This window comes from Humulus lupulus, chromosome X (assembly GCF_963169125.1).
Source record: "Humulus lupulus chromosome X, drHumLupu1.1, whole genome shotgun sequence".
NCBI lineage: Eukaryota > Viridiplantae > Streptophyta > Magnoliopsida > Rosales > Cannabaceae > Humulus > Humulus lupulus.
This window is the reverse complement of record NC_084802.1, coordinates 16,054,494-16,126,582: the sequence shown is the minus strand read 5'-3', so window position 1 is coordinate 16,126,582 and position 72,089 is coordinate 16,054,494. Positions and strand designations below refer to the sequence as shown.

The following is a 72,089-nucleotide window of genomic DNA, read 5'->3' as shown; positions in this document are numbered from 1 at the left end:
GTAATCTTTTGCTTAGAGTTGTATTCTCACTATTCTCTTCTTCATCATCATCTTCTTCTTGTTCTTTAGTTTATTTGTATTTTCAGTTATAGAGTTGTAATCTTATTTAATCAATCATTATTTATTTGTAATATATTGCATAGAGTTGTAATATTATAATCATTTCCATTGAGGCAAAACAATATTTTCCTAACATTCACAAGCTTATCCCCATTGTTTGTTTCAATGGAAGGTGAGACTATCAGAATCATGAACCAATACCTAGTAGGGTGGAATAGGTTTCATGGATTCAATTGAACTTGGTGGTAAGACAAGGTAAGTGTAAATTTTATATAATAGTGATGAAATTTTATTTCATGTATTAGCATGTTTTCCAAATGTTGATATATGAATAAATTGTGTAAATGTTAACATGTTAATATAATATGAGATACATTGTAACATAGGTTACATATCTATTTGTGAAAGTTAAATCCTTAGAAGTGAACTTTTGAGAAGCTCTACATAATCTAGTGATTGTTAATCTTATGTCTATGCTATATGTGAGATAGTAGTACATACATTTGACATGAAAAATTATGTTTTGAGAATTTATAAAGCATGATAATTAGGTAGTTTTTGACATGCCTATATATTGATTTTGTGAATCAATAGATATGTGAATTATTGTATGATATTTGTGATATACTTACAATATAATTATGAGATTCAAAATGCATGCTAATATGATGGATATATGTTGACAAATTATGTGAAATTTCTTTGAGACATAATTATGTTAATATTTAAAAGTATATTGATATATACATGAGAATTATCATGATTATTATGGTGTGCCATATAATATGATTATTAAGGTGATAATAATATAAATATGTTTTATCCTATATTATTGCAATGTGATGAGTTACCATTTATTTGGTAAATAAAGGGAATTATTTGAGAAATTAAAATTTCTCATTCAAGTGTTGATCATCTCAACTTATGAGATAAGAAAAGATGAACCTAAGGGGGTCACATCTATTGTTATGAGTCTTACTATTGCAAGAAAATGGATTAAAGGGATCCAAAATTATGGGATGACATATTGACCTATAGGCTTGGAGTCTAAAAGTGTGGTCAAAAGAGAAAACATTTGAGAATTATTTAGTGACAACAATTCTCAAATATTCAATGTCTCTATAAGGTGACATTACAAAATTGGAGAAGCAATTTTGAATCTTTATACCAATAGTGAATAAGGTTGAAGAGAATTTTATTCATTCTTGTTAAAGATGGTAATATGTTTTAAATTAATCTCAATAAGGAGATAATGTTAAACCAAACCATTAGAAATCAGAGTATTTAAATAAATCATTGAGGGTTTATTTTTCTTTGATTTAAGTGTTTAAAACTGACATCCTCAAATTGATTTTGATGAGAAAATCAATGGATGTCAAAATTATGTTTTCAAAAGAATCTCAAAGAGACTCTTAGAAAACACACAAAAGTTGTTTAAGTGACTTTGAAATTATTTAGACAACTAAAAGTGAAATTAGTGATTATTTGCTTGAGAAATTTTCACATGGTGTTTTAACTAGAGGTGGTAAAATGTATTTTCTTACTTTTATAGATGATTTTAGTAGATATACCTATGTGTTTCTATTAAAGCGTAAAGATAAGACATTTGATGCTTTTAAATTGTATAGATTAGAAGTTGAAAATCAACTAAATAAAAAGATTAAGGTGCTAAGAAGTGATAGAGGAGGAGAGTACTTGTTTAATGAATTCAATACATTTTGTGAAGAAAATGGTATAATTCATGAGTGCACTGCACCTTATACACCACAACACAATGGTGTTGCCGAAAGGAAAAATAGGACTTATCTAGAGATGATAAATTTTATGTTGGTGTTTTCTAAGTTGAACTTCAACTTATGGGGTGAAGCGCTTTTAACCGCTTGTCACATTCTTAATCGAATACCGATGAAAAAAAATGAGATATCTCCATATGAGTTATGGAAAGGAAGAAAATCCAACATAGGGTACTTCAAAGTGTGGGGGTGTCTTGCATATTGCAAGAAAAACGAACCTAATAGAACAAAGTTAGGTTCAAGAGCCATAAAGTGTGCTTTTGTTGGTTATGCCAACAATAGCAAAGCTTATAGGCTATTAGACTTAGAGCCTAATATTATGATTGAATCTAGAGAAGTTGAATTCTTTGAGAATATGTTATGTGACAACAATTCTCAAGCTTCAACATCTCTAAAGGAGAATTTGTTATATGAGAACAATTCTCAAGCTTCTACATCCAAAGTAGATTCTCAATAGGAGAATTCTCAAAAGGATGTAAAGCAACCCTTTGAACCTAGAAGAAGTCAACGGCTTAAAAATCATAAAAGTCCAGTTGTGGATGAGATAGATTCTCAACGAATTTCATTCTACATGGTAGAAGGAAATAGAGAGGAAGTCATTAGGAAAATTCCTATTGTACTTCTCGTTGAGGATGATCCTAAGACTTATAGAGAAGCTATGCAATCGAGAGATAGTGCATTTTGGAAAGAAGTCATCAATGATGAGATGGATTCCATTATTTCTAATAACACTTGGGAATTGGTAGACCTCCCACCGGGGTCTAAGTCAATTGGGTGTAAGTGGGTATTTAGGAGAAAATACCACACTGACGGCACTATCCAAACCTTTAAAGCTAGATTAGTAGCTAAAGGTTTTAGGAAAAAAGAGGGTATCGATTATTTCGATACCTATGCGCATGTTGCAAGAATAACTTCTCTAAGAATTTTGTTCGCTTTAGCTTCTATACACAACTTGTATGTTCATCAAATGGATGTCAAAACGGCATTCCTTAATGGTGACCTCAATGAGGAGGTCTATATGGAACAACCCGAAGGGTTTGTCCTACCAAAATATGAACATAAACTGTGTAGACTTGTAAAATCCTTATATGGATTGAAACAAGCTCCTAAGCAATGGCATGAGAAATTTGATCAAGCCATCATGTCTAATGGGTTTAGACATAACAATGGAGACAAGTGTTTGTATTCCAAAAACTTTTAAGGGATATGTGATCATTGTTTGCTTATATGTGGATGACATGCTTATTCTAAGTGATAGCATGAAAGGGATAAATGAAACGAAGAGGTTTCTATCATCAACCTTCAAGATGAAAGATCTTGGAGAAGTTGATACCATTCTCGGTATCAAAGTAAAGAAACATAGTGGGGGTTTTGCGTTAGGGCAAGCCCACTATGTTGAGAAAGTATTGAACAAATTTGACCATCTCAAGGTTAAAGATGCCAATACTCCATTCGATCATAGTGTAAAACTAGAGAAGAATGAAGAAAGAGCGGTGGCTCAATTGGAATACGCTAGTGCTATAGGGAGTCTTATGTACGTTGCCCAGTGTACTAGCATTTGCGGTAAGTAAACTTAGTAGGTTTACAAGTATTCCAAGTGTGGATCACTGGAAGGCAATTGGAAGAGTCCTAGGTTATCTTAAGAAAACCAAAGGACTAAGCCTTCACTACTCCAAATTTCCTTCGATTTTAGAAGGATATACAGATGCAAGTTGGATATCCAATCTTGGGGACAACTTGTCCACAACTGGTTGGGTATTCACACTTGGTGGAGGTGCAATTTCTTGGGGTTCCAAGAAACAAACCTATATATCTCATTCCACTATGGAAGCAGAGTTCATAGCTCTAGCTGCTACCGGCAAAGAGGCCGAATGGTTAAGGGATCTGTTGATAGAGATTCCTCTAATCAAAGATAATGTATCTACTATATCGATACATTGTGATAGCCAAGCGACATTGGCTAGAGCATACAGCGGAGTGTATAATGGGAAGTCTAGACACATTAGTCTAAGACATGGATATGTAAGAGAATTGACTCAAAGAGGAGTCATCTCAATATCCTATGTGAGAACAAGTGAAATCTGGCGGATCCTTTCACTAAGCCACTAACGAGGGATTTAGTGGCTGCATCATCTCGAGGGATGGGACTTAAACTCCCTAAAAAGATTCACGATCGATTGTAACCTATCTTAACACTAGTTATTCAACTAGTGTTAGGTTCAATAGGTAATAACAAGTCAATCAAGTGAATATTAGTTCTACTCAAAACAAGTCCCATCTGAGATATTGAGTACTTGTGTGTTACCAAGTGGAGGGTTAAAACCGAAAGGTTTTTTAATAGAATTCAGTCTTGTAAAGACAAGTATTTTTGCTAACAAAATACTGTAAGAATTCTACCTATATGGACCTAGGGGTGGTGCCACCTCTCATGAGAATTGGGAGTATTCTCAAGAACATCCATGAATGGAAAGTGCACATGGGCATTAACGGTGCAAAGCGAGACATAGAGGTCTCAAGTGAACATTGCAAAGGTGCGTGTGTTATCACTGATTTGTCATCATGAAAAGATGGTTCAATGCCTAGTGCAACCTAATTTTTGACAAATTTTGTGATAATTACACTATATTAAAGTTCAAGTTGAATGACTCCTATAAGAGAGAGTTCTTATTTAATCAAGTGGGGGATATGTTATATTTCAAAATATAATGATTGATTAAATAAGTGTTACAATAGATAACTATTTAATCTTGTGGGGGAATGTTATATTATTTTATAATATAATGTAAAATTATATTATATTATAATATAATGTTTTACATTAAATAAATGTGACAAAGTGTGTCAAATATTGTAATATATAATAGAGAGTTACAATATTTAGATATATGAGATATATCCAAATAATGTAACATATTTGGTGTTACAAATTTGTAACTTCCAAATATTACCCTTTATTGTGTAAAATTGTTGTTACACAATATTGAGATGAATTTCATAAAGCTATATGTGATATGGCTGTTAGAGATATGATTTTAACCCCAATAATGTGTTTTGGGAGTTACAAAATCATTTGGGAGGGTTTGGAACCATTTGGAAAAACAGCACAATGTTTTGTGCTGAAATTGTTCAATGGTCGCGACCACCAACATTCAGTGGCCGCGGCCTGTGGGACAGAGACCAGTGGCCGCGGCCACCATTGTCTCTGACCGTGGCCACAGGCCAAAAAACTGACCAATTTTCAGTTTTTTCAATATTTGTTGAACGGCTCAAAAAACCCAAATAACTCCCAAATCTCTTTTTTAATTCCATATTAATCCAATTAAACATTGATAACAGCCATGGGGGTTGGTGGAATTTGAAATTCAAAGGGTGTCTCTAAACTCTATAAATAGGAGCCTATAGCTCACTTGAAAGACAACATTTTCTATCCACTAGAGCACTTGGCTAGAAACACCTTGAGGCTTGATAATTCAAGAAAGCTTTTCCTATAATCTGAGAGAGATCCTTTAGTGCTTGAGTTAGGGGGAAATAAGCTTTTGGACAAAGGTTTTAAACCTTGTTCAAGTTGGTGATCCCCAATCCTCTTCACTTAGGTTGTGTAAGTGAGAGTTTGATTGTGTTTCTGTTCTTCTTTTTATTCTATTGCTTTTCTTCTTATTCTCTTGTTCTATTTACTTGTATATTTTGTTTAAGAGTTGTAATCTTCTCTTTTGTTCTAAGCTCTTTATTTTACTTGTAATCTTTTGCTTAGATTTGTATTCTCACTATTCTCTTCTTCATCATCATCTTCTTCTTGTTCTTTAGTTTATTTGTATTTTCAGTTATAGAGTTGTAATCTTATTTAATCAATCATTATTTATTTGTAATATATTGCATAGAGTTGTAATATTATAATCATTTCCATTGAGGCAAAATAATATTTTCCTAACACCCCCCCCCCCCCCCAGGGAAGAGATTTGGGAAAGGACAAAACCGACTCAAGCCCTCCAAAAAGGGCAAGAGGGGTTACAAGCCCCAATACACATAATATACCAACCTAGTGGACACCAGGGAGAACATATACCTAGCCACCGGAAGTACGGTCCATTACCAGAAACCCACCCCCATGTTCAAAGAGGAAAAGAACTCAAGGGACACCAGCAAAACATGTGTCTACCACAACGATGTGGCTCATACGACCGAGGAGTGTCGTCAGCTGAAGGACAAAATCAAAAATCTGATCAAGCTAGGGCATCTCCACCAATGGGTCAGGATGCCAGTGGGAGTTCCAGGACTGCCAACAGCTGTCGGACATCCCGCAGTCCCAAGTACACCTAGATCATCCCGAACTCTCCAGGGAGGGTACGCTTTAGGCCCGAGAGCACAAGCCCCTCAGGGGGCCCCAATTGTGTAGGCACCTGGACCTGGAATGCCATATTCCTCTAGGACTTGGCCTCCATGGATAGATGGCCACGTGACCACCATATCGGGAGGACCGCATCTGGGAGGACCATCCCAGAATGATCAGAAATGCTACCTCAGTGAACTCGACCATTACCACGAGGTATGTGCCTTGGTTCAGACCCCGACGCTGCACCCTAAGTTGATGAACTTACCCATCACATTCACGGAAGAGGATGCCCAAAATGTCCACTTACTGCATCACGATCCTTTGGTCATCGATGCCCAAATCGCCAACAAAATGGTGTCCAGGGTGTTGGTAGATGACGGAAGCTCCGTCAATATGTTGTTTAAGCCAGCCTTCACTGCCATTGGCTTGACCGAGTCAGATCTGGCCTCATGCCCAACACAGATCTACTGTATCAATGGGGACTCACTACTCTCGATAGGAAATATCCAACTGCCTATAATGTTGGGGAATGAGATTCAGGGCTTGTTCAAATTTTGTACGTTCGTAGTGGTGGACTGCCTCACTGCTTACAACGTTATTTTTGGTCGTCCCGCACTAGTTGATTTAGGTGCCATCACCTCCATCTGCCACCTCTGTATGAAATTCCTCTGCAAAAATGTAGGGGTGGGAACTGTCCGTGGAGACCAGAAGAGCTCCTGGAACTGTTATCAGATCTCTGCCCGACCAATTTACATGGTCTGCGAAGAGCCTCTTGAGGAGATGGCTGATCCAATCCCGACCCTTCCCCTAGCGCGGAGGATGGCCCAAGACGAAGATGAATTAGATCCACGATTAGGAGCGGATAGGGCACTAGAACCCGTGGAAGAGATAGAAGAGGTGTGCAACAGTGATGTGATCCGACCAAAGTAATCTAGGTCGGGAAGAACCTAAACTCAGAATTCAGGGCTGCCATTATCGCCCGAGTTAAACAAAACTAGGACATCCTGACCTATTTTGTAGTGTCCCATAATATTTACTTAGCTAGATAGTATTAGTAGTTAGTAGTATGTTAGTTACCGTGGATTTTGGTTCAAACCAGGACTTAGTTGGAAACTCATAGCAACAGTTATGGATTTTATAAGTTTAACCTATAGTTTAAGAATATTAATTATAACATAAGGTTTGATTAATATTGTTGGTCATAGATATATATTTATTATAACCTATGGTTTAGATAGAGCTAATAAGAATGTGACACTTGTCATAATTATGATTATTAAGGAATTAAGTATTTTTTATGGATAGTTTTAATAAAAGAAAGATCTAGAAGCTCTAGAACCTTCCAGCAGCTGTTAGGATCGTATTATGACTCAGTCAAAGTTTTTTATTCAATTTAAATTATGTTGAAAAAGTATAAATACATGTTTAATATATCAACGTAGCCGATATATTGCAGCATAGGGGCCGATATATCGCCTACGGAAGATACGGAAAATAAGTCGACTTTGCACGAACGATCAAATGAGGCTCAGGAATACAGGGGGAAGCGATATATCACCTATAGGGGCAATATATCAGCTCCATGTATGTGTTTTTTAATTTAAAAATTACTCCTAACCACTTAGACCTGCCTTTAAACGATTTTGAACGAGTTATGGGCGTCAGTTGAACACAAATTCAAATCTTTTTCATTTTATAATCATTTATTTATTCAAATTAAAAGGGATTAGTTTCACTCCTTGAACTCTATAAATAGGACCTAGTGCTCAGCCATTTTCTTCATTCTTCAAGCATTTGATCAGAGCCTCCAAGGTGCTAGTGTTACTATAGAGAGATACACTTGGGTTTTAGGTTAAAGCTTTATCATTCTATGCTTTTATAAACACTTGGGAATTGTGAAATAGTGTGATTTCGGTATTGAGGTTTAGACCAATCCATAAGGTCATTCAAGGTAATTTTATTCCTAAGTTCAGTTCTATATGGCTTTTTAGTTTTCTTTATTCAAATCCTAACTCTTGTTTATGATTCTTGATTAGGTATTTAAGTTCTTGAAATTTAAAGTTCTTCTAGGTAAGTTTCTTCTTTATGGTTTAGTTCTTATTTCATCTTTATTCTTTAGAGATTCTCACCATTTTACTGTTGGTTTATAGAAGTTTCTAATCCCGTTCTTGTTCCCAAATATCCCAGCTTTTGGTAAGGAAAATAGGATAGATTTTATGTGCTTATATGTTATGATATGTTTATGCTATGGCATGTATATGTATGATATGTTATTAGTCACTTGGACATATGACTTGCTTAGATAGCACGCCCCAAGATTATTTATCATTTCATGGGTTAGAGTTATGATTTACCCTACCTCGACTAGTAGAGGACCTAGATGAGTTATCATATACTACCATGTGATTTACCTACCTCGATTAGTAGACAGAGGACCTAGATGGTTTATCACATGTTATGTTAATGAGTTAATGGCCATTAATATTGTAGTCCTATATGATATATGTTTTTATAGTCATATGTTTTCTAGTATATGTTTGTGATATAGTTTTTTGCTTATATGTGTTAGTAGATTTTCCTTGCTGGGCATTAGGCTCACTCCTTTATTTTTAGTGTGATGCAGGAAAATGATATGGAAGGCGGAAGGATTCTTGGTAGCTTGGATTGTGTGTTAAGGATGAATGGATTCAATGGACTGTGTGTTGATCGAGGACGACGTTATTTATTTTATGTCTTTTAAATTATGTTTTAATGTAATTCTGCTATTAGTATTTAAAGTTATGTTATATGTTTTATTAAACAATGGGTACCCATACCATATTTACATCTTATTTTGTAATTTGCACAATATTTATTTTGGGGTTTTAATAAAGTTGTGATTATTTTCTTATGTATGTTTTCTCAAAAATAGTAGCTATGTCTAGTAGTTTTAATGGTCCAAGGTCTTAGAAATATTGGGTCAGTACAGTTGGTATCAAAGCCAAGTTCCATATGCATGAAATTCTCATTGATACACACGCTCAAGCTCCGAATCTAACCGCCAATGTAAGTGTTTATGTTATAGTTATTATGTTTATGTGTTTAGCTAACGTTTTAGTCCTTATGTTTTCAGTTAAGAATGGATGGAGCCTTGACCTATGAGGATATCTGAGTCATTAAGGCCTTGAAAAGGTTTAGAAAGCCAAGGAATACAGTATGAGTGTTAGAAGGAATCACTCGGAGGTTACTCTTATTCCACAAGGAGATAGTTCACCTCCAAACAACTAAGCAAATCATGTGAGAGCTACGGAGCAATATGTTCTAGTGATTAGGCTTTTTAAAGATTATCCTTCTGTAATTGCAGCTTTAGAAGAAATATGAGAGACTATAGATGATGAAGATGAATTACCGGTAGCTATGAGATATTATTTTCTCATACTTAGGTTCACCTCTAAGATGGAATTCCAATTCACTAATGAGAAAAAACATAGAATCTTTATGAATCTTCCTCGAGAGAATTTTGAGGCTCAAGATAATGATGACTATGAGGAAATAGATGATGATATGTTAGATGTAGAAGATCCTGATTTTTAGATTAGTTTATTTATTTATTTTATTTTTTATCTTTGTATTTATGGTTGTACTTATTGAAAACCTTTTTTCCGAATGAATATTATTGTTATTTTTTAATGATATGTATGAGTTTGATTTTCTTTTACAATCATAATAAATAATAAATTTAATAAATAATGATCAGGTTCGGTGAGGGTGGATACAAATCAATGGACCAGGTTCTATATTGAGAGTTAGGGGGCCATAGTAGTGGGAACGATTTTACTGATCCCAACCCTCCCTCAATATGGTTAACTTTGGAACAACGACGAGTTTCGAGCCTTAGAATTAAGTCATATAGGATGATTAGAAACAAACTTAGAAAATAATAAAGATGGCTTTTTTTTTTCTAAGTATAGAAACACAACCTAATTATAAAGAAGTCTTACATGATTTTTCATAAGAAATCATAATTAATAGGTCCGAGTTATATTTGCTTAGCCTAAGTTTTGTTTTAGGGCCTATTAGGTTAAGTTCTAACATGTTTTTTCTCGACTATTAGAACACTGTTGAAGATGTCACTTAGAATGTATGCACGCACCAATACCAATGCCTCCAGCGTCGCTCAAGAGACTAATGTAGCCCCTCCAGTTCGCAGAAGGGGAGAGCGTGCTACCACTGCTGCTGCTAACCAAAGTGCACCGCCGTCGCCGGTTGACAACACTGCAGAAATTGTCAAGCTACGATAACAAGTGGAGGAATTGTTGCAGCAACAACGACAACAGGCCCAACCGTAGCCACAGACTCAACCTCAACCGTAGCCTCAGCAAATGGCACCCCAACAAGTAGGCCCTTATGGGGGATGGCCAATGGCGAACTATGCGCCCTACCCAGCTCAGTACATGGAGCCAATCTACGAGTGGTTTCATAAGCAACACGCTCCAAACTTTATAGGGACAATCGACCCCTTCGAGGTGGAAGAATGGCTCATATGTATAGCTGATCTTAGCGCACATGAATCTCGGCAACGCAGATCGCATATCCTGCGTCTCGTCTCTGCTAAAGAAGGATGCTAGAATATTGTGGGACCTAGTATAGCAGACTCACGATGTTGCCACCATGACATGGACAAGATTTGTGGAGCTGTTCCACAAGAAGTACTACAACTCTACAGTCATCACTACATGGGTCGAGGAGTTCACTAGTCTGAAGCAGGGCAACTTGACGGTAGCAGAGTATGCTCAGCAGTTCGACCAACTAGCCAAGTTTGCACCAGAGTTGGTTCCAACTGACTTTCTGAGGGTTACCAAGTTCGTTAGAGAACTTAGACCAAAGATTGAGCTAGGGGTTAAGCTAGCAAATCCTGGAACTACTACTTATGCCGATGTTCTAGAAATGGCTATTGAAGTAGAAAAACTTCAGGAAAATGTTAGTAAGGAGGAGGCCAGTAAGCCTGAGCCTAAGCAATAGAGTCAACCTCAGAATGGTCGAAACAACGACAATAGCAGCCATCAATCTAGCAACAATAATGGTCAGAAGAGAAGGAATCTTGACAACAAGCAATCTGATAATGATAAAAGAGCACGGACGAACAATGGAGGTAGTAGGTTTGGTTATGTAGAATACCCGCAGTGCTCTAAGTGCCAAAAGGAACATCCTGGTGAGTGTCGTGCAAACATCAAGGGATGCTACAATTATGGTCAGGAAGGTCACCGAAAGAGAGAATGTCCCCAACTCAAGCCATAAGAGAAAAGGGACAACAAGATGGTTCCTGCCAGAGTATTTGCCTTGACCCAGGGGGAAGCTGAAGCTAGTAATAAAGTGGTCACAGGTCAGATTCCTATCCTCAATAATGTATGTTCAGTATTATTTGATTCGGGAGCCACTCACTCGTATATCTCATTAGGAATGATAGAGAAATTATACAAAACTTGTGAAAGATTTAGAACTAGGTTTGTGATAGAATTACCTTCGGGTGAAATAGTCATGTCATCACGGATAGTACGATGCGTACTGATCAAAATTGAGGACATAGAACTAGAAGGAGACTTGATTGAACTATAGATCAAAGACTTCGACGTGATACTGTGCATGGATTGGCTAACAAGGCATGGCGCAACCATCGACTGTAGACGCAAGAAAGTGACGTTCGAGACTCCTGACGGTCAGACACTATGCTTTATGGGAAAGGTTTCAGGACTACGTACGCCGCTTATTTCATCTCTCAAAGCTCAAAGGATGATAGAAAAAGGATGTCACACATTCTTAGCCACCGTCACGGATGTGGTAAAGGAAACACCACTAAAGGTTGGAGACGTCTGCATTATCAAGGAAGTCCCATAAGTATTTCCTAGCGACTTACCAAGGTTGCCGCCAACTCGAGAAATTGACTTCACAATCGAGCTAGTACCGGGCACTGAGCCTATCTCTAAGGCACCATATCGAATGGCACCTACCGAACTCAAGAAGTTAAAGGACAACTACAAGAACTCTTAGACTTGGGTTTCATTAGACTGAGCTATCCGCCATGGGGAGCACCGGTTCTATTTGTGAAGAAGGACGGAAGCATGCGGATGTGTATAGACTACCGCAAGCTAAATAAGGTGTCAATTAAGAATAAGTACCCGCTACCCCAAATTGATGACTTATTTGATCATCTCTGAGGCGCGACCGTGTTTTCAAAGATTGATTTACGGTCTGGGTATCACCAGCTCAAGGTACGGGAAGAGGATATTCCCAAGACAGCTTTTAGAACTCGTTATGGACATTACGAGTTTTTAGTTATGTCTTTTGGTCTTACCAATGCTCCAGCTGCATTTATGGATTTAATGAATAGGGTCTTCAAGGATTACTTAGATAGATTCATCGTAGTATTTATCGACGATATCTTGGTGTATTCAAAGGACGAAGTCGAGCACGAGGAACATTTAAGATTGACCATGTTGCGACTGCAAAAGCATCAAATTTACGCCAAGTTCAAGAAGTGCGAATTTTGGCTTTCCCAAGTAACGTTCCTCGGCCACATAGTATCCAAGGAAGGAGTTGTAGTAGACCCATCTAAGGTAGAGGCTATGAAGGATTTGCCAAGACGTAAGAACGCGTCAGAGGTAAGAAGTTTTCTGGGGCTAGCAGGTTATTATCGGAGGTTTGTAGAGGGATTTTCTAAGATAGCCACTCCACTCACCAACCTGACCCGAAAAGAGCAAAGGTTCAACTGGACGTATAAGTGTGAAGAGAGCTTCCAATTGCTTAAGGATAAATTATGCTTAGCACTAGTACTTTGTGTATCGACACCCAACGACAAATTTGTAGTCTACTGTGTGCGTTGAAGCAAGGTTTTGGTTGTGTGCTGATGCAGAACGACAAGGTAATAGCCTACGCCTCAAGGAAGCTGGAGGAATATGAGCAACGCTATCCAACGCATGATATGGAGTTGGCAGCGGTGGTCTTTGCATTGAAAATCTGGCACCATTATCTTTATGGAGAATGGTGTGAGATTTATACAGACCACAAAAGCTTAAAGTATTTCTTCACACAAAAGGAGCTCAACATGAGGCAGCGCAGGTGGTTAGAATTAGTAAAGGATTATAACTGCGAAATCTTATAGCACCCGAGAAAGGCTAATATAGTTGTTGATGCGGTAAGTAGGAAGAGTTATGGAAGTCTAGCAACGTTAGTTGGAATAGGAAACCCACTACAGTAGAAGCTGATCAATGCCGGAATAGAAGTAGTCATTGGTAAACTAGCTAACTTGTCCATCAAGTCAAGTTTGTTAGAAGATATACAGATCGGAAAAGGGCATGATTACACATTAGTAGCACATATGGATGCAGTTAAAGAAGGCAAGGTGTAACGCTCCAACTCCAAGGACCGCTACAGTGCACATTGCAAACAGTGCTAAACTCGCTAATCGAGTCGTTTGGCCATAAACGTGTAACTAAGTATGATTAGCGGTTTTGGGATTAAGAATTTTGGTTAAGATATAACGTTTCACTAGAAAGTTTACTGTATACATTGGGATCCCAAAAATATAATTTCAGAGTCTAATACAAGAAAATATTTACAACAGGCCGTTCTAAGTGGCAAAACAGGGTTTAACCCTAGTTCCTCTTTCAAACCTCGCCCAAGTATTGGTTGAGCAGCCGCATATGTACACGTCATCACCTAAGATCTCCAACTCAATGATGGTCCAGCTTCCTTTTGCCTTTACCTGCACCACAAAGCACCTGTGATCCGAAGCCCAGCAAGAAAACTCATATGCTCATGAACAGTCATATCATGATATCAAATCATATCTGGCATGCCTAGCAAACACAGCTTTATTCAAGCATGCAAATGAATTCAAACCAATGTTGGGGTATCCAGGATAAGAAATCCTGCCCTTCTGATTGGAGGACTATCAAGTCAATCCTAATCAGATGAGTGACTGACAAGCATGTCACTGTGGGGCCGATGCCCATAGCCATGTGACATAATAGTCACGGGGCTCGCTGGCCCTGGCTCTAAATGGCTATCCCTTGGCTAGACAAGCGCTTGGGGCCGGTGCCCATAGCCATGCATATGATGATCAAAATGATCATACAGAGCTCATAGCTCTGATCAGATGAGTGAAGATCACTTGAGGTTCTGGTAAACCATACTGAGTGACTGACAAACAAATCACTAGGGCCTCAGTGCCCATAGCCGTGTAACGACACCGTTACCTGGGCTTTCCTGCAATGGCTCTTATCAGATGAGTGACTGACAAGCACATCACTGTGGGGCCGGTGCCCATAGCCATGTGACCTAACATTCATGGGGCTCACTGGCCCTGGCTCTAAATGGCCAGCCTTTGGCTAGACAAGTGCTTTTAATATTCATCGAACTTGAGGTCGGTCCAGCATTAATGCTCTTTGAGTCATCCAATGTAGAAAGTCGATTAGATCTAATCTTTGTTGGCTTGCGTGGAACACGCTAAGGCCGTCCTGACTAATGAGCCAGCCCAATGTGACCAGTGCCCAGTACCACTGCCGGACCTGACTAATGAGTCACAGTTTCACAGTTGATACTAACACCTTTGCCAATTCTGACTAATGAGTCAGTACCATGCACAAGTAAGCATTGCTACCAAACATATATCATATGTCAAACATCCAAAGAAGAGGCATTCAACATGCTTACTTAACAATTGCGAGCATAATATTAATCAAGCACAAACACAGAGACTCAAGCTCTGACCAATCCCATATTCATCGTTCATGGCATGCCCTAATCACATGTTTCTCGTGCATCACATTTAACCATCCAGCATGCCTCAATAATAATCATATGCAAATGGGAAAAATTGCCAAGCATTCATTATGCTATCAATGTTTACATTTAAACATCCAACATGCATCAATAATAGCCATGCAAGTCACACATGGGGTGCAGTTTTCTTACCTTGGGTCCAAGCACAGGTTACCAACAAATGAGCCACAAGCACGATCCTAATTCCAAGCCTCTAGTGATAACCTAGTCACAACCACAAATGGTGATCCAATGAGTTCAAGTTCTAAAACAAATCCTTGAACTAAAACTTAGCCCCCAAGACATCAATCCTCACTAATTCGGGTAGTAGGATTGATCCCGAGGCCTAAAACCATGTTCCCGGGGTCAAAACACCCAAACGGGCTCAAAATCCTGACTGAGACGCGGCCCCCAGCACACCCTGAAGCAAGCATCGCGGTGCCCAACACCAAGAGTCGCGGCGCCCAGCAAGAACAAAACAGGGCACCTGCTTCATCGAGCAAGGGCTGCGGCGCCCAAGAACAGGGTCGCGGCCCAACTTCAGGGCAACCATTTTCCTTCATTTTCAACCTTTTAAAATCTCCCATAAACATGTTTAAACATTCCCAAATCATCAAATCAAAGTTCCCAAACTCCCCAATGGTCCAAAACCATCACAACCTGAGGCTCAAACAAACTAAAAACTCAACGATTCACAAAGTCCAATTCAAGCTTAAAAACTTAAAACTTAAACTTGAATTACCTCCGATTGAGTTTATTCCAACTAAATCCTCTGGCTAATAAGCTTCTAATTCTCCTTAGGATTGCTATGCATCGATCCTCGCTTGATTCCGAGTCCTAGAACTCAAGTTATTTTTGAAAACGCGATCGGGAGACGAAAAGGGAACTTTTAGGGAGAGAGAACGTACAGAACATTCTTTTTTTTTTCTTAAAAGGTTACTTCAAGCTTAAGTAGCTTCCAATAAAACCTAATGCTCGGGGTCCCGAAAACACCCCTGGGGACATTATAGTCAAAACTTCCAGAATTTCCCCTTGATCTTACTAACTCCCAATTTATCACCAAATATTGATTCCCATTACCCAATAACCCGGTAATGCTCTAAATACCCCTTGACTTACTCCAAGTCAAGCTTAAATCTCGTTGTGGCTTTCCCACTAGCTTACCTCCTAGGATCGTCTTGTGCTGGGTAACCCTGGCATAATCAAATAATAACAAAGCACCACTCCCATTTCACATATATGCCAAAAATGCCTGAAATGGCCAAAATATGAAAATCACCCAATTAATCACAAATGGGTTCACATGCATATTTAATACACCTAAACATGCATATTATCATTAAATAGCATAATAAAGCAATTATGGCCCTCCCGCCCTCCTAATCAAGGTCCTAAACCTTATTAGGGAATTTGGGGCATTACACAAGGCCACAGATTTCTCGATCTCGGGAGAGGGGTTTTTGAGATATAAGGATCAGGTATGCATGTCGGATGATCATGGAATTAAGATGAAGACTTTGGAAGAAGCGCACAATACCCCATACTCAGTTCACCCAGGGTCGACTAAGATAACTCACAACCTTAAGGCATTGTATTGGTGGCTGGGAATGAAGAAAGATGTAGCGGAGTATGTGTCTAAATGCTTAGTATGCCAGCATGTGAAAGCAGAACATCAGCAGCCTGCAGGCTTATTGAAACCGCTTAGTATTCCAGAATGGAAGTAGGAAGACATAGCCATGGATTTCGTGACGGGTTTGCCACGAACAAATAAGCAGCATGACTTGGCTTGGGTAGTAGTAGATAGACAAACCAAGTCAGCTCACTTCCTGCCCGTCAAGACTACGTACACAGCAGTACGCGGACGTTTATGTCTGAGAAATAGTAAGACTGCATGGAATTCCTAAGACCATAGTATCTGATAGAGGATCGGTGTTTACATCAAGATTTTGGGGAAGCTTGCAGCAAGCTATGGGTACCAAGTTAAGTCTTAGTACGGAATTTCATCCACAGACCGATGGTCAGTCCGAGCGTACCATACAGATTTTAGAAGATATGTTGCGTGCTTGTGTACTTGATTTTGGAGGATCATGGAGTAAGTATTTGCCACTTATAAAGTTCTCCTACAACAATAGCTACCAGTCAACGATCAGGATGGCACCCTATGAGTTACTCTATGGAAGGAGGTGTCGATCACCGTTACATTGGGACGAGGTGGGAGAAAGGAAACTTCTTGGACCTGAAGCTATTAGAGAAGCTCAGGATGCAGTAGCGCTGATTAGAAAGTGTATGCTTGCTGCTCAGAGCCGACAGAAAAGTTATGCAGATGGCAAGCAGCGTGATGTGGAATTCAAAGTCCGAGATCAAGTCTTCTTAAAGATATCTCCTATGAAAGGTGTGAAGAGGTTTGGGAAGAAAAGCAAGCTTAGTCCCTGGTTTATAGGTCCTTTTGAGATATTGGACAAGGTGGGAACAGTTGTATATAGATTAGCCCTACCGTCAGCTCTAGCAGATAGCCACAATGTGCTCCACATCTCGATGCTGCGTAGATATGTGTCAAACCCATCTCACGTTCTCAAGTATGATACGATAGCACTCCAGAAAGACTTGAGTTACGAGGAACGACCGGTTAGCATCCTAGATAGAATGATGAAGGATTTACGGTCTAAGAGTATTCTGATATTCATGGTCCTATGGAGTAATAGTTCTGAACGGGAGGCAACGTGGGAGTTGGAGGAAGACATGTTAGCACGGTATCCAGAATTGTTTGGTAAGTAAATTTCGGGGACAAAATTCTTTTAAGTAGGGGAAAATTACTAGTAGCAGTAGTAGTAATAGCAGCAGCAGCAGTAGCAGCAGTAGTAGTAGTAGTAGCAGTAGCAGTAGCAGCAGCAGCAGTAGTAGCAGCACTAGCAGCAGAAGCAGTAGCAGTAGGAGCAGCACCAGTAGCAGGAGCAGTAGCAATGGCAGTAGCAGTAGAATTTTGGTTCAAGTCGAGACTTAGTTGGACATTCATAGCAACAGTTATGGTTTTTATAAGTTTAACCTATAGTTTAAGAATATTAATTATAACATAAGGTTTGATTAATATTGCTGGTCATAGAAATATATTTATTATAACCTAAGGTTTAGATAGAACCATTAAGAGCATGACACTTGTCATGTGCATGATTATTAAGGAATTAAGTATTTTTTATTAATAGTTTTAATAAAAGAAAGATCTAGAAGCTCTAGAACCTTCCAACAGCTGTTAGGATCGTATTATGACTCAGTCAAAGCTGTTTATCCAATTCAAATTATGCTGAAAAAGTGCAAATACGTGTTTGATATATCAACGTATGTCAATATATCGCAGCATAGGGGCTGATATTTCGCCTACGGAAGATACAGAAAACACGTCTACTTTGCACGAAAGATCGAACGGGGCTCGGGAATATAGGGGGAGGTGATATATCGCCTATGGGGGCGATATATCGCCTCCAAGATGGTTTTCTTGAAAGTTTGGTTTTTAATTTTGAAAATTACCCTTGACCACTTAGACCTGCCTTTGAACGATTTTGACCGAGTTCTGGGCGTTAGTTGAATGAAAATTCAAATATTTTTCATTTTATATTCATTTATTTATTCAAATTAAAAGGGGTTAGTTTCACTCCTTGAACTCTATAAATAGGACCTAGTACTCAGCCATTTTCTTCATTCTTCAAGCATTTGATCAAAGCCTCCAAGGTGCTAGTGTTACTGTAGAGAGATACACTTGGGTTTGGGATAAAAGCTTTATTATTCTAAGCTTTTCTAAACACTTGGGAAGTGAGATTTAGTGTGATTTCGATATTGAGGGTTAGATCAATCTATAGGATCATTCAAGGTATTCTTATTCCTAAGTTCAATTCTTTATGGTTCTATAGTTTTCTTTAGTTTTCTTTTATTCAAAACCTAACTCTTGTTTATGATTCTTGATTAGGTATTGAAGTTCTTGAAACTTAAGGTTCTTCTTGGTAAGTTTCTTCTTGGATGGTTTAGTGTTCTTTTCATCTCTTTTTCTTCAGATTCTCACCATTTTTACTGTTGGTTTATAGGAGTGTTCTAATCCCGTTCTTGTTCCAAATATTTTAGTTTTTGATAATGAAAATAGGATAGATTTTATGGGCTTATATGTTATGATATATGTTTATGTTATGATATGTTGATATTATGATATGTAAATGTATAATATGTCTTGTAGTCATTGGGCATATGACTTGTTTAGATAACAAGCCCCAAGAATATGTTTTATAGACCTTGGGCATATGACTTGTTTAGCTAGCGAGCCCCACAAATTTATGGGCATATGACTTGCTTAGCTAACAAGCCCCAAGAAGTATGATGGCCATTGTAGTCCTATACCATATATGTTTTTTTATAGTCATATATTTTATAGTATATGTTTATGATTTAGTCTTATGTTTATGATTTATGATATATGATTGTTAGTAGATTTTCCTTGCTGGGCATTAGGCTCATTCCTTTATTTTTAGTGTGATGCAGGAAAATGATTATGGAAGGCGGAAGGATTCTTGGCAGCTTGGCTTGCGTGTTAAGGATGAATGGAATGAATGGACTGCGTGTTGATCGAGGATGGCGTTAATTTTTAGTCTTTTGAATTATGTTCTTTTGTAATTCCGCACTTAGTTTTTAAACAATTGAATTAAAGTTTATGTTGTATGTTATATAAACAATGGGATCCCATACCATAGCATATTTTATTTAATATTTTTATCTTATTTTGTATTTGATACAATATTTTGGGTTTTCAATAAAGATGTGTTATTTCTTATGTTTGTATCCAAATAGTATTAGCTATGTCTAGTAGCTAATACTATTTGGATACAAACATAATGGTCTAAGCTCTTAGAAATAGTTGGGTCATTACATGTGGAATTCTAAATCACCTATTTGGTAGGATGACCAAATTAATCAACCATTATGAAAATAAATTTATTAACTTTGGAGCATCACCTCAACATTTCTCACATAAAGTGGAAATATCACTTTTAAATAGAAATTTCCTTATTTCTATTAAGTCTTTTATCTTCCAAGATAAATATAGACTTATAATTCACAAAGTTCATCATGAGTTCTTTAAGCCACATGATAAACTCTCAATAGACCAAGATAAAAACCTCAATGTTATCTTGATTTATTTACTTGCTAAAGCAAGACACACTTCTTTGAAAGTAACTTTCACTTAGTTTTTTTCTTTTATATATTTCACAAAATAAAAAATTTAAATACAAATGTAATGTGAGAATTTCTCAAACAAATAATCATATTATGGAATAATAGGTCTACACTTTTACCTATTATTTTAACTAGTTCATTTTGAAACTTTGCTAATATCTCACTCAAATGTCTCATAGCAAAATAAAGAATTATCCTAGAATAATACTTTAATTTTATTGATAGCTTTGAAGAGTACAAGCTTTATTATAGGTCATTACATGAAAATAACTATTCTCTAACAAGACACATAAACATGGTAATCATGTTAGGATCTCTTATTCCTTTTCAATAGCATTTACCTCATTCTCATGTGGGTCCTGTCGATACCTACATAATCTAGCATAGTGCCTGGATTTTCAACAAACAAAACAATGGCCTCTCACATCTTTGAATTTTCCATGATCTTTCTTTGGACCTAAAGGGTTCCCACTACCCTTTTTGTTGTTGTTGCCCTTGGGATGCTTGTGTGAAACTGCATTGGCCTTGGAAGTCTCATCTTTAGACTCATTCACACCCTTGTCTCTAATTCTTGACCCCTCTTCAATTCTGATGTGTTTTTGGAACTCTTCCAAAGTGTAATCCTCATTCATCATCCAAGTTGGTAGTAATTTTTCCACTATTGCACCAACTTGAAAGGCCTCGGGAAGCTCAATCTTGAGAACTTTCAACTTGTTCACAATCACTTGTAACTCATGAATTTGAGGTAAAAGAGTTTTTCCATCAATGAAAGAAAATTCAAAATATTGAGAAATTAAGAACTTTCTTGTACCTTCTTCCTCGGCCTTGTACTTACTCTTCAAGGCATCCCAAATCTCTTTCACGGATTTGGTATTGGTATGGAGGCCATATAGCCTATCAATAGGGCATTAAGGATATGAACCCTACAAAGAAGGTTGTCATCTTCTCTCTTCCTTTTTTTCTCCACCACCTCGGGAGTGTCTTTGTCGGATGGCTTGGCTAGAGGTGCCAAGGATGACTCAAAGATGTAGGCCATCTTGAGTGTTGTCAAAAGGAATTTCACCATGTCTTGCCACCTAGTGAAATTGGATCCATCAAACCTATCCAACCTCACTAAGTCTTGGTTCATGATCTTGATGGTCTCACCTTCCATTGAAACAAACAAGGGATTAAGCTTTTGATTATTAGAGAAACCAAAAATACAACTCTAAGCAAAATAATACAAAGAGACAAGATGATAGGTAAACAAGTGTTACAACTCTATTGCTCAAAATACAAGTAAATAGAAAAATGTAGAAGAAGAAGATCACAAACTTAAAACAATAATAATACAAGTAAATAAGAATAAGAAGAACAAAAGAACAATAGTAAGAACACAAATCTCACACAACCAAAGTGTAGAGTAGTGGGGATCACCAACTTGAACAAGGTTCAAAACCTTTGTCCAAAAGCTTATTTCCCCCTATTCTCTAAGCACTAAAGGATTTCACAAGGAAAAAGCTCTCTGGAATTATCAAGCATCCGTAGTGTATTTTCCAGCCAAGTGCTTTGTGGATGAAAAATAGTGTGTCTTACAAGTAAGCATTAGGCTCTTATTTGTAGAGTTTGAGAGTCTTACAAGTAAGCATTAGGCTCTTATTTATAGAGTTTGAGAAATCCTTTAAATTTCAAATTCCACCATGTAGTAGTAGTAGTTATGGATTTGTTCAAGCCGGGATAACCTATGGTTTAGAAATATTAATTTTAACATATGGTTTGATTAAAATAGTTGGTCCTACAAATATTATTTATTATAACCTAAGGTTTAGATAGAATAATTAAGAGTGTGACACTTGTCACATGTATGTTTATTAAGGAATTAAGGATTTTAGATGAATAAATTTATTAAAGGATAGATCTAGAAGGTCTAGAACCTTCCATCATCTGTTAGGATCACATTTTACTCTGTCAAAATGGTTTAAACAAATTCAAGTGTGCTGAAAGTGTGCAAAAACATATTTAAAATATGAGTGTATGCTGATATATCGCAGCTATAAGGGCCGATATACCGCCAATATTGATACGAAAAACACGTCGACTTCGCACGAACGAAACCACGGACCCTCGGTGCATAGGTAGGGGCGATATATCGCCTACCCTAGGCGATATATCGGCTCCAGTGGCCAATTTTGAATTTTCATAGAATTTTGAACTAGAAACAACCCTTAACAACTTTGACTCATTCCTGAATGTTTTTGACCGAGTTCTGGGCATCTGTTGAACAAATAATTTAAATTTATCAATTTTTAATCATTTATTTATTTATTTGAAAAGGAGTTAGTTTCACTCCTTGAACTCTATAAATAGGACCCTTCACTCAGCCATTCTATTCATCATTCAAGCACAGTTCAGAGCCTCCAAGCTGCTCAGTTCGTTCTAGAGAGAAACACTAGGGTTTTGAGGTTAAAGCTTTTCAATATAAGCTTTTCTAAACCCTTGGGAAGTAATTTTTTGTGTGATTTCGGTGTTCGAGGTATAGATCGAGGTTTTAAACTATCCAAGGTATCCATTGTCTTCAGGTTAGTTCATTATAGTTTCTATTCTTCTTTCATTATTCTTCAAATCCTAACTTGTGATAGTGACTTTTGGTTAAGTGATTGAGTTTCTTGAAACTAAAGGTCTTTGGTAAGTTACTATCTTGATGGTTTAGATATTCTATTCATCTTCTTTCTCTAGAGTACTTATGGTTTCTTATGTCTGGTTTTAGGAGTTTCAATCCTGCTCTTGTCTCCAATATTCCGGTTTTGGTAAGGAAAATTAGATAGTTTAGTTTATGATCTAGGCTATGTTTTTGTATGACCTAACATTTCAGGTACAATAAAGGGGTAAGTGTGTCTGGACCTAAGGTGTCCAATGATGTATGACGGACTTACGTCTGGTAGGCTTGGTTGCCAAAACTTTATGATAGACCTAAGTGATGTCCAGTGTATGATGGACTATTGTCCAAGGCTTAATTGCCACCCCTGTATAAACACTTATCTTTTTATTATATCTGACTTGTTATTATGACTTATGACCTATGACCTATAGTTATGATTATGACTTATGACCTATGACTTATGATTTATGGCTATGACTTAGATTATGATTTATGATATGATTTAAGTTATGATATGACCTAGGGTTTATTGTTGTATGATTAGTATTAATAAGTTTTAGTATGACTCTTGTGTAATTTAGGATATGTTTAATTATAGTTTCTATGACTAACTTTTGTTTGTATTTTCCTTATTGGGCTTAGAAGCTCATCCCTTATGATGTTATTTCAGGAAATTAAGGGTAGAAAGGCCGGTGGCGAGTGGGACCTAAGAGCTTCGTCATGTACTTGTAAGGACCATATAGTCGAGGAAGATCAAGCAAGCCTATTTTTAGTAAAGCATGTTTATTTTAAAATTTTATTTAAATGTTGCTTATTTTTATGTTAAAGACAATTATTTTATTTTTGTAAAACCATGGATCCACGTAATTATTTTTTTTTCAAGTTTTTATTCAATAAAAGAGCAATATTTATGATTATGACCAAAAGTTGTGTTCTCGATAATTTATGAGAAATTAGGGCGTTACACACCAACCCCCATGGTTATTACCAATGTTTAATTTGATGCTTATGAAATTAAAATTGAGATTTGGGAGTTACTAGGGATGTTAGAACTGTTCAAATTGGAAAATTTTGAAAAAATAGTATTGGTTGTCAGTCTCACTGGTCGCGGCTAGGAGTATCAGCGGTCGCGACCACTGGCCTCTGTCCCCCAGGCAGCGGCCAGGGAATATCAGTGGTCGCGGCCATAGCCCATTTTCAGCATCAAAATTTTAGTTTTTCCATGACGTATCAAATCCTTTCCTACATGATTTTGTAACCTCCATACACCTAATGGGAGTTAAAAACATGTCTCCAACAGCCATATTTCATAATGGCTTTGTGAAATCCAAACTAAAATGTGTAATACACAATCTACATATTATTGGGTAATATTTAGAAGTTACAAATTTGTAACTGATTTTGTAACTCCAAAATATGTCACATTTTGGTACACACATGTGTCCAATTTTGTGACTCTCAATAATATATTACAAGGTGTGACAAATCAAATTTGTATGAGAAATCACATTATGTCACATTATTTATTCTAACATTATATTATTTAAAATAATATAACACCAGATTCCAATGGCAAAGCCATTGCCTTGTTTGTAGAATCCAAATGCAAATTGGCCGGAATTTGATAGCCAATACGAGTTATTGGTGGAAGAAGAGATTGAAGAGCCTAGACTGATTTTGGTATTATTTTCTAGAGCAGTTGAGATGGAGATTTGAGTATTTAAAAGAAAGAACAAAAGTATTGCAGCCATAATCAGCTGATCGAACTGTTTGGTTTGCATGGTATATTTCACTGGCAAGACCTCATTCATAGGTATTTGTAAAGAAATAATTCAACTCGCAAGAGGAATAAGTATATCTTCTAAAGCTTTATTTTGGTCTAAGTCTATGTCGAAGCTTTATTTTCGTTAGAGTATAAACAACATATGCAGAGGGATGAAAATTAATATATTGAGTATCTTCTAAACTCTAATGTGAAAGATTGTACCAGAATGAACGAACCAAACTCGTAGAGAAGTACCGTCTATCACCAACCTAGGACTGCCATTAACCTTATGAAGAAATCGATCACAAGATTGGGAAAATAGTTGGGGCTTCTCTCTTTTTATAAAAACTTCTACGAGAGGTAATTTTTTATTTTTGACAAAGTAATTATTTGTTTGCATGTATAAGTGCCGATCAAAATATTATTAATCTAACTTCCAGTGCATTGATTTGAATAAAAATTATCATTTATATTAAAAAAAAATATGTTAAGTTTTTATTTGATCTAAGTTATATAAATATATATATATTCATATTGAATAACAATAAATATTATAAATATATTATGTAAATTCTATAATCGGCATTTTTATAGAAATATCTTTTTCTTAAAAGATAAATTGGTTGTTTCCCTTTCTTGTAATTTTTGAAAATTCACTTTCCTTTTTTGTGAAATTCGGATAATAATTAGTTTTCTTATTTAGCTTTATATTGTCCCAATTTGTTTATAAAGGGAAGTTATATATTGCAAATATTCAGTACTTACCTAAAGTCATTTCTGAATTATTTGTTTATATATTTTCGTGCAGCTCAAGAATTAAAAAACAAGAAACTGAATTCTTAATATCATTAATTGTTGTTTCTTTTTTGAGCTTGCTTTTTATCCGACGCAGGTCTGAGCTGTCCCCACCAAAATCGTATCTTTCGGATCCGCATCTTCTAAAAAAGGCAACTCTTCATCAATCAAGAACATCTTCAATTATTCTTGCATTTATTAGAAGAATTCTTTCTCAACCTTTATGAGCACGAAAAAAAACTCTATAAATAGGGCTCTAAAAGCATTGAGAAAGGGGAACTCTGAGATGCATTATTTGTGAGCATAATTGTAATATTTGTGAGAGTTCCTCTTTGTATTCAAGATCATAAGTATTCACGTGATCTTGTAGAAATATGTGTGTTTAGTTTTTTTAGTGGTGAGTTTATACCATGTTTATGAGTGAATACACATTGTAATTTGAACACAACATTTATAGTCTTCGGGAGAAGATTTTTTACAAGCCTTGCGTCGGGAGGATGCAAGCACTCGCTGGCCATTGAAGGGAGTTCAAGTGGTTGAGCGTTTCAATCAAAATCAGATTAGTGAAGAGAAGTACAACAAAGTTGCAACAAATCTCAAGAGGGAGTCTTGTTTTGTTTAAGTCAATATTTTGTACTTGTGATTCTTTATTAATTGGTTTTACTCTCTGGGCGTGGCCCCAAGGAGTAGGTTATCCGAAAGGGCTTCTGAACCTTGTAAAAATTCATTGTATTCTTTATTGTTTTGCACTGTCTTTTTATTGTGTTCAGTTTCTATCGTGAGAAGTTCGGATTCTGTCCCGACAGAACTGCAATCTGTGTAAACAGTTAATTACAATTCCGCACTTTAATTAATTCACATGGTTTAATTAATTTGGTAATTACTAAAAACAGAATTTCATATTATATATAAGTGTCGTGTATATATAAATAGTATGACTATATAACTATATAATAAATTAGAATAACATTTATCTTCTATCAAGAATAAATAAGTTTACTCTCCAATCATAAGGTATAATTTGAATAATATCATGTACCTTTCAAAAAAATTAATAATATCATGAATGTTTTGTACCTTAAATATGATAGTTTTTGTGATCAAAAAGTTATCATATTATATATATATATATATATATATTTAAAAATGATAAACAATGTTTTGGTTTAATTTTTCTTTTAATATATTTATGTCATTTTTTTATATATAATATTGTTTATTTATTTGAAATTTATATAACAATCATACAAATTTAATAAAAATACTTAATAAATTCTATATATAAAACTAAGCAAACGTACATTGCATGTTGCTTGTATCTAGTATATATATATTGGGAATTTCTATGGTAGGGGCTTCAAAAAGAGCCCCACCAATGGGACTCTTTTATGTTCTCGACCCGTGAACAGTTTTCAGCGAGATCTTTTTATGACTGTGTATATTGTAGCTATTTAGAACATCCTGCAAATTTTCAAAAAAATCCGGATAATTTACAATGCAGAAAACTATATTCAAACAGGTTGTTGCCACTACTACAAAAAAAGGTTTTTTAAGTGAGCCCTAAAAAAGTTCTATGGTGGCACCACCACCCCACGGTGGTGGTTCGGGAAAATGATGACTGAGCTTCGAAGCCCAAAGCTCGAGGAACGTCATGCTGGTGGTGGTTTCTCTTGGAAAGGCCTAGAATGTCCGGATTAGAGCCATGAATTCTCAACTCTCCATAGATTTCGACGAACGTCGATTCCATTTCCGACGACCATTGAGTATGATCCTTTAGTGGGTTTTGAAGCCTAAAGCACAAGGAATGCAGTGGTGGTGATCATTTGGCTCGGGGTGGCTCGAGGTGGTCGGAAAATGCCCAAAAATTTTCGAAAACCCACATACTCACTGAGCTTTAGAGGCTCCATCGAGAGGGCTAGGGGGCGCGTGCGGCTAGGGGCTCGCGGGGTTGGGGGTTTCGGGGGCCGGGGAAGACGCATGGGTGGCGCGTGTAGGCGGGGGGTGGCCGGAGAGCCGCTGTTCGTGGCTAGCCACAAGTTGAGAGAGAGAGAAATGGGGGATGAGAGACGGGATCCAAGGAAGAAAGAGAGAGAGAAAGAATGGGCTGAGTATTTTTTTTCTTTTCTGATTTAATATATAATAAAACTTTTGTTAAAAAATATATTCAAACTTTTAGGATACACATAAGTTTTTAGAGCTCGCACTGCGTGTCCTAAAAGAAATTCTTTAAGGACTCTCAATGAGTGTCCTAAAAAGTCCAGGAACTTTTGTTAAAAAAAAATTCAAACTTTTAGGATACATGTCAGTTTTTAGGGCTCGCACCGCGTGTCCTAAAAGAAATTCTTTAACGACTCTCCATGAGTATCCTAAAAAGTTCAGGAGTTGTTTTTAAGCCTCGTATCTAGATGAGTGCCTTAAAAAATGTCGTAAAAACCTGTTTTTGTAGTAGTGTGCACTTGTGACTAATTTTTTTATGCGCATGCGCTAAATAACTACAATATATATGGTTATAAAAAAAATTCGCGTCGAAAACTATTCACACATCGGGAACACAAAAGAGCCCCATTCTAGCCACTATCATAGAAACACCCTATATATTTATGTTTACAGCGACTTCTTTTTAATATTGGGTAGTCATGATCTCAATATTAAGGCCTTGAACCAGCGGTGATGTAATTTACTTTTATTATGTATTCCTTAATAGTTTTTTCTTTTTTGTTTTTTGGAGGTCAATTCTAAATAGAATCTGTTACGGACTAAACTCCAATAATATGACAATAATATAGACGCAGCTAGCAATAAAATCATTGGACTTATTTTCATATTGACTTAGAAAGAGCAATAAATAAGTCTAACTTACAAGAATAGCAAAAGAATTGAGATTACCAGGATGACTTTGTAGTAACTTGGGTCCAGCCTTATGTTTTTCACCACCACCAAAGCTGAAACAGAGCAAATCATGTTAGATACCAGAAATTAACTACCACCATAAACAAACCTGAAATGTAATGTATCAGGAATTAATTGGTATCTAAGACCTAATTAATTGTCCTTAATCAAATATGACAAATTACAGATAACTAACTACCAAGCCTGGTGCTGGTCAGGATTATGACAGAGAAATGCATTATAAACTAAATAAATACGAAGTACAAAACTGCAGGACTATAGGAGCAAAGAGAGGGTAAAGAAATATAGCATTGCACAATAACTTGTCAGAAAATGGACTATCGCCATGAAACACATTGAAATAAAGATTGCATGGAAAGAGGAAGTTATTGCAGAAGAGCATATAAAGATCAATTTCCACAGAGAAATCTCATTTAGTGACAAACTTTATTGCGGTGGTACAACAAACTATATTGCAGAAGAGCATATGAAGAAAATGAAGGTACCCTTCTCTGAGCGAATGTAATAATTGCCTTAACCTTACCAAGTTGCCCATTCTTCTCAAGGCATGAATAATAAACACATTTGGAAACCAATTCTTCTGCGTGCAGTATTTGCACATGGTATAAGCTAAACAGAAATCCTTCTTCAAACCCAACTCTACATCGTATAGACGGTCCAAAACAAAATGGGCAGCATCCGAGGATTTGGATTTGCGAGGGAATGATCCCATTGATGGTAGGCCTTGAGGTGTGGTGCTGGTACTGGTGCTGGTGCAGCAGAACAAGCTCTATGGGTTATGAGTGAGTTTCATAAATAGATAAATAAATTTTTCAATGAGTTTATACAAATGAAAAAACGACAACAAATTGCACAACAAGACGAAAAAACGACAATATAACAATAAAACGACAATAAATAGGGGAAACGACAAAATAATGAGGAAAACCACAAGAAATTGGATAAATGACATCAAACGACAATAAATGATAAAAACGATATCATAACGAAAAAACGACAACCACTGGGAAACGACAATATATCAAAAAATGACAACAACAAAAAAAAGGCGAAAATAAACAATTAATCGATAAAATGAGGGATATTTGCTGCGAAAGTACTTAAATTATTGTATTTATAGCACTTAAGTACCTAAAGTACCTTATGTAGTTGTTTTGGTGTAGTTTAGTGCATCTGTATGTTTCGCTGTTAAGTCCGCCACCATGGCATGAAATTTACTCATAACTTGGATACTTTAGCTGCAAATATATCTTAAATTAGGTACTTTTGTCACAAATATCTATTTAATTGAGTATTTTCGCATACGTGTTACAAACGAACTTAACGGTAAAAATTGATCGTTGTACTAAACTGTACCAAAACATTGATGAAATGTACTTTCGGTGCTAAAAAAATAATCTGGGTACATAAGTACTACAAACATAATAAATTAAGTACTTTCACTGCAAATATCCCACAAAATGACAGTAAATTGAAAAACTAAAATACATTGAGAAAACGACACTAAACTAAAGAAAAAAAAATTAAAATGATAGTAAATTGATAAAACACAGGCACTATGCTAAATGGTAAAATATCAAATGTGTACAAATGTGGCTGTTTTCTTTGCAAGGATATATGTGTATGGAGTGATTTAAAAATGAGAGCACTAAAGAAATCTAATGAGAAAGATGTAACTTCTTCCATGGAAAGAAATTTAATGAGAAAACAACATTGGAAGGACCACTCTATGGTGGATTTATTGTGTTATCTTTTTCCTTGTAGCTTCTTACAAGTACTGAATTTTTATTTAATTTTTACTTCATCACTAATGCTGCCGTATTTTATTTCCTGTCTCAATAGCCCTCTTCCTTCCAAAATAGAGGATTTGGCTTTCTCCATTCATAGAGCCGATATCTCTTTTGTTTTCTTCTCTTATTTTGTCATATGATAAAATACGTATCATCTAAGTACATGCTTACAATAAATTGTTCTCGCCCTAATGTTGACTTCTTATAAAAGAAGTCTTCTTTTTCTTATATTGGTGGCTCGCATGTGAGAAGGAACCCACCAAACAATCACTTATATATCATTAATAATTTTCATTTCATTGAACGATGTTTAACAAACTAGTGACACATAGTAAAGTTCTAACTTTTATCTTGACATTTACCATGCCGTGACGTTGTTGTATGTGTTAGGAATTAGTTATGCTTATTGTATAAAGTTAGTTAGGTTGTTAGAGTTTGTGTAGCTGTTAGTCTAACTAATTTACTCATATATATATATATATATATATTTAGTCTGTAATACTGAGTTAGTGTTAATGAGAATCAATATTCATCTTTACCAAATCTCTTTTCCTAATATGATACCAGTGCCATTGTGATTCTCTCCTTCGTTCTCCGATTCTCTTCTTGCATTTTCTTACTCGCTTTCCTCTTCTCTGTTTCATAATGACATATGTGAATCCTTCTGCCTCATCAGCTTCTTCCACTACACTAGTGGTGTTTACTCACAATCTCTCTGTCAAGCTTGACAGTGACAATTTCTTGCTTTGGCGTCCTCAGATCTTGGGAGCAATCAAAGGTCGCAAGCTTCAAGATTACATAGATCCGGATTTCACTCCACCTCTGCAATTTCTCAATGATGATGATCGACTAGCTAAGAAGGTCAATCCACTCTTCTCTGGTTGGAAACAACAAGTTCAGTTGTTGTGTACATGGCTTCTCTCATCCATGACTGAAGGAATTCTCACACAAGTGGCAAGATGTTCTATTGCTGCTCAAGTCTGGCCCATTCTTCAGACCTATTTTACCACTCAGACCTCTGCCAAAATAGATCAATATCACACTCAAGTCCAAAATTTGAAGAAAGGTTCTCTGTCTCTCAATGTCTATCTTCTCAAAGTGAGATTACTGATCAATCAATTGAACTCAGTTGGCTCTGTTACAACAGCTAAAGATCATATTTAAGAAATTCTCAATGGATTACCTCCTGATTATGATACATTTATCATCTTCGTCAACTCACGACAATCATCATATACTGTTGTTGAAATTGAAGTATTGATGCTCTCTCAAGAAAGTCGACTTGAAAAACATGCTCGAGAACTTGATCCGAGTGTTCTCACAACCAATCTTCCTCTGGCCAATGCTGCTATGAAAAGAGCCACTTCTTCTTACTCTCAGCCACCTACTGGATATGGTAACTCTAGTGCACACGAGTTCTTTGAGATATGTACTGGAATCCTTTTGTTGTTGGTAGAGGTAATTTTGACAATCGTTTTGGAAAATCTGATGCCTCTAGTAGCTTCTCGCCTTCTCCACCAGGTTGTGGTCAACTTGTTTGCCAACTATGTTCTCGCCCTGGTCATTTTGCATCATGTTTCTATCAAGGGTTCAATTCGGAATATCCAGGTTTTGGTGCTGCTCCGTTTGATAAGTCTACGGCTTCTCCAAGTGCTCTAATGGCTACCTCATATGTGGTTAATGACCCAGCATGGTATCCTGACTCAGGAGCTACCAATAATTTCCCCAATACTGACCTGAATCTAATGACCAAAGGGCATTATTCTAGACCTGATCCAATTCGTGTTGGTGATACGAGTGCACACAAGTCAGGTTTTCGAGTTTCGGGTGGGGAAATGGGGTACCGAACCCGGTCGAAAGTCAATCGAATTTGTACGGATTCAGGTTTTGAATTTTCGAGTCGAGTCTGATTTTTTTGATCGAGTTTAAATTGTTACGCTTTATTCAAATTTAGGGTCTTGATTGGGCCTCCAAAATATCCATTTTTTTCCATCAAATTAATGTTTTTTTTTTTTTAAGAAAACCTTGAATTTTAGAGGTGTTGGGCCTCATTTAATAAAAAAAAATTAATATTCTCTTGTCAAAAGAAATTGAATATCATTGCAAAATAAATAAATTCTTAGTTAAATCCAGTCCTTTAGTGTTCAAAACTAATAAAATAATATTTCTAGTCTAATCCATTAAAACAAACTAAAATGGCATCACTATTACAAAAATTACACGATAAGTCGGTTAAAAACTGACTTCTTAACGTTCATAAGTCGATTGGGAACTGACTTCCCATGCAGTGACTTATGATGTAAAAACATGGTAGGTCAGTTGGCACCAAACCGACCTCTAGTGTAAGACATGATAGGTCGGTTGCACACTGACCTCTGGTGTAACTCATGGTAGGTCGGTCGCACACCAACCTTTGGTGTAAGACATGGTAGGTTGGTTGCAAAACCGACCTCTTGTGTAAAACAGGGTAGGTCGGTGTGCCACACCGACCTATGGTGTAAAACATGGTAAGTGAGTTCCCAACCGACTTATGGTGTACACATTTATTGTCACTTTTAGTAGAACCAAATTATGGTGTGTTTTTTCATTAAAATGTGAATTATGCCCAAAACAAATCATGTTTTTTATACAAACAAACTAAACAAAACAAAACAGATATCACCGTAATATAAAATACTAGAATTTGAACTAAGTATCCAAAATAATGACTCTTAAGTTAATTAAAAGTGACTCATATAAGGATTGTAAGCTATAGTTAGACAACAAAGTGTGTATATCTCCAAGAAAGTCTAAGTTAACATTGTAAGTATATCTCCTTAAAAGTCTAAGTTAACAAAGGTGAGTGGACCTATGTAGTACTCATCAAATCCATTACGCATTGTGCCCATTCTTCACGCACGTCATTGATCTCATCCTTTGTGTAAGAGTTCTTCCCGCCACACTAAAACAAAATTTCTTGCATGAGTTGAATTAATATACTTAATCTTGAGGTAAAGCTTGAACTTCAATAATAAATATTTTCACTTACTGTAACTCTCACTTCTTTCTACAAATGCATTATAACAATTATGAAAAATAAGAGAAGATATTTTATTCATACTTTTGAGTGCATTACAATGTTAATCGAATGCTAGAGCTATTAAGTAAAGTGGAAGGATAACTAATGAATACGCAACTATAACATTCATGGGCATTTCATTAGTATAATACACATAGAATGATGCTAAGTACAAGCAAACAATCACTAAAGTTATGAAGAATAAAGAGAAATTCATGTTTTGATGATGAATTCTATATAGAAGGTTAAGTGATGAAGAAGTTGTGCAAGTAAATGGTTGAAGGAACAAGTATTTATAGGACAAAAACTAGCCATTATGACCGTTGGTGAATAGTGATATGACCGTTGGGAATATAGTTGTATTCTATTGTGGAATTTTAACAATTCTAAGCTGTTGAAGTAACTAACACATGGGAATAATTAATTTATGGATGTTAGAGAAACTTTTTCAGAAAAGTTTGTGAGTCAAAAATGTTGGACTAGGTAATATAAGAAGATTGAGAAATTTTCATTTTTTTACTATTCACCGGTTACTATTCACCGGTTACTATTCATAGTGGGTCCCACAATGGGGTCCGCATGGGTCCCACAGTGGGGTACACCCCATGGTTCCCACATGATGATGCAATAGTGATACAATGATGACTTTAGCAAACCACCATGCTTATATTTTGAATATTTTATTATTCCACTATGCTTGATTTTAAATATTTTATTAGCATAGTAACCCAAAATTTTCCTATAAATAGTCCTTCCAAAACTCATCTTGAATCACAAAAACCTCATTTTCTTTCTCTTACTCTACCCAAAAATCTTCTTGACACCCTTCTAAAGTTATAAACCTCGAAGATCTAGGCGAAGTTCTGTCCGTAACGATAGCCTACGAAAACCTTTTAGGTCAGCTCTTTCCTGAGCCTTTCATTTCAGTTATTTAGTTATTATATATGTATAGATTATTTTACTATGCTGTTATAATGTCAAAAGTTGTATATAGATTATTTTACTATGCCGTTATAATGCCAAAATTTATATATAGTGTAACACCCTCACTTATTTTAGTTAAAATCATATTTGAGGTGTTACGTTTTAAAACTATATCATAATTACTTTATGCGGAAGTCTGGATTTTTTTTTAAAAAAAAAAAAACTTATTTCACATTATTTACATTAAACATAAAGTGTGTCTCAAACATATTATACATAAGTATTAAATAACTCAATTTATTTTCAAAACATAACTTCACACTTTATTACAAACATCTCACTGATAACTGAAATAACCCACAAAAGGTCGATATGTTCATATGTACAAATCAGGGTCAGGACCATGCTTCAGTTCTCCTCATGTCATTCACACATTTCTTTCTCTACCTGCAACACAAGACAACTATGAGCCTAAAGCTCAGTAAGCAAAGTAATGCATGCAATGCTAATGATTACCCAATATCAATGGACATACACAACTTCTTTTTAAATTTTTGGGCCCCTTAATATTGTGTACACTGTTTGAATTGGTCAATGCCTGCAGGGCTTGTTACACATATAATATAAAATCTCATGGGTTCTCCTCCGGCTAGCCATCACCACAGTAGGGCACATTAAAAACCTTATTCCATCGTTGCCCCGTCGGGCTCAAGAGTTAAGGCAGCCACACACTGTGGTGTCAATACATATAACAATAACTCATATGGAGGAGAAATAAAAACGGAAATATGGCAAACAATATAATTGGTTCACTAAAACCTAGCCCAAATTATTGGGCAGCCACTATAAGCCTACTATAGGCCTCAGTTTACACTTATTAACACTTTCATTTGCCTTTTCAAAATAGTGGCACTGAACTTAAACTTCTTATTACAAATTTCTTTTATGTTGCACAAAACTTGCAAAGGCATCATATGATTAATCATCATAATATCATGCATGGTCTTTGATGAGTCTGTTTTTAGCATAGTTTTAACATGTGTTTAGGATCAGTTTGAGTCATTTTTGGTGGAGTGTGTTACGGTATTATGCTTGTTTTGGTATGTTTTCAGGAAATAGGAGAGGAAATTGTGAAGTTTGGCAAATGACTGAAAAATCAGTTGAAATTGAGCAATTTGTACTAAAAGTTGATAAGAAGGAAGCTGAAGACTCATTCGCGGAGATAGTTGGTAGATTTGCAGTTTGGAATCGAGATTTTGGAATTTTTTAGGGGCCGCGGCGCTTGGATGGAGAGCTGTGGCGCAAGGGAGAAACAGAAAGTTGCCTAAATTCTGAAATTTTGAAGGGCCGCGGCGCCTGGGGGACGCACCGCGGCGCTTGCTGAAGTCAGAGAGGGTGCGCTGAATAGAGGATGCGCGCCGCGGCGCCCGAATGCAAGGGCCGCGGCGCGTGTGGCTGCACGTGAATTTTTTAATTTGTTAGTTTTTTTTTAGGGTTTTGGTTTAAATACGTTTTTAGAGTTAATTTTAGGGATTATGCAGAATTAGAGAGAGATAAGTCTTTGAAGGAAGAAGAAAAACATTGAGGATCTAAAAGTTTGAATTCTTCTTCTCTTCTGTAATCTTTCTACTGATGTTTATGTTTATATTTAAATTGATTGATGTCATTATGTCTGCTTTGAACTAATCTTGTTATTAGGGTTTTAGTGGATTCTTCTTGAAACTATGATTTCTTAATGAAATTTTTCTGAATTTCTTTCTTCTGCTGTGGATTATTTATCGTACACTTAATGCTTGTGAATGTTTGATCGTCATTTACATGTCCATATGATTTTAACCTAAACTCTGAAAAGAAAAGGATAATTATGCTATAGATAAATAATCACAATTTCATATTAGACGAAAGTACTTTTATGAGTTGTGTAGTTTAGGGATTATGTGCTTAAAGCCTGCAATATATTGATTTACCACAGAGATGTAGGGCATAGTATATTGTAGAGAATTATAGATCCTAATAAGACTATAATATATAATTATAATCTGCTACTACAACAGAATTAAGATATCTTGAGAATTGCGTAGAAATCATAAGTGGAAAGTTGATGAAACTAAAGCCCTAACTTTTGCATCTATTAAATTAAATCAATTCTTATTACTGCATTTATTTAAGTGTTAGTAGTTTCCTAATTTTTAGTAGTAAGTATTTTAATTGTAATCTGAAATTATTAAGCACATCAATTAGAATTAGGGATTAATTGTTGGTGATTAATATCAGTCTTCGTGGGATCGACACTTAACTTATCATATATTACTTGATTAGACCACGTATACTTGCGTGTTACATTTTTGCGATCAAGTTTTTGGCGCCGTTGCCGGGGACTGTTTTTATTAATACCAATAAGTTAATTTTTGTTCTAAATTGATTTTTTTTTTTTTTTTTTTTTACATTTATTCCGGATCAAGGTTCTCTTGTGTTTCAGGACTAGTTGGTATATGCGAAGTAATAGACAAAAACAGGTTATACCAATAGACCGGGAAATTGAAAGAACGTGCAGGCAGAACCGGAAAATAAAAAGGAAATTGGAATTCACCATGGCTGATAATCTGGGAAATGGTGCTAATAATGGTCAAGGGGCTACTGAGGGTCCAAGGGAGCAAGGAGCACGAACACTGAGAGATTATGTACTTCCTACTGTTACAGGAGTGCATTCATGCATCAGACCTCCAACCATTGCTGCAAACAACTTTGAGATTAAGCCAGCCATTCTTCAGATGGTTCAAACAACTGTTCAGTTTGGAGGTATGCCGACGAAGGACCCTAATTTACACATAGCTAATTTCCTGGAGTTATGTGCTATGTTCAGGATGAATGGGGTGAGTGATGATGCTATAAGACTGAGGCTATTCCCATTTTCATTGAGGGATAGGGCGAAAAGTTGGCTGATTTCCTTATAAGCGAATTCGATCACTACATGGGAGGAGTTAGCTAAGAAATTCCTTGCCAAGTTCTTTCCTCCAGCGAAGGCTGCAAAGTTAAGGGGTGAAATTAATAATTTTTATCAGTTGGATGGAGAGTCATTGTATGATTCTTGGGAGCGCTTTAAGGAGTTGCTAAGGAAGTGTCCGCACCATGGAATAGAAAAGTGGATGTTGGTGCATAATTTTTATAATGGTTTGAATGGGACGACAAGAACAATTATAGATGATGCGGCGGGAGGTGCCTTTATGAGCAAAAGTGCTAATGAGGCATATGAGCTATTAGAGGAGATGGTGATGAACAATTACCAATGGCCAAATGAAAGGGGGCAGCCAAAGAAGGTGGCTGGAATGATGGAAGTGGATGCCATAACCATGCTTACCGCTCAAGTAGCCGCTTTGACGAAGCAATTGCAAAAGACTACCCTACCCTCTCAAGCTATGCAAGTTCAAAACTCATGTGAAGTGTGTGGTACAGCCCATCAACCAAACCAATGCCCTGCTACAGACATGAATAATATGCCCATGGAAGAAGTCCAAGCCATAGGAAATTACCCAAGACAGCCTAACAATCCCAATTCCATGACTTACAACCCAGCTTGGAAGAACCATCCCAATTTTTCCTGGTCTAACAACCAAAACACTCTCCAACCTTATCCTCAACCTCAGCCACCTTATATACCTACCCAAAATAGGCCACCCTATCCCCAACAATATGCACACCAAAATCCTCCACCGGGCTACTATCAACCACAAAATAGACCACCTCCACCCATGCCAATGAAACCAGCTGAATCCCAACCTGATGTGCTTAACCAATTCATGACTGAGACTAGGGCATCCATAAGAAGTTTGGAGACTCAAATAGGGCAATTGGCTACTTTAATGACTAATAGAGCTCAAGGAAATTTGCCTAGCACTACAGAAGTTAATCCTAAAGAACAGTGCCAAGCTATTACCTTGAGGAGTGGAGCGAAATATGAAGGGCCAAAGAAGAGTCAGTCAGTAGAAGATGAGAAGAAGTTGGATAATAAAAAGGTTACTGAAGACCTTAAGAAAGAAGAGGAGACCCCACCTGTAACTATTGAGCATCATGTTAGAGTTCCATATCCACAAAGACTTCGCAAGCATAATTTGGATAAGCAGTTTGCAAAGTTTTTAGAGGTGTTCAAGAAGTTACACATTAATATACCATTTGCGGAAGCATTAGAACAAATGCCAAGCTATGTAAAGTTCATGAAGGAGATTCTCTCAAATAAGAGAAAAATGGGTGATTATGAAACAGTGGCATTAACAGAAGAATGCAGCGCAATTTTGCAACGGAAGCTTCCTCAAAAGTTGAGAGATCCTGGGAGTTTTACCATTCCATGCACTATTGGGGAGTTCGAATGTAAGCATGCCCTATGTGATTTGGGGGCGAGTATTAATTTAATGCCTTTGTCAGTATTCCGAAGGCTTGGTTTGGGGGAAGCTAGGCCAACTACAGTAACATTACAGCTGGCTGATAGATCTGTGAAGCATCCTCGTGGTATTATAGAAGATGTGTTGGTAAAGGTGGATAAGTTTATTTTTCCAGCTGATTTTATAATACTTGATATGGAGGAGGATGAGAATGTTCCAATTATTTTGGGGAGACCATTTTTAGCAACTGGGCAAGCATTGATTGATGTGAAAAAGGGAGAGTTGAAGCTGAGAGTTCAAGGGGAGGAAGTAGTATTTAATGTGTGTAAGGCTATGACTTATCCTAAAACAAGTGATAGTTGTTTCTCTGTTGATGTAGTCGAAGAAGTAGTGGAAAGGAAAACATTAAGGGAGGATCCTCTTGAGTTGAGTCTCACAGTTGATGATGTAGATGGTGAGGAGAATGAAGAGGTGATGAGTTACTTAAATTGGATAAAATCAGCTGAGCCTTGGAAACATAAGAAATTTGAAGAGTTGGGGGCAGGACCAGACAGACCAGTACCATCGATTCAGAAGCCACCTGTTTTAGAGTTAAAGGTTTTACCAGACCACCTTCGTTATGCTTATCTTGGGGAGAAAGAGACTCTTCCAGTTATAGTCTCATCATTTCTTTCGGAGGTAGAGGAGGAGAAATTGTTGAGGGTGTTACGGGCTCATAAAACTGCTATAGGGTGGACTTTGGCTGATATAAGAGGAATTAGTCCATCAACAGTCATGCATAGAATTCTGATGGAAGATGAGGCGAAACCGACTATCGACGCTCAAAGAAGGCTTAATCCAACAATGAAAGAAGTGGTGAGGAAAGAGATTTTGAAGTGGTTGGATGCTGGGGTGATTTACCCAATTTCTGATAGTGCTTGGGTAAGCCCAGTGCAAGTGGTACCGAAAAAAGGGGGTATGACAGTGATAAAGAATGAAAGCAATGAATTGATTCCAACTAGGACAGTGATGGGGTGGAGGATATGTATTGATTATCGGAAGTTGAATAAGGCAACGAGGAAAGATCATTTTCCTTTGCCTTCATTGATCAAATGTTGGATAGATTGGCGGGGCATAATTACTATTATTTTTTAGATGGGTACTCGGGCTATCACCATATCGTAATTGCACCGGAGGACCAAGAAAAGACAACTTTTACGTGTCCTTATGGGACTTTTGCTTTTCGGAGGATGCCATTCGGGTTGTGTAATGCACCAGCCACGTTTCAACGGTGCATGATGGCAATATTCTCTGACATGGTTGAAAAAGGGATTGAAATTTTTATGGATGATTTTTCGGTTTATGGGTCCTCTTTTGACATGTGTTTGATGAATTTGGATGTTGAGAAGGTGTGAGGAGTCGCATTTGGTGCTTAATTGGGAAAAGTGCCACTTTATGGTTAGTGAAGGCATTGTATTGGGGCACAAAATTTCTAAGAAAGGAATTGAAGTGGATCGTGCTAAGATTTCTACCATAGAGAATTTGCCACCGCCAATTTCAGTTAAAGGAGTAAGGAGTTTCTTGGGCCATGCGGGGTTTTATCGAAGATTTATCAAAGACTTCTCTAAGATCTCAAAGCCGTTGTCTAACTTGTTGATGAATGGGGTTCCGTTTGATTTTAATGATGATTGTTTGGCTGCTTTCAAGACTCTCAAGGAGAAGCTCATTTCAGCCCCGATAGTATGTACTCCTAATTGGGAACTTCCATTTGAGCTTATGTGCGATGCTAGTGATTATGCGGTTGGAGCGGTTCTTGGGCAGCGAGTGGATAAGGTATTTCTAACTATATACTATGCTAGTCGGACTTTAAATGATGCTCAACTGAATTATGCAACAACGGAAAAAGAACTTCTAGCCATAGTTTATGCCTTCGACAAGTTCCGTCCATATTTGATTGGAAACAAGGTGGTAGTCTATACGGATCATTCGGCAATAAAGTATCTCATGACTAAGAAAGATTCCGAGCCTCGTCTTATTCGGTGGATTTTTCTATTACAAGAATTTGATGTGGAAATTAAGGATAAGAAGGGTACTGAGAACTTGGTGGCTGATCATCTGTCTCGTTTAGAAGTGGGGGTAAATTCTCTTAATAAAGAAGTTCAGATTAATGATGCTTTTCCGGATGAGCAGTTGTTCGAAGTGAATGTTGGTAAGGAGGTTCCATGGTTTGCGGACTATGTAAATTATTTGGCTGCCAAGGTTGTACCCCCTGAAATGACAAGGCAACAATTAAAGAAGTTTTATTCGGAGGTGAAGCATTATTATTGGGAGGAGCCTACTCTGTACAAGCATTGCCCGGATCAAGTTATTCGTAGATGTGTTCCTGAGGAGGAGATGTTGTCAATCTTAACTCGCTGTCATAGTTTGCATTGCGGTGGTCATTTTGGCAGAACAAGAACAGCTGCGAAAGTTTTGCAAAGTGGGTTTTACTGGCCTACATTATTTAAGGATGCTAATGATTTTGTCAAAAGTTGCGACCGTTGTCAACGAACTGGGAACATAACAAGAAGAGATCAAATGCCGATGACCGGTATTTTGGAAGTTGAGCTATTTGACGTATGGGGGATCGACTTTATGGGTCCCTTCCCATCATCGTATAATAACAAGTATATTTTGCTTGCGGTTGATTATGTTTCTAAATGGGTAGAAGCTGCAGCAACTCCTACTTGTGATGGGAAGGAAGTTATTAAATTCCTTCATAAAAATATGTTCACTCGATTTGGTACTCCAAGAGCTATTATTAGTGATCGGGGAAGTCATTTTTGCAATAAGTGGTTCACCGCTCTTTGTGCTCGTTATGGTGTTCATCATCGCAAGGCATTATTTTATCACCCAATTGCAAATGGCCAAGCTGAAGTATCGAATAGAGAAATAAAAGGTATCTTGGAAAAGACAATAAATACTTCGAGGAAGGATTGGTCGAAGAAGCTCGATGATTCACTTTGGGCTTATCGCACGGCATTTAAAACTCTGATTGGAATGTCACCATATCGATTGGTGTTTGGTAAGGCTTGTCATCTACCGGTGGAATTGGAGCATAGAGCCTTTTGGGCTGTGAAAAAGTTGAATGTTGATCTCTTCATGGCGGGGCAGAATAGGCTTATGGAGTTAAATGAATTGGAGGAATTCCGAAATGAAGCCTATGAGAATGCGAAGATATATAAGGAGAAATCGAAGGCTTTTCATGATAAGAAAATATTGAGGAAGGATTTTCAACCAGGGGATAAAGTTTTTCTTTTTAATTCTAGGCTTAAACTTTTTCCTGGAAAACTGAAGTCAAGATGGTCTGGACTGTATACGGTAGTATTTTCACTTCCTTATGGAGCAGTACAAGTTCATAGTGAAAAGACGGGAGATTTTAAGGTGAACGGACAGAGATTGAAGCATTACTTGGAGGGACCGGTGGAGACATGTAGAACCGTGGTTGAGTTGGAATTGATTTGATCTGAAGACTAAAGCAGCGTCCGGCTAAATGACGTTAACGACAGCGCTCATAGGAGGCATTCCTATGTTTGTTTTTAATTTTTAGTTCAGTTAGTATGTAAAAAGCATGAACAGTTTTTAGTTTAGTTGTGGTTGTACTTATTATTTTGTTTAGTTTTTAGTTTTCCTTTTAATGTAATAGAACCGTGGAAATCGTGAAAACTATAAAAAAATTAAAAAAAATAAAAAAAATTTAAGATTTGGAATTAGGGAGAGAGGGCCGCGGCGCCAGCAACAAGAGCCGCGGCCCTTGGCGAAGTCAGAGAAGGGGAGCTCGGTTCTGAGGAGCGCGCCGCGGCGCCTATTGGAAGGGCCGCGGCGCTTGGCAAATTCCAGAGAGTCCAGAAATTATACGCGCCGCAGCGCTTGGAGGGGCGCGCCGCGGCGTACATGCGGTTCCGAAAATTAAAAGAGGTTTTCCTCTTATTTTTTTCCCATTCTCCCCATTTTAAAAAAATTCCACAACTCCTTTTTACTCATTTTCTCTCTAAATTTCTTCATTCTACCCAGAAATTTTTCCCAATTCCCCTTATTATCTCTTGAATCCACATATGTCTTCTCCTTCTCACTTCATAATCTGAAATCCCTAAACCCCCAAATTTTCTTCAAGCCCTAATTTTTCAATTTCTATCAATTGGAGTGGTGATTTCATGCTTATTTGGTGCAATTGGAGAGTTCAAGAGGAGATTATCACTGTCAAGTAAGTGTTTCTCCCAATATTCAGATTTTTGTTGGTAATTTCTTTATAAAGAAGGGAAATAAGGGATTTTTGATTGAAGAGTATAGTGGGGATTGTGTAGTTTGGTAGTGCATTGATTTGAATCTGTTTGCAAGTTATTTGGAATTGGGGAATATTGCAAAAACAGGGGAGGTGCTGTCCAAATTTTCATAGCATATTATGGGACCTAAGAGAAACCCCTCTAGGGCATCCTCTTCTAGGAACACCAATAGACCATCTTCTTCTAGGCCATCCACTACTAAGGAACCCGAACCACCCCCAGATTATGATGTTACCAAATTCGTCAGTAAAGCCGCTTTTGAGCGTTATACAAGGATTCGTAAGAGGAAGGTCATCAGTGAGCGGGGTTTTGAGTATACGGAATCACCAAATGAACTCTCAACTTATGAAGAAATTAGGGGGGAAATTCAAAGAAGGGGTTGGGCTATGTTTGCTTCGGAGGATGTTAGCCATGCCAATTTGTCAGTGGTTTTGGAATTTTATGCAAACTATGTGGAGATGAAGAATGTAGACGTATTTGTTAGAGGTGTTCAAGTTCCGGTTGGTATAGATACAATTGTTGAATTATATGATATGCCGACATATGAACGGGAGGATGATGAATATCATCAATGGGCTCATGGAGATGATATTGATTGGGTTCATGTGGCGGAAACGTTGAGTTTACCGGGAGCTCGGTTTACTGTTGTTGGTGGTGTGCCAAAATACCTATGGCGCTATCAATTAAATCATGTGGCGCGGGCTTGGGTGCACTTTGTGAGTGCAAGGCTAATGCCGACAACTCACATGTCAGATATCAACAAGGAGAGGCTGTTGTTGGTTTATGTCATTATGACTGGTATGAAAATTGATGTAGGGCGAGTGATTCGGAAGAGTATGAAGGATATCAGTATCTTGACCACTACGGGAGGATTAGGTCATGCTTCCTTAATCACTAATTTATGCCGAACTTATGGAGTGGTTATGTTTGGAAGTGATGTAGTTCGGAAACCCATGTCGGCAATTTCTGCGAATAGGGTGATGGGGAATGAACTACCGACCTTAGAAGCACCACCACCTCGGCAGCGTGCTATTGATAAACGGCCCCGAGTAGATGAAGTTGACGAAGAGGATAATGAAGCGGGTATGGAGGGTACAATTCCGGAGGAGTTTGCGCAAGAAGTACCGGTTGAACAGCCGCTTATTCAACCTGCGGCTGGTTATTTTGATCCCTACATGCATCTGATACAGAATCAGTTTCAGTATTTGGTTCAGCAGAACAACTATCAGATTGCACAGCAGCAACATATGCAGCAATACATGGCGCAGCACAGTGAGTATCAAATTGCTCACGTGGACCAGCTAAATGCTTTGGTCAATCGGTGGTCTATCCGAAACGAGGAAGATGTGGCTCCATTTCCTGTTCCATCTCCATTTTTACCGTATCCACCGCCACCGCCGCCTCCACCATTTTAAATGTTTATGGTAAGTCTCTTTTCCTTACCCTTTTGTTTTATTTTATTTTGTTTGCAAACATTGGGGACAATGTTTAGGTTTAGTTTGGGGGAAGAGATTTATTGTTGTCTGAGTCGTGTTTGTGTTGTTTTGGTTTTTGTGTAGTTTTGTTTTGGTTTTAATCGTGTTAGTCATGTTTTGTTTAGGGTGTGAGTTGAATCAAGTTACCAATGATTAGCCAATGATACTATGATTGAATGATGAACTGTGTAAATTGAATGGGAATAAAGCTAAACAAATCCGTGTGCTTGGTTGAATATTTTGTTCTAGTTTTATCAAACACTTAAATAATTGAGAGCTTAATCATGATTTTAATAAATTGTATGTGACGGAATAAAATTTATGCTTGCTAAGTTTGAAATAGGAAAGGAAGATTGGATTGGTTTATCCTAGAACTTGTTTGCTTGCTTTTTTAGGCGAAATCTTAGGTCATGCATGCTTGGAAAAATGATTTAGGCAAATTTTTGGACCGTTTGAGCCGTTCTAGCCAACCTTGATATGTTTAATCCTTAGTTACCCATTGTTGAGCCTAAAGTGACCTTTTATTGATTGACATTTGCCTTGAGCTAATTAATTGAAAACCTAACTATTATTTTGTCTTTCCCTTGTGTATACCATGAACATATGAATGATAATTGGGATTGATTTGTAATGGGGGGTTATGTATGGCGAGGGTTGTTAACAATGAAAAAAAATATACATTTTGAGAGAATTTAAAAAAAAAAAAAAAGATATATTTCAATGATGAGATAACATTACACTCCAAATAGTATTATTAAGGGATAAGTTTGGGGGAGTGTAATGTTAAATATAAGAAAAAAAAGGAAGAAAATCTTTGTTTATGAAAGTTCTCTCAAAATGATAAGATATTGGGAACAGTGGGATTGGATTTGGGATTTGTATTTAATGTAGCGTTGGTTGGTTAGTGTTCATGGTATATGTTGAGCTTAAATGACTTTCTCATCCACCTTTGCCTAAGCCATTCAGTTATAAACTTAAAAAGACCTACTGATTTCTGAGCATGTTTTGTCTACATTAGTGGAGATTAGAAAGTATAGCAAGCTTATGGGATTTTATTTGGTTGTGGATTGGAATGGAAACTCAATGAGCATAAAGGAATTCCATTACATATTATTTGTTAATCATGATTTTGAGAGCTATTATTTTTGTTGTTTGATTGAATGGAATAATTGTTTCAACTGAAATTCTGGATTTTGAGTTGAGTTCTTTGAAGATTATATAAGTAAGTTATTTTTCATAGCTTGAGGCTTAGTATTGTTGTTGGCTTGATTCAAAAATGTGTGAGTATGCGTTTGTTTGTGTTGTGTTTGTTTTGGTTTACTCGAGGACGAGTAAAAGTCAAGTTTGGGGGAATTTGATGAGTCTGTTTTTAGCATAGTTTTAACATGTGTTTAGGATCAGTTTGAGTCATTTTTGGTGGAGTGTGTTGCGGTATTATGCTTGTTTTGGTATGTTTTCAGGAAATAGGAGAGGAAATTGTGAAGTTTGGCAAATGACTGAAAAATCAGTTGAAATTGAGCAATTTGTACTAAAAGTTGATAAGAAGGAAGCTGAAGACTCATTCGCGGAGATAGTTGGTAGATTTGCAGTTTGGAATCGAGATTTTGGAATTTTTTAGGGGCCGCGGCGCTTGGATGGAGAGCTGTGGCGCAAGGGAGAAACAGAAAGTTGCCTAAATTCTGAAATTTTGAAGGGCCGCGGCGCCTGGGGGACGCGCCGCGGCGCTTGCTGAAGTCAGAGAGGGTGCGCTGAATAGAGGATGCGCGCCGCGGCGCCCGAATGCAAGGGCCGCGGCGCGTGTGGCTGCACGTGAATTTTTTAATTTGTTAGTTTTTTTTTAGGGTTTTGGTTTAAATACGTTTTTAGAGTTAATTTTAGGGATTATGCAGAATTAGAGAGAGATAAGTCTTTGAAGGAAGAAGAAAAACATTGAGGATCTAAAAGTTTGAATTCTTCTTCTCTTCTGTAATCTTTCTACTGATGTTTATGTTTATATTTAAATTGATTGATGTCATTATGTCTGCTTTGAACTAATCTTGTTATTAGGGTTTTAGTGGATTCTTCTTGAAACTATGATTTCTTAATGAAATTTTTCTGAATTTCTTTCTTCTGCTGTGGATTATTTATCGTACACTTAATGCTTGTGAATGTTTGATCGTCATTTACATGTCCATATGATTTTAACCTAAACTCTGAAAAGAAAAGGATAATTATGCTATAGATAAATAATCACAATTTCATATTAGACGAAAGTACTTTTATGAGTTGTGTAGTTTAGGGATTATGTGCTTAAAGCCTGCAATATATTGATTTACCACAGAGATGTAGGGCATAGTATATTGTAGAGAATTATAGATCCTAATAAGACTATAATATATAATTATAATCTGCTACTACAACAGAATTAAGATATCTTGAGAATTGCGTAGAAATCATAAGTGGAAAGTTGATGAAACTAAAGCCCTAACTTTTGCATCTATTAAATTAAATCAATTCTTATTACTGCATTTATTTAAGTGTTAGTAGTTTCCTAATTTTTAGTAGTAAGTATTTTAATTGTAATCTGAAATTATTAAGCACATCAATTAGAATTAGGGATTAATTGTTGGTGATTAATATCAGTCTTCGTGGGATCGACACTTAACTTATCATATATTACTTGATTAGACCACGTATACTTGCGTGTTACATTTTTGCGATCAGTCTTATATCATATAATAATTTACCATATCACTATTATGCCATGCATACAAATTTATGATGAAGTGTCAATGTATGTTAATACCACTTACTCACAAAATATTCATATAATGCATACTTTCACATAACATATAATTATTGTGTTGCAGTTGAGTACTTTACTTACCTTCTGTCCAAAATATAATTCACCGTGTAGCAAGTGGTGTCTTAGGTATTGATGTGCTTATCCTGACAATGGCATGGATTTCTCATCATAATGATGGCAGTAATACATTGAACTCTCATTTAAAAATACCCATAAAACTTCATATCAAATTTCATATCCAATTCTTCAAACCAGCCAAGAAATGGTTTTTTGGTTTTCTTTTCTCTCTGTTTTTCAGAGTAATGGTCGTGCAAAGTGATAAGGTTGATGAAAATTCTTTATTTTCAATGATTTAGCCTTATTGTATCAAAATATGACACATTTCATCTCATCATTTCACCTTTTGACTTATGAAAACCTTATCACTTCAATAATTTCGACTTAATCATCTGCTAGGCCTATTATCCTTATGTGTAAAACACTCACACCAAACCTTAGGTCCATATGACTTCATACCCAATAGTTATGCTTACCCGATCGAGCGTAGCGCACTTATGCTAAGCTCGTTTTGACTTTGCATCAATACCACTGATTATGTATACCTCCCATCAAGAATTGATCTAATGGTTCTAAAACCATTTTTACATCATCAATGAGACCTTAATCATACCGCGATTACATTTGGTAAATCCATAAATACTCAATTTTACACCGAAATACTAGTAATCGACATTGTACTATTTTTCACTACTTAGCCTATTTTGCCTTCTATATCTCACTTTCATCACTTAATTCCATGCCTTGTCCATATTTTTCATACTTTCTTATATCTTGATCACATCAAACACCCATAAAAGACAACTCAAATGCCACAAGGTTAATAATATTGAGCATACATATAGACATCACATACACAACTTTTATACTTATACATGAAAACACTTATAAGAATATGCATATGCTCAAATTATACATATTGTATGATATGTAATGCAATGCAATCATGTGATTATTGGCTATATTATATCAAAATAATGTGGGTGCTACATATAGATTATTTTACTATGCTGTTATAATGCCAAAATTTATATATAGATTATTTTACTATGTCGTTATAATGCCAAAAGTTATATATAGATTATTTTACTATGCCGTTATAATGCCAAAAGTTATATATAGATTATTTTACAACGCCGTTATAATGCCAAAATTTATATATAGATTATTTTACTATAATGCCAAAATTTATATATGGATTATGTTACCATGCCATTATAATGTCAAAAGTTATATAGATTACTTTAATATGCCATTAAAATGCTAAAATTTATATATGGATTATTTTACCATGTCGTCATATTTTACAATGCCAAAAAAAATTGAAATATAAACTATTATAGGCTATGGTCATACTTTGGACTGATACTTTTATTATATGACCTTATTCCCTATTATTATGGACTGATACTATGACCTGGACATTTCTGTATGACCATGACCACGACTTTTAGACCGGGATCTTGCCATGGACAATTATAGTATGACCATATGCCTGGACATAAAATAAACAATAAAATAAGAAGAAGAAAAAAATAGAATAACAACAACTATAAACTAAAATTACACCGTGTAGATTTTATGTAAGTTAATAGTTTGTGTTTTTATCAGGAAGCTAACAATTTCGGTTGTTTTATCAAGACGCAAGGTAAGTAGAATCCTCATCTACAATACAAGTCTTTTATGTGTCTTATGTGCATTTATATGCTTTATATGTTATCCTGCCATGTTGTTATGCATAAGCACGCTTAATGTTCGCAAACAAGTTATTGAAAGCGTTAAAGTAGAGGTGCTGCTTGGGAGACCTACGTCCCAAAAATGTAAGGAGGGAGATGTACTTCCCTATATAATGAATGTTTATGAGGGAGAAATTCCCTATTATCATGTTTATGTTCAGGTGGGAATGTGATTCCCTATGTAAGGCCGGCAGCAGCATCCTCTAGGGCCCAAAAGAAAGGAAAGTGAAAGAAAGAAAGAAAATATATAGCATGGTGCACGTTTATTTTAATGCATATGAGGTAGTTATTCTGCTTACTGAGCCTTAGCTCATCATATAATGTTTTGTATTGTAGGTAAGAGGCCCCAAATATAAATTGTTGATGAGTATACGTGGAGCCAACATGACTGTACATATGGGGCTGACCTGAAGGGAGTGGAGTTCTACTATGCTATTTTATAAATAAACAAGAAACTTGATTTTATATTTATATTTCATAAAAAGTACTTTGTGAACTTTATAATTTACATAAAGCTTTGAAAGTATTTCATAAACGTTGTAATTTACATAAAGCTTTTAAATTTATCGGTTGGATACATCTTCATTTCTAAGTTAAGGTGTAGTAACGCCACGAAAATCATTTATAAAAGTATTAAGATTTGTACGTAAGATAAAGTTTTTATTTAGTTGTGAGTATTGTATGGTTTGAGGTTATGAACATTAGTTATGTATTGTTTAATAAAGTTTTTTGTAAATTCAGAATTTCAGTATTGTTATATTCAGGTTAAACTTTGTTTTTACACTATATATATATGGAAAAGTTCTCAATGGTTATTACCCACACATGGGTACCTAGATAAATGTGCAAATATGCTGACATGGCATGTAGGTAACTTGGCACATCAAGTTACCAACAAGTAAAGATTCTTTTTTTTTTTGCATAGATTCTTTTTTTTTTTTTTTGCATTAATTTCGAAATTGACTTTTTTTTTTTTTTTGTCATTAGGAATGGTGATTCCAACCAATAAAAGGTAAGCTCTCTTTTCAAGTTTTGAATTAATTTAAAATTTTAAAATTAGGGTTTCATAATAAATGCACACTCATTTCTTAAGCTCTCTATTCTTCTTCTTCTTCTTCTTCTTCTTCTTCTTCTTCTTCTTCTTCTTCTTCTTCTTCTTCATTCAAAGTAAAAAAATAAACATAAAAAAATCAGAATTGCACCATCATTTTCGTGAGCATGTGAAGAAGAGAAAGAAGAAAAAAAAAACGTGTGAGGAAAAAATAAAGGGGGAGAGAGAGAAAACGCATGGGAGTAGAGGGGAAGGGGATGAAGAATAAAAGAAGTAGATCTAAGGATTTAGAATGAAGGGTTGGAAAGAAGAGACAAATTTTTTATGATAACTCATTGTCTCCTAATCGAATCAGGTCAAAATTGATTTTAGATCGCGCTCGTCGGTATAGATCTCCTATGAAACGTTTGGAGTCGTCCTCTTCAATGTTCGAAAGTAGAACTCGACGTTGTCTTCATAGTGAGTCTTATTGTTCTTTTTGTAAGGTAATATCTTCATATCTATATATGTGTCTATGATTGAGATCTCATTTTATGTTTATGTTAGAACGCTTCGATTATATTTTTCTAAAATATTTTTTCTATTTAAAAATTAGGAATACGAAAACCATGTATGTGTAGATGAGGTAGACCGTGATGTTCCTATCCCACCATGGAGTTTTGTCATACCTGATGAAGATGGTGATGCAATGACCATTAATATACCATAAGATGTAAACAAAGGGAACCTTCAAATTCCAGACCATGTAAAATGGAATGAAGAGGATTTTAATTTCTGTGTAAAATTGGATGTTCATGTTTTTGTTTATGATCTTCCTCCACAACACGATTCTGGCATTGATGGTGACGTTGATAGTGAGGAGTATATGGATAATATGACTATTAATTTTGTGGTGACAAGCGAGCAATCCATTGAAAGATTGGAGAAAGTTTTGATTAAAGATGATCAAATTGTATGTTCTATTTGCTTTGAGAATGTTCATGTTGGTTTGGAAGCTACAAAGTTACCTTGCACACACACATATCATGAAAAATGTATTGTTCAGTGGCTACAAACTAGTAAATTTTGTCCAATATGTCGATTTGAGATAGTTTAAAAAAATCATTTTTATATTTGTTACACAAATTTCAGCATGTATTAAATCCTATTATATACTAATAATCCGAATTTTATTTAAAATTTTTACATATAATTTCGAAAATGTGAGAACATTTGAATTTCAATATTTATATAACAAAACATTGCATGTTTAATTAGAAAGACTTATTCATTTGAAAGATACATATTCATCTTCCCAATAAAATAATAAAAATAAATATAATAGTTATATATTTATAAATGAATTAATCCATATTTATTCTATCAACACAACTTTATCTACAATTATTAAATGACATGTTCACATTAAAAGGCAAAGGTTCATAGAACCTATACATATTTTTGAAATACCCTGTTGTGATGCAAAAAAAAAAAAATTCCAATAATATTTTGAAATTTATAATTTTGTACATCAAAGATAATTATTATTGTTGACGCTGTTTTTCGTCAACAGATAAAAGAAGAGAGCACGTAAACAATTAAAGACAATGGCCAAAAGAAACAAACGAATCAAACACACGGTTTTTTACGTGGTTCAGCAGTTAAATCTGCCTAGTCCACGAGTCTCTGTTATTAACCTCAAGATTCTCTGAACAATTCTTTTGCATGAATTCTCCAGAGTTTTCTCTCAAGGATCAGAATTTCGGTCCCTTACAATGGTGCATGGCTTCTCTATTTATAGAGAAGGATGCAGAATACTATCCCACATATTTTGGGTAGTTACTCTTTTGTGAATAAAAATAAATGGCTTTAAATGCTAATAATCAGATATAAAAGGAAACGTCCCCCAAAGATCAGGGGGCGTATAACTGAATAAATAATATCCCACAATTCTTGGGGATTTACATCAATTAATGAGGGTTACATCTCATAGTTATAATACTTGTAGATATTCAAGGTGGTTATAACGTATCTTCAAGGCTCCAGCATTTCAGGTTTCATGTCATTGTGTGAGCCACTGACATCTCCCGAGCTAACGTTGCTTTCGAGATGGGATATCGAGCTCAAGACCCATGCTCCGAAGTTCCTGAAGATGAAGGTGTTCTCGGAGCTACCTTTCGAGATCGAGATCATTTCGAGATCACCGCATTCGAGATCATATATCATACTTTGCAGGCTCGACTTACAATCCTAGATCACTCTAATCCTCACGAGACCATTTGCTGCGAACTCAGCTTTCGAGGTCATATTTACTATGGCTCGAAATCTGGGTATAACATCTTGCCCCCTCAAAAGTATTTGTTCGAATCCTAAGAGAAGGAAACTTTTGAACTACTATTTCTGGTAACCATACCGTCACACTCTTGAAAATGGACACGTGCCAGATGGGTATTGCTCACTTTAGGTACTTGAGTACCTTGGGAACACGCCCACGATCGTTCGTCTGACAACTTTTCGGCACCATCTTGTCACCGATCCCCATCCATTCGATCTGTTGAGGATTTTAATCAACGCTCCTGATTAATTTAGTTTTCCCACCTATATATACAAGACCCCCTCTTCGTCTTCTTCACATTTGTTCATCACAAGCCAGAAAAAATAAAAACACTCCCTAAACTTCTTATCACAGTTTACACTCAGTGCATGTTTTCCAGGCCGAAGAAACAAAGGAATCCTGGTTTGTTCGAGTCAGTGAGTTCTTTCTTGCAACCTCTTCTCCACTCGACGATTTCGCTGCAATCACCATCACTGTGTAAGTATGCCATTTTGTTTTTAGCTCTTTTTTTTTTTTATCCATGTCGTACTTGTTGCGTATGCTAGTTTGCGTTATTAGAATGATACGATAGGAGGTTTTGAATCGAGAGGCTTTTATGTTTTCTTGATTTTCTTTCTGGATGCTCGCCTCTGGTTTATACCCAGTTTTGTCCTTTGAACGAAGTTTCAACTTTCGGGGTTTTGAAAATTTTAGGCCATGTTTCTTGTACAATAAGTTTTCGGGTAAAAACCCTCGTTCTTGACAATTGCGTGAAACCCAAAAATGCCCTTTCCTAGCTAACCACCACCTTTCTTTCCCTTTAATTTCGGGATTTTCAAAAAATCATCCACGCTCTTTTTTCTTTCCTGTGGAACACGCGCTCTGACTCTTTAGTGAGGGTCTTAATACTTAGTTTCTTGTCCTTAGATCTCCGAGCTCAACCCATCGAGCTCGTGATTCTTGCATGCATGGCCCTCACCATTTTTTCTTTCTCGTTAGATGTCACAGAATCCGGAAAGACGGTGGGGGTCATTACGAGCAATCCCTTACGAGCCCAAATCTTCGAGCCCGGAATCGGTCTTTGCCCGGAACCAACGTCGGATAAAAGAATACGAGCTTGCGCGCGAGCAGGAGGACATTCGAGCCCACTATCGTCGTCAGATAGACGAGGTCATTGAAAAGAAGAGAAGAGTTCTTCGGGAAGCCATCTATCCGGAGCCCAACCCTGGACCTAGGCCAATTCCCCTCGACCCAGCGTTAAAAGTCACGGTTGCACACCACCCAGGGGAACTCCAGTTTTCCTTAATGGCGGAGCCTTCGTCTTCGCAGCCTAGGAGGGAGATGTTTGAAGCCGAATTCTACCAGAGCTCGGTTACCACCACCGACCAAATAACTGATATCTTGGCCCTCCATGGCCTTAGTTCGTTGGACACACTGAAGTGTCGAGCTCCGACAAGGCATGAACGGAGCTGTTTCGCCCCTGGGGGTCGCGATTCCAGTGTGAAATACGCGGCCTGGAGCCAGGAACATATAAGGGCAGGAGCTTTGCTGCCCCTGAAGTCCTTTTTCAGAGACTTCATTGATTTCGTTGGGTTGGCTCCATTCCAACTCAACACCAATTCATACAGGGTGTTGTCTGCCCTGAGGTCCTTGTTCCACGAGCTGGGATGGACAGGGCCTTCACCCCAAGAGATTTTATATCTCTTTTGTTTGAAGAGTAATCCCTCCCGAGCTCGGGGAAGAGATGGTTTTTACTATCTTTCGAGCTACCCGAAAGAGACAAAGATCTTTGAAGATCTTCCGAACCACCCTCCTGACTTCAAGAAGGCTTTTTTCTGGACAGACGGTCTGTCCCCGTCTCGACACCGTTCGTTCAGGCGGATTCGTAAGTGTTCTCGTTACTTTCTATTTTTAAGCTCGGAATTTTAGCCCTAAAATCCATATTTAGTTGAAGTGTACCTCGTCTTTCAGCTAACTTTCAGCGTCCCACCCCTGACGAAACAATGAAGGAGCACAGAGAGGCCCTACTCCGACTCCCCTACGGCAGGAGGTCTCTCTCATTTCTATTACATGAGGACAAGCTACGAGCTTGTGGGTTGTTGGGACAGGGGCCAGTCAACCTCTGACTGGTCCAGTAAAAAATATGGACGCTGGGAGGAAGTGCCACTGCCCACAGGCATCCTTCCTCCTAGGAGAAAGGAAAGCATCTCTCCCAATTCGCTCGAGAAGTCCGCGGTCGGGAAATGAGGCCAATGACGAAGCCTCGAGTTCGGACTCCGGTGGAGGTAAAACCCTTCCTACTTCGCGAATGTGGTCCCCCACTTTATTAAAACACAAGCCCAATAGACTAGTCTCGTGCCCACAGGATAGATACCACTTCTACATATGGAGTTGGGTAGATGACTGTGTCCATAGGTTTGATAGTGGGCTCGGGAAATACGACACTATGTACACCACGGACGAGGTGTGGAATGGGATAGCTGTGCAGTATGGGACCAATGATTATAGGGACCTTTCGAGGTTATCACCAACTTATAGGGAAGGCACTCCCCCCGCCTCTTCTGAAGTCGGGGGAATTTCATGGTCCCCAAGCTCGAGCTCGGGGGAGAGTCTCAGTTAGGTTTTTTCTTCAACTGGTTTACATCTTTTCCCAAAGTTATTATCATTGTTTAACTCACTGTCATTATGTAGGTGCCATGAATCCCGACCTCGACGCCGTGCTCTTTACTGATGGGGGAGCTGGCGCCCAGAAGAGCAAACGCCCGAGGATACCAAAGAGGCCCGACCGACAGTCCAAGGTACCTAAACATCACGAGACGACTCCCACGGCCCAGATCACTGCGAACACCTCCAAGGAACCGACTGCCCAGGTTGATGGGTCAGGCCCTACTGCATCCGTCTCGCAGCTTCCCACCGAGACCCGATTAATAGTTGTTCGGCCCTCGAAGAAACCTTCTACCTCAACGGTTCAGCTGCCAACGGCCCGGACTCATACTGAGGAATATGTACTTGATGGCGTCGCTGGGACAGAAGGGGCTGTACTCAGCTCGGACGTCCTTTCTCGGGTGGGTCAGAGCTTTTCTGGCTTTGGCGCCGACCACTGGGACCTCGTGCGCAAGGCCTCGGACTGCAACACTCTTTATGAGAAGAGTATCGAACTCTCCGCCGCGGTAGCCTTCTCAACTCTATTTAGAGTATTTATGTCTCAATTTACAATTCTGATTCGTTCTTTGTGTTTCAGGCCCTTGTTGTTTCAGCACAACTCAACTACAAGCTGACCAACGAGGTGCAAACGAGCTTATCTCTGGCTCAGAAGTCGAAGGATCTCGAGCTGAGGATGGCTGACGAGCTCAAAGACTCGAAGTCTGAACTTGAAAAATTGAAGACCCGTCTCGAGGAGCTTGAAAAGTCAAACGCTGAGCTCGAGAAGGCCAATGCCAAGCTCGAAGTGGAGAAGTCTGCCACCCTCGATTTCATGGAGAGCGAGAAGACCCGCCTCCTGAATGAGTCTAAGGAGCAGAGGGAGAAAGCGGTCGACCAGGCCATGTACAAGATTTGGGCCGACAATGCCGAGCTTGACACCGGCTTCCTGGGTCCTCTCGAAGCCACATATGTTGAGCGGTGGAATGCCCGTCTTTTAGCAAGTGTAGCTGCTCGAGAGGCGGCCCAGCAGGATAGTCATGCTATTCGTCCTGAAGGGTCTGGTGATGCTGATGCCGAGAAGGCCAAGGATACTCCTCTTCCTTAAATCCGATCTCGGAGAAATCAGTTATCGGGGCTGCATCCCCTTATTTATGTAGTTATTTAAATTTGTGCCCACGGGGCTGACACAATTTCTTTAACTATTCTTTTATATGCTTTACATTTCTTGGCTCGAAATATTTTGCATATTCTACATTGATGAACTGGTTATGTTTATTTAATTCTTACAAACATAGCTTGGATTTAGATTCGAAATTCGATGCATTCATGCATAGTTTATCCGAATTATCCGTTTCCAACCTCGTTATTTATCAAGGTCAGACATTACTTTAACCATGAACTGAAAATTACTTATATGGCATGTAATATGAATGATTTGGTTAATCTTTTTTTTTTAGTTACTTTTCCTCATCCTCAGTATTTTGGCTCCGAGGTTAAGAGTTCGAAACTATATTTCTAAGATATTCCAGCCTCGACTTAGACTTATCTCGCAATAGGTTTAGGCTCCCATTTATCATCGATCGATAATTTGGCTGGTTTGTTCCAAACCTGTTGTGTTTGCACATCTGGTTAACTCCAAATATTTAGGTTTTTTGATGGTTCGGTTATATCCGAACTATCTAAGCTCGCATACTATCTAAGCTCGCGTATTTGGTCATGTCCAAATACTTTTTTTTTGATAATTCGGTTATGTCCGAACTACCTAAGATCGCGTACTTGGTTATATCCAAATACTTTATATATTTTTTATTTTTTAAGCTGGAGGTATGTATACCAATGATGCCCCTTTAATATCCTATGAGTGTGACCATAGGTTATTAAATTAAGAGAGATTGCAAAAATAAAAATAAATTACATGTGAAACAAAGTAGACATTTTATTTGATGAAATTCAAAAACAAACTAACATAGATAGAAAATCATGGTTACAGGCAACCCTTTTCCTATACTATTGATAATAAGGTCTAAGGTGTTCGCCATTCCATGCTCGTGGTATGAGGCTCCCATCTAATCTCGCAAGTTTGTATACGCCAGGGCGAATGCGGTGATCTCGAACTGTCCGAGCTCAACAGCCCACTTTAGGAGTCGACCAGACGCCTCTGGTTTAGACAAGACTTGCCTTAATGGTTGATCTGTCAGTACATGGATAGGATGTGCCTGAAAGTAAGGGCGGAGCTTGCGAGATGAGTGGATTAGACTGAGGGCGAGCTTCTCCATCAGTGGATATCTTGATTCTACCCCCAGTAATCTTTTACTGATATAGTAGATGGGTTTCTGTATTTTCTCTTCTTCTCGAACGAGCACCGCGCTTATCGCGTGTTCGGTAGTTGAGAGGTATAGGAACAGTACTTCTCCCGTCTTAGGCTTCGATAGGATGGGCGGTTCAGCTAAGTGCTTTTTGAGCTCCTGAAAGGCTAGCTCGCACTCATCTGTCCTTTCGAACTTCTTACTTTCTTTTAATAAGTTGAAGAATGGGAGACCGCGGTCCGTTGACTTCGAGATGAACCTGCTCAGAGCTGCCATCCTGCCAGTCAAGCTTTGAACATCTTTATGTTTCTGAGGCGAAGGCATATCGATCAGGGCCTTTATTTTTTCGGGATTAGCCTCGATCCCACGAGAATTGACAATGAAACCCAGAAATTTTCCTGAAGACACCCCAAAAGTGCACTTCTGAGGATTCAACTTCATGTTGTACTTTCTGAGCACGCCAAAGCACTCTTCAAGGTCTTCAACATGGTTCTTGTTAAGTTGAGACTTTACAAGCATGTCATCAACATAAACTTCCATGTTGTTTCCTATTTGCTCTGAGAACATCATGTTTACGAGCCGCTGGTACATGGCTCCGGCATTCTTGAGTCCGAATGGCATGACATTGTAGCAGTAGAGCCCTTTATCTGTGATGAAGCTCGTATGCTCTTAGTCGGGGGCGTGCATGGGAATCTAGTTATATCCAGAATAGGCATCCATGAACGACATCAGACCATGCCCCGCCGTGGCGTATACGAGCTGGTCAATTCTCGGCAGGGGAAAACAGTCTTTTGGGCAGGCCTTGTTGAGGTCCGAGTAGTCAATGCACGTTCTCCACGTCCCATTGGGCTTCGGGACCAACACTGGATTGGCCACCTAGTCAGGGTAAAAAGCGTCCCTTATGAAATTATTTGCTTTCAGCCTGTCCACTTCCTCCTTTAGCGCTTTCTTTCTGTCTTCATCCAGCTGCCTTCGCTTTTGCTGCTTCGGGGGAAAGCTTTTGTCTATATTCAATGCATGGCTCGCTACATTAGGGCTTATTCCCACCATGTCAGAATGTGACCACGCGAAGACATCCTGGTTTTTCTTCAGAAAGAAAATTAATTGCTATTTTGATTCGTCTTGGAGGTGTTTCCCGACCTTCACCTTCTTTGAGGGATCAGCTTCCTCGAGCTGAACCTCTTCGAGCTCTTCCAAAGGTTGGAGGTCAACCTTTTCCTCAATCCTCGGATCGATCTCCTCATCAATTTCTAAAACTGTCCCATCTTTATTTTGTATGACAACGAGTGCTTGAGCGCTCGTTTGTTTCTTTCCCCTCAAGGAAATGCTGTAGCACTCCCTTCCTGCCAATTGATCTCCTTTCAATGTTCCGACCCCGCTCGGAGTTGGGAACTTAAGGGCTAGATGCCTTACAGATGAAACTGCCCCCAGCCCGACCAGGGCGGGTCTCCCGAGTAATACATTGTAGGCAGATGGTAACTCTACTACCACGAACTCCATCATCTTGGTCACCGAAACTGGATAGTCTCCCAAGGTCACAGGGAGTTCGATGGACCCCATACAGGTGGTTTCTTCTCCAGAAAAGCCGTACAAAGTGGTTGCACAAGCCTTCAGGTCACGAAGGGAGAGTCCCATTTTCTCTAGTGTTGCTTTATAAAGAATGTTAACTGAGCTCCCATTGTCTATGAGAACTCGGCGCACTCTTTTGTTGGCAAGCTGCAGGGTGATGACAAGTGAATCATGATGAGGGAACTGGACATGGGAGGCATCTTCCTCGGTGAAGGTTATAGGCTGAGTTTCAACCCTTTGGCTTTTTGGTGCCCTTGGTTCGGGTTCATAAGGAGACCCGTCCCCTGTCTTCAGCTCATTCACATATCGCTTTTGAGCATTTCTACCCCCTCCTGCGAGATGAGGACCTCCCGAGATGGTTATTACGTCCTCTCCATCTATCGGCGGAGGCCTGTCTTCTTCCCGAGATCGGGAGTTATTATTATGTGCCGCTGGAAGCGCGACTACTCTCTGGCTAGCGGCAGTCTGTCCAGTACTCTGGTTTTTGACATACTGCCGGAAATAACCTCTCGAGATCAACCCTTCAATCTCGTCCTTCAGCTGTCGGCACTCATCAGTTGTGTGTCCAGTGTCCCTATGAAACCGGCAATACTTACTGGAATCCCTCTTGGACTTTTGATTCCTCATAGGGTCCGGACGCCTGAAGGGGACCTGGTTTTCATTAGCCAGGTAGATATTTTCCCGAGACTCGTTGAGCTCGGTGTGTACTTTATATACGGAGTAATACCTTTCTCCTTTCTTTTTCTTTCCCCCTTCAGCCTCGGGGTTACTTCCCTCGCTCTTTTTCCTCTTAGAGGGATTCTCTGAGGTAGGCTGTGAAGTTACTGGATCAGCCGAGGTTGAGGCGGAGTTAATGTTTATCGTTGTAGTTTCGGTTTGCGAGGTTGCTTTTAGCGTTGACCTCGCCTCCTCTACATTGACAAATCTCTGCGCCCGCTTGTTAAACTCGGTTATTGACCTCACCGGTTTCCCTTGCATGTCATCCCAAAGGGCACTTCCAGGCAACACACCAGCTCGGATAGCCATCAAATGCCCACTGTCGTCCACATCTCGTGCTCGGGCGACCTCTAGATTAAATCTTGTCAGGTAGCTTTTCAGTGTTTCACCCGGCTGTTGCCGGACGTTAGTCAAAGTGGACGCCTCTGGTCTGACTCCCATCATAGCCCGGAACTGCTTCTTGAAGTCCCTAGACAATTGATCCCACGAAGTTATCGAGTGTCTCTTGTACTTCTCGAACCAACTCTTGGCAGGTCCGGCCAATGATGTCGGAAACAAGATGCACCTGAGCTCGTAACCTTCGTTACTGGCTCTCATAATAGTGTTGAATGTACTTAGGTGGCTACATGGGTCGATTTTTCCTTCAAACGCTGGGACGTGAAGAATCCGGAACCCTTGAGGAAACTGAGTGTTAGAAATATTGGGAGCAAACGGCTCGAGCTCCTCATCAGAGTCCTCGTATCGACCACTCCCTCGTTCATTCTTCAAAAGCCTAAAGGCTTTTTCGAGCTGATCAATCCTTTCCTGGACTGGGTCCTTAGGTGGTGCCTGGAATTGATAGTCATTAATCGCGATCTCAGGCTCGCGTCTCCGTGAGGGATCTCTACGCCCATTCAGATGATTCCTTAGGTCCGGATTTGTCTGATCTCCTTTCCCCCTGCTCTGATTCAGATGATTTCGCAGGTTAGGATGACTCTTGTGATTTCCAGTATTTTTACGACCCCGGTTGTGTTTACTAACGGACCTAGTTTCTCCGGACTCATCACTGGTGAAACTCATTGATCAGTCATTTCGTGGTGGATCCTTCCTACGTCGCCTTGTCTCCGCAGTGCGAGATCGGGACGTCTGACTTCTCTCAGATGGCGCGCCTCTCCGCTCCTGGAACGTCTCCCTGTTTCCTTGTCTTTCCCCTGCACGCCCTTGATCCTGATCTCGAACAGGTTGAGCGTTTCTGCGGGGAGGTGAAGGATATCTTATGGGAGACGGAGGGAACTGTATTGGTGATGGTGGATGTCGTCCTTGCCTTGGCCTAGAGGGTCCAGAATTTTCCCAAGATGGGCCAGTTTCGTTCGGTGCACTACCAGGAACCTGAGTCCGAGCCTCGGCAGGAGCTCGGTTGTTCTCAGTTCCTGCAGGCACTTCCACAGGTGGATTAGGCGGGACCCGAGCTCGGGTACCCCTCTGAGGCCGAGAAGGAGCAGATGGCTCTGCTGGTGCTGGAGGTTGTGCCGGCCTCCTTGTGGCAGCATTTTTTCGTGGACGTCCACGGGGCCTCCGGGGAGGAACGTGCACGTCCCTTGGAGGAGGGACTTGGTTTTCGCGCGGAGGCGGGGGCTGAGCCACCTGCGCCTCTGCGGCTATCCTGGTCAACTCCTCGTTACATTTGTTGGCTTCTGCCAACAACTGTTTCAGTTGCCGATTCTCCAATTCTACAATAGGGACATAACGTTCAGGATTATAGTACATGTCCTCATCCCTTGGTTGTGGAGGTGGTCCCCGGGAATCAGAGGACCCACTCCTTTCATCAGCGTCCGGGTTCTCCATTGGCTGTTTTCCAGGACGCCTTGGGTAATTTTCTTCAGGAGTGTTCTGATTGTTTGCAGCCATGAATCTCTCAGGGATGGATGCTTGAGTTCAGCTCTCAATGAAAGCACCAAACTGTTGACGCCGTTTTTCGTCAACAGATAAAAGAAGAGAGCACGTAAACAATTAAAGACAATGGCCAAAAGAAACAAACGAATCAAACACACGGTTTTTTACGTGGTTCAGCAGTTAAATCTGCCTAGTCCACGAGTCTCTGTTATTAACCTCAAGATTCTCTGAACAATTCTTTTGCATGAATTCTCCAGAGTTTTCTCTCAAGGATCAGAATTTCGGTCCCTTACAATGGTGCATGGCTTCTCTATTTATAGAGAAGGATGCAGAATACTATCCCACATATTTTGGGTAGTTACTCTTTTGTGAATAAAAATAAATGGCTTTAAATGCCAATAATCAGATATAAAAGGAAACGTCCCCCAAAGATCAGGGGGCGTATAACTAAATAAATAATATCCCACAATTCTTGGGGATTTACATCAATTAATGAGGGTTACATCTCATAGTTATAATACTTGTAGATATTCAAGGTGGTTATAACGTATCTTCAAGGCTCCAGCATTTCAGGTTTCATGTCATTGTGTGAGCCACTGACATCTCCCGAGCTAACGTTGCTTTCGAGATGGGATATCGAGCTCAAGACCCATGCTCCGAAGTTCCTGAAGATGAAGGTGTTCTCGGAGCTACCTTTCGAGATCGAGATCATTTCGAGATCACCGCATTCGAGATCATATATCATACTTTGCAGGCTCGACTTACAATCCTAGATCACTCTAATCCTCACGAGACCATTTGCTGCGAACTCAGCTTTCGAGGTCATATTTACTATGGCTCGAAATCTGGGTATAACAATTATGGATGTAAATTGTTCAACTTCCCATATTAATTTATGATATTCTCTATTTTTTTATTAATTTTTAATTGTTATTATCTAAATCCTATTAATTTTTATATTAAATGCACATCTTCATATTTAAATACTCTAACCAACTATCTATAACCTAGCATTAAAATAAAATAAAAAATTAATATTGCACAATTGTGGTTCTCTAAACCCTAATTTCGAAATTTGTAATGAAAATTTTGAAAATTATAACAATTATATTATTACACATTAATTAGGGTTTACACTAATTACTATTTTGAACAATTAATTATTGAATATATGTTAAATATTAAATGCACATCTTCATATTCAAAGACTCTAACCAACTATCTATATCCTAGCATTAAATAAAAAAAAACATTAATATTGCACAATTGTGGTTCTCTAAACCCTAATTTCGAAATTTGTAATGAAAATTTTGAAAATTATAACAATTATATTATTACACATTAATTAGGGTTTACACTAATTACTATTTTGAACAATTAATTATTGAATATATGTTAAATATTAAATGCACATCTTCATATTCAAAGACTCTAACCAACTATCTATATCCTAGCATTAAATAAAAAAATATTAATATTGCACAATTGTGGTTCTCTAAACCCTAATTTCGAAATTTGTAATGAAAATTTTGAAAATTATAACAATTATATTATTATACATTAATTAGGGTGTACACTAATTACTATTTTGAACAATTAATAATTGAATATATGTTAAATATTAAATGCACATCTTCATATACAAAGACTCTAACCAACTATCTATATCCTAGCATTAAATAAAAAAAATTAATATTGCACAATTGTGGTTATCTGAACCCTAATTTCGAAAATTATAATGAAAATTTCGAAATATTATTGGATTTATACATATTTTCTAAATTTCAAAATTATATTAAATGCTATTATAATTTTGAAATTTGTAAGTATCAACTTTTCAACCACCTCACTAATTATATTAATTAATGCTATTATAATTTCGAAATTTATAAGCATCAACTTTTCAACCACCTCACTAATTATATTAAATGTTATTATAATTTCTAAAAATTTAAGTGTAGTTCTATTGGTTAAACATTCTGGTGATTCTTAATTACAAAGCAAAGGTTCATAGAACCTACACATATTTTCAAAATTACCTATTATTATGCCAAAAATTATATATAATTATTAAAATTACAACTTTTCAACTTCCCATCAAAACACAATGGTTTCAAAAATGATTTAGTATTTTTTTTAAAAAAATTATAACAATTATATTATTATACATTAATTAGGGCTTACACTAATTACTATTTTGGAGAATTAATTATTGAAAATATGTTAAATATTAAATGCACATCTTCATATTCAAAGACTCTAACTAATTATCTATATCCTAACATTAAAAAAAATTAATATTGCACAACTGTGGTTATCTAAACCCTAATTTCGAAAATTCTAATGAAAATTTCGAAAATTATAATGAAAATTTTGAAATATTATTAGATTTATACATATTTTCAAAATTGCAAAATTATATTAAATGCTATTATAATTTCGAAATTTGTAAGTATCAACTTTTCAACCACCCCACTAATTATATTAATTAATGCTCTTATAATTTCAAAATTTATAAGCATCAACTTTTCAATCACCCCACTAATTATATTAATTGATGCAATTTTAATAATATAATCAGCTTAAACATAAAAAATATTGAATAGTGCAACACACCATTCGAAATAAATAAAAATCACCCATTAATTTCAGCCACTATAATTTTAATTACAAATTTGACCAATTAAATGCATTTTTAAAATAAATAAAAAATAACAATAATAATTTAATAAAACTACCACATTTTTTAATTTAATGAATTTAAAAATTGAAATTAAATACAAATTTGATAAGGTAAAGCTCTATAATTTTATTATTGGTAGATATTTAAAAATTTAATTAATTATTATCATAAACTAAAAAAAAAATCGAGAATTTAATAAAGCAACCAAATTATAGTATTGATTTGATTTTATTAATAATGAAAATTATTTTGATAATAAAAAATGAAATTAAAATAAAATAAAAACCCTTAATTGAAACTTTTAACATTAAAATTTGTTTGTTGTTACAAAATAAAAAATATATATTTGTATTTTAGGGACATTATATTTGCACTCCACTAATATATAAAGACACCCCATTAATTAAACAAAAAATTAATTTTATATTTATTTCTAACACTTTTTCTCAATTTTTTTATTGACATTCTTTAATTTCTTTTTTTTTTTTGTTAATTTCAAAAAATTTATTTTATATCATGTTCATCATTATTTTAAAAAAAATAATGTCTTTTTTTTTAAAATAAAAGTCTCTTATTTTAACAAGTTTTTTTATATATTTTTTGTTTTAATTTTATTTTATTTAAATATTTTAAAATATATACTATTTATATGTATTGTTTAAAATATGAAAAAGAAAAAAAAATAGAAAAATGAAAGCACAAGTTGAAAAAAATATAATGCATTGTATATTATTACATGTAGTATAGGTTATCTCGATGAATAGTTAATGTTGTAACGACTCATCATGTAATAATTAGGTTTACTTAGTGCAATGTTATGTAGTAATATTTTTTTGGGATCTGACCCCTTTCTAAATTCACTACTCTATCTTACTCAGCAGGACTATCTGAGACTCTAGTGGTAGTATTGGTTTACTAGGGTACGTTGGAACGATTTGTTATGTCATAATTAGGCCAGCTTAGTGCAACGTTTTCTAGTAATACTTTTTTGGGATTGGATCCCCTTCTAAATTCACTACTATATCTTAGTGCAATGTTATCTAATAATATTTTTCCAGGATCGGATCCCCTTCTAAATTTCTTCTTGTCACCCCATAATTTCAAAATTTGTGTGTAAATTAAGATTTGAAAAACAAACCAAGTAATTTATTTCCCTCCATTTTGAAATTTGAATTTTAAAAATCATGATCCTTAATTTTAGGGTTAATTTTTTATTCAATGTTATTTTCAAGGCACGTGGCGGCCCTCTCTGCCATGGTGGCAGCCTCAGCCTCCAACTGCTTAGCCCTAGGCTCCTCGAGCTCGGCCTTCACAGCGGCCAAGGTGACATGCGCAGCCTTTTCGCTTTCTTTGGCAGCCGTCAAGGCAACCTTGGCACTTTGCTCTTGTTGTTGAGCAGATGCGAGAGCGGCCTGAGCAGTCTGGAGCTCGCCCCTGAGCTCGTTAGTCCTGGCCCTGGTCCGAGCTATGCTGCGGTGTAGAGCCAAAGTCGACTGCAAAGAAATAAAGAGAGTAAGGCACATGCTGGGAAGAAAGCAAAGGAATTTAACTAAGTAAGCTTACCGTGAGGTTCATCCCCAGTGCGGACTCTATGACATTCTCGGGGCTCCTCGCCTCGATCTCCCTCAAGTCCCTCAGGTTGGCCTTATAATAATGCTGCACCGTGTAGCTCACGGTCTCATAGAATGTCCCTCGGAAGGTGTCTGGGATTTTCTCCAGGTCTTGGGCATTAACCGGGATGCGTACGATGGGAGCGGGGACTGACGGAGTTCCAGCTAGTGCCTCTTGTTCCCGAGTAAGGGCTGGAGGTCGCGGGGGAGGTGGAGGCATACTCCTTGTGGAGGCGGGGATCTGACTTCTCCCCTTGGCGGGGGACTTGGAGGTTGTCCCGGAGGCAGGAGTCTTCTTGGTCAACCGGGATCTCTTGACCAATGGCCCGGATGGTCTGGAGGAAGGGTTTCCCCCTGGAAGATGGATTGCATGGCGCTATCTCCAGGTTGTGCCATCTCCTCGCCTGAAGCAAAAAGAAAGGAACGTCAGCATACATGTAAGGTTGTTTTATTATAAGAGAAATCTAAAGGTGTATTGAAAAAGTCCTACCCTCCGAGTTGGAGGAGGAATCTATTGCCACGACCTCCGGCCTTGGAACTTCTATAGGGGAGTCTAAGGTTATTACTTCACGAATCAGAAAGGGTTCTGGGTTTGGATCTACCTCAGGACTGGACTCATCTACATATTGTCTAAGTCCTGGAGCGACTACACCCTCCAAAAGGGAGGGCCACGACCTAAGGTTGGTCACGTACTCCTCGAAAGGGAAGTTTAAAAGCCCCCGCTGTGAAGATCAAAGATGACGTCATAGGTCACGAGCAGGGGCTTGGGGGGCAAATGTACGCCCTGAATATCCGCACACACTTTGGCGGGCTAGAACAGGGCCTAAATCGATCTACCACGTGTCAACCGTCCACTCGGAGCTGATCGTTACGGACCCCTAAACAACCAGCCCGAGCTGAGGGATCATTTAGCTGCTCCGTGCGTTGAGCCATTGTGTCGACATAATAGAAGCCATGAGCTAGCGCCACATTAAGCTCGTGGTGCATCAGGGGTATGACACCCCCGAATCCTTATAAAGTCAACCACGTAATATAAACGTGCATATACCAGACATCACGTGTCTGTTCCATTCCTGAATTCTCGGATACGCAGTATAAACGTGCGCGTTCAGACATCCCACGCTTGATTTGGGTCATGCGGCCCATTACCCATCTTTACCTATTGATTAGACCACACTTCACTGTAATTTTTAGGAACTAATCATCGGTGTCACATAAATGACATGATGGATGAAAAGATCACGGGATGACCCCAATACCTACTCAGAGATCAATCTCCTATAAATATCGAAACCCTGGGTAGTGCAAGGGGTTTGCTTCTTCTTGAAAAGCAAATACTTTGTAAGAAATAGTAAGGAAATATCAATAATATCGACTGGTGGACTAGGCGGATTTTAACCTCCGAACCACCTAAAAAAGGAGTGACCATCTTTTCCTTGCAATTAATCTCCACATTATAGATTACTATCATTTTCATATTACAGTTTATCAATCAGCACTAATCCATCCTATTTATCCGTATAATTATCTATTGGCGAAAAATCGCGTCAACAGTTCTAATCACCAAATTACCCCGAGACTCACCCTGAGGCTCGAAACTAACCCCGTTATGACTAGATCGATAACTTTCATTCCATGATCGTCTCATGTCGAATGGCTTGAACAAATCCACATATAATGTGGTATTATTTATAATTCACCCACATGCATGAAAATACACAATCACGCCCTCAACAGGCCAAATTACCAAAATGCCCTTATAAAAAAATGTGGACCCATATGCATGCATTTTTCATCATATAATAATATAATTCACATAAACATACATATAATCATTTAATAACATCAATTATGCCCTTCCCGACCTCCTAATCAAGGTCCTAAACCTCATTAGGAAATTTGGGGCATTACAAACAACTATCTGAGACTCTAACGGTAGTATTGGTTGACTAGGATACATTGGAACGGTTCATTATGTCATAATGAGGTATGCTTGGTGCAACGCTATCTAGTAATATTAGTTCGAGATCGGATCATCTTCTAAAGTCTCTACTGTCTCAACTAAAAACCTATAGGAGAACTATCCAAGACTATGCGATACTTAGTAATATAAGATCAATTTGGATCACCTTCTAAAGTCATAACTCTATCTTACTCTATAGGATAACTATTTGAGACTCTAGCAGTAGTAATTGTTATCACGGTGACTATGGTACATTGGAACAATTCATTATGTCATAATTAGGTCTACTTCGTTCGATGTTTTTTAGTAATATGAGATCAGGATCGGATCACATTCTAAAGGAACATGTATATTAAGTGTAACTCTAGGTATATCTTGTTGGGTAAATATATATCTTTTTTTTAACATAACTTAAAATTTTGTTCTTAAAAGAAATAGTTTTGCTCATTTCCTTTTTTTGAAAAAAATTGCCAAATAAAATTTTAATGTACATTACATGAATCTAAAAATTTCAATCCAAGATTACCCTAAAAAATGAAACTAACAATAGATTAATCACCCTCAACGAAAACTTAAATTTTGTATGCATGTACACGTACGTTTGGCCTTATTATTTTTAAAAAATAAAAAATAACAATAATAATTTATGCAATTTAATACAATTAGCACAATTTTTTAATTTAATGAATTTAAAAAATTGAAATTAAGTACAAATTTGATAAGGTAAAACTTTCTAATTTTATGATTGAGAGATATTTAACAATTTGATTAATTTTTATTAAGAACCAAATAACTTTTGAGAATTTAATAAAACAACCAAAATATAATATTAACTTAAATTTATTAATAAACAAAATTTAATTTATAATTTAATTATCGCTTATTTAAAATCTAAAAAATAATATTCTAAATTAAATAATCATATCAATAGAAATTATGATGGTAACTTATCCATGTCACCAAGTGACCACTATTTATCTTCCCTATGTTTTTATCATGTAGCATATTTCAACCACTGTTATTAATTGTACCTATAATTTTTATTAAAAAAATAATAAATTTTAATCTTTTATTCTCTCTATTTTATTTTAACACACAAGTTTTTTCTATATATTTTATAGATCTCATCCTCTTATATTCTCTACACATCTCATCTTTTGCTTATAGTTATAATGAAAAAGTAACCATTCTAGCCCACAATTATGGCTCCTCCTGAAATTCTAGGAGATCCATACTACCAAATAGTAACAGGTGATACTAATAACACCATCAAACTAGGTGAAGGTTTCGATTCTTTCTTTATCATTCACATTTTCGCAAAAATTTCACGCCATCCACTGACTAGAAGGGAACCAAGTTTTCCAAATTGGATGGTCGACAACGGCATGGAAGACTCTATTTGTTGCGATAATATTGTATTTCTTTCACGACAAACGTTGATGGCCAATGACAATAATCATGCTAAAGTTATCATTGACGAGATGCTAGGTGAGACCCATCTCCATCCTTCTATATTTTTTCTTTCTGATAAAATTATTGATCACGCTCGAAAGATGTGGAACAAAGAGGATTTTAATTTTTGTGTAAAAGTGGATGTTCATGTTTTTATTTATGATCTTCCTCCACAACACAATTCTAACATTGATGCTAACGTTGATAGTGAAGATTACATGGATAATATGACTATTAATCTCGTGGCAGCAAGCTAGCAGACCATTGAAAGATTAGAGAAAGTTTTGAATAAAGATGTTCAAATTGTATGTTCTGTTTGCTTTGAGAATGTTCATGTTGGTTTGGAAGCTACGAAGTTACCTTGCACACACACATATCATGAGAAATGTATTGTTCTATGGCTACAAACTAGCAAATTTTTTCCAATATGTAGATTTGAGATAGTTTAAAAAAAAATCATTTTTATATTTATTACACAAATTTCGGCATGTATAAAATCATATTATATACTAATAATTCGATTTATTATTTACAATTTTAAAATTTAATTTTGAAAATGTGGGAACATTTGAATTTCAATATTCATAGAACAAAGCATTGCATGTTTCATTAGAAATACAATTTTTCATTTGAAAGTGACATATTCATCTTCCCAATAAAACAATAAAAATAAATATAATAGTTATATATTTTCATAAATGAATTAATCCACGTTTATTCTACCAACACAACTTTATGTACACTTATTAAATGACATGTTCAATTTAAAAGGCAAAGTTTCATAGAACCTATACATATTTTTGAAAAACCATATTTTAATGCAAAAAATAAAATAAATCCAATAGTATTTCGAAATTCATAATTTTTTACATAAAAAATAATTATTATGGATGTAAATTGTTCAACTTCTGATATTAATTTCATTAATTCTCTCATTTGTTATTCATTATTAGTTGTTATCATCTAAATCCTATTATCATGTTTAAATATAATGCAATATTTAATATTTTCAACCACCGCATTAATGATATTAAATGCTATTATAATTTCAAAAAATTTAAGATTAGTTCTATTGTTTAAACATTCTGGTGACTCTTCATGTCTTGTGTGTTTAATTAAAAAGCAAATGTTCATAGAATCTACACATATTTTCGAAATTATCTATTTTTTCACCAAAAAATCAATCATAATTTTCCAATACGATTATCAATACATTTATTACACTGCATGAATAATTAAAAAGAAAATGTTCCAAGAAGCACACATATATTTTGAAATTTATAATAAAGAAATTATAGAAATTTCTTAAAATTACAACTTTTCAACTTCCCATAAAAACACATACATTTTAAAAATTTATAACAATTATATTATCATACAATAATTACTTTCTTTAATTCTCTCATTTTTTGTATGAATTTTGAAATTAATTAATAAATGTTATTGTGTAACTCCTATTATCATGTTTAAATATAATATAATAATTTCAAATTTTCAATCACCCCATTAATAATATTAAATGCTATTATAATTTCAATTTTTTAAAGTGAAGTTCTATTGGTTAAACATTCTGGTGACTCTTCATGTCATGTGTATTTAATTATAAGGCAAAGGTTCATAGAACCTAGACATATTTTCAAAATTTTGAAATTATATTAAATGCTATTATAATTTCAAAATTTGTAAGTTTCAACTTTTCAACCACCCCACTAATATATTAAATGTTATTATAATTTCGAAATTTGTAAGTATAAACTTACTAGTCAATTATTTTGATGACTTTTCATCTCATGTGTGTTTAATGTCTTTCTTCATTTTAATATTAATATAATCAATTTAAATATAAAAATATAGTATTGAGAATTGAGAAAGTTCAATTAATTTGCATAATTAGGGTTTACACTAATTATTATTTTGAACAATTAAATATTGAATATATCTTAAATATAAAATGCACATTTTCATATTCAAAGCTTTAACCAACTATCTATATCCTAGTATAAAATAAAAAATTATTAAATTAATTTTATTAAACCTATATTTCGGCTACTACATTTATTAGAGAGAATAATTTAAAAAAAAACTAAATATGGTATTGAGAATTGGGAAAGTTCAATTATTTTTTATAATTATGGTTTACATTAATTATTATTTTGAAAAATTAAATATTGAATATATCTTAAATATTAAATACACATTTTCATATTCAAAGACTCTAACCAAGTATCTATATCCTAACATTATATACAAATTTATTAAATTATTTAACACATATTTCGACTACTATATTTATTAGAGAGAATAATAATTTTTTAAAACATAAAATAAATATAGTATTGATAATTGGGAAAGTTAAATTAATTTGCATAATTAGGGTTTACAGTAATAATTATTTTGAAAATTTAAATATTGAATATATCTTAAATATTAAATGCACATTTTCATATTCAAAGAGTCTAACCAACTCTAGCATTAAATTAAAATTTATTAAATTATTTTTTAAACCCTAATTTCAGTTACAAAGAATAATTGTTTTTTTTAAAAAAAAAATTAAATATAGTTTTGAGAATTGGGGAAGTTCAATTAATTTGCATAATTAGGGTTTCAAGCATTGAGTTACTATGCATTGATATTTAATTACTAATTTTTAATTTAAATTTCAAACAAATTTCGAAATATATTTAACTTTTCTAATAGAAAACAAGTTTTGTTGAGTTAGTTTGTGTAAATATATATATATATAAATAAAATTTATCTTAAAAAATGTGTGCAATTAATTTAAAAAATGTCAACTAATTTCATTAAATATATGTATTCATAAATCCATTTCAATACCCTAACATCATGCTTTAATTCTAATTGGTTGAGTTATTAATCATTTCTCATAAAAAACGTATACAATTAAGATCATTCCAACTAATTTCATTAAATGCATGTTTTCATAAATCTATTCCAATTCCTTAACATCATGCTTTAATTCTGATTGGTTGAGTTATTAATTATTTCTCATAAAAAAACGTGTACAACTAAGATCATTACAATTAATTATATTAAATGTATGTCTCCATAAATCCATTCCAATCTCTAACAACATGCTCTAATTTTGATTGGTTGATATATTAAT

General features: G+C 36.7%; 1 protein-coding gene and 1 non-coding gene across 2 annotated transcripts; one reads left to right on the top strand and one right to left on the bottom strand.

Moving 5' to 3' along the window:
* Positions 1-37,105: 37,105 nt before the first annotated feature.
* LOC133807907 (small nucleolar RNA R71) lies at positions 37,106-37,212 on the bottom strand. Its single transcript, XR_009879792.1, has one exon. It is a non-coding gene; the product is annotated as a small nucleolar RNA R71 (small nucleolar RNA).
* A 10-nt stretch (positions 37,213-37,222) lies between these two features.
* On the top strand, positions 37,223-41,935 carry LOC133805567 (uncharacterized). Its single transcript, XM_062243747.1, has 5 exons — positions 37,223-37,858; positions 37,997-38,599; positions 38,729-39,465; positions 39,841-41,021; positions 41,148-41,935. Exons 1-5 carry the CDS (start codon positions 37,223-37,225, stop codon positions 41,933-41,935), a joined length of 3,945 nt encoding a protein of 1,314 aa, XP_062099731.1.
* Positions 41,936-72,089: the final 30,154 nt, after the last annotated feature.

Bases quoted from the DNA above. Each gene is read 5' to 3' on its own strand.
- LOC133805567 (XM_062243747.1), top strand. From the start codon at position 37,223: ATGTTGGTGCATAATTTTTATAATGGTTTGAATGGGACGACAAGAACA. The intron at 38,600-38,728 runs GTAAAGGTGGAT...GATGTGAAAAAG, and splicing joins GTATTATAGAAGATGTGTTG to GGAGAGTTGAAGCTGAGAGT. The intron at 41,022-41,147 runs GTATTTTGGAAG...TAGAAGCTGCAG, and splicing joins AGATCAAATGCCGATGACCG to CAACTCCTACTTGTGATGGG.